Source organism: Alligator sinensis, unplaced genomic scaffold, assembly GCF_000455745.1.
Source record: "Alligator sinensis unplaced genomic scaffold, ASM45574v1 scaffold134_1, whole genome shotgun sequence".
Classification (NCBI taxonomy): domain Eukaryota; kingdom Metazoa; phylum Chordata; order Crocodylia; family Alligatoridae; genus Alligator; species Alligator sinensis.
Genome location: NW_005841920.1, coordinates 2,875,630 through 2,927,007, shown reverse-complemented (window position 1 = coordinate 2,927,007; position 51,378 = coordinate 2,875,630). Strand labels below are relative to the sequence as shown.

The following is a 51,378-nucleotide window of genomic DNA, read 5'->3' as shown; positions in this document are numbered from 1 at the left end:
GCAGGCGTTGTTTGAGAGCGAGCGGACGGGGCTGGGAGGTGTTGAAGGGAGGGGATCCTGTCGAGAGGGAGGGCAGGCTCTCCTGGTAGGGCAGCTTCTAGTTCAGAAGTCCTTACCGTTTGGTGGCGGTTGGGCCTGTATGAAATCAGTCACTGGTTCTAGCTCGTTTCTAGTGGGGAAGTGGCCGTTGTGGAAAACCATACCCACGATTACACTCCTCGCAGTGTTTTGTATTTGGAAGGCAAAGCACTAAATGAAGGTAAAGGCTTGAACTCCCTTGTCTAATCCCTTGAGGGTGGGTCCTACACAACCAGATCCAAACCTGTTAGTGGGAAGCATGAGGAAGTTTGCATCACCTGTGCTGTGGCTAATGAAAGAGCTGTGTGTTGGGGCTGACGGGCCTGCCAGCTGGGCAGGATGGTGTTCAAGTATGTGTTCATGAAAACACCTGGACTCAAACTTTTGGGCATGCCAATGAAATATCAGTCTGCCCTTCAAAAAAGTATTTGATTTACATCAATCTGTGTTGCATTCAATATTAGACATGTTCTGAGGTCCTTCAATTGAGTCCTTTCCTTTCTCCCTTTTGCTCCACCCCCTGCCATAAAATTATATTGACTGCAGCTCCATAAAATCAGAGAAGATTAAAAAAATCCTGTTGCAAGTTTTTTCCCTGTTTCTGACTAATTGCAACCCACTTGCAGTTCATTCTTCATATCATCATCATGTTTTCCTAAATGAAAACATTCACGGGGAGAAAAGTTTGAGAAATATAAAGAAGTTTTCTCTTAGCTGATATAACTTATGTACATACAGTTTTATTTAAGCTGGATCTTTTTCAAAGATACAAGTTGATTATTACATCCAGTGAACTTACAGATGGATCAAATACTGTTCATGGTATTTATTTTTTCTTAATTGGCAAATAGGTTGTATAATTTGGAGATCTGGGTAGCTTCATGATTTCTATGATTGCAGATTCATGTCAGAAAGGCAGAAGTGCTATCTGACTTCATCCAATGGGAAAAGGATATAGGATATATGTAAGAGTCCTTTTAAATATTGGGGACATAGTTTTAAATGACCAAGGAAAAACAGAAGAATACGGTACAAATAAAAAGTTTGAGGTATGAAGACCTTTACCCTACTGTACTGAGTTGAGAGAGAAAAAAGAAAACATAGGAGGTGAAATATTCTTGCTATTTAAAACTTCTGTTTTGAGGTCTATGACTTTTGGATCATAGTGCTTGCTGTGGTACTTTGTTTCATGCTACTACTAAGCTGTTCAGTACTGATGTCCCTCTTCTAAATACTGTTAATACTTAGAGGTTCTCAAAGGTACTTTAGATCTTAAGAAGTTAAAGAAAATCATTAAATACATGAATTTGAAAACAAGGTCCTTATTTTTACACCTGTATATTGAAGCACATTTCTAGATGTGGGCAACTGGTAGGTGGAATGTTGTCAGCAAAATGCATTTGCTGCAGTGTCTGACCAAGCAGGAACTGATCTTTTTTATTGCATTTGAAAACTATATGCCTGAGAGAAGGAAGAAAAGAACCTTTGTGTTCAGTGACAGGTTTCCTTGGTGTTCCTATTGATTGCTCAAAGCATTCGGCACATCATTATCTGTCTGATTCATTTTTCTTTTTCAGTTAATATATTTAATTTTGTCGTTCTACATTGCTTGATATACTGGGTGTATAGTCTTATCGATAGCCTGCAGCATTACATGTTAAAATATAGGCCTTCAGTATTGTATGCTAAAATAAAGACAGGTAAGTAGCAGATACATTTCCAGAATATGAAACTATTAAGCTGTGAAAGATGGAGATAGTGTGAGCAGTAAGGGGATGAGAGCAGGTGACAACAGGAGCTTGTGGGAATTAGAGGTGAGAGTGGTAGGGGGTGATGAAGGAAAGTGTGGTGTGAAAGGTATGGGTGGGTGTGCAGGATGAGAGACTTCAGTAGCAATACTGAGTAGTTCACAGTGGCCAGGTAAGTACATGGAAAGTGTGAGAAAGGTAAGAGGGTTATGTGTACAAAGATCCTGTGTGAAGACTCAGGAGTTAGCTTAGTCTCTCTGTACCTAAGGCACTTGTTTGAAAGGAAGCGCACGGTAATATTTTTTTCAGTTCCCCTGTGCTCTGAGATTGGAGCTCAGGAAACTGTTTAACACACACGCATACACAGATACTTGAGAACCATTTCTCTGAGGTTCCAGGAGAATGAAGTACAGAAGTACTTGTATGTAAGAAGCATGATAGTGATCAAGACCTTAGTCTTTAAAAGAGTAGAGTGGAAAAGAGCACAGGGGAAGTAGGATGTGTATGTACTTCTGCAGATTAAGTATTCTATGAAAGGTGACTATGAGAAGAGGAACTGCTTTGAGGGAGCCCAAATCCCACTGTTCCTATGCTATATGGACTCTCCTGTACTCTTTATTTTTGTTCTTGATGATGCCCTCTACATCAAGAGACTACATCATATGGACTGAAAAAGAGAATAATATCATGGGGAGCCTTTCAGCTATTGATGTCTGATCTGTAGCATGTTACCAGATGGAGTGACATTGGAGGTGAGTCGTCTACCAATCAAAACTCTTGATGTGCGGATCCATTCTTTTACATCACTGACTCATCACAGCCAGTAGAATAGTAACATAGAAATTACTTCAGAGAAAGTGGTTATTGGTTGGGTGAGTTGGTTATTAGAATGGCCACAGTTTAGAGATGACCCGAGATGATGACGTGGAGCTGATAACGTTGTCTGTTTTTAATGTTGTGGATACTTCCATGCTACTATCGGTTGCTTAAAGTTTACCTGTGTTGAAATTTTCCATGCTGTCTGTCTGCCTTAGCCTTATAATCTTTGGCAATTTTCAGCCAATAGGATGCAACTGTTTTGAAAAATACATAGTTTTTTCCATGTTCCATTCTGGTGACCTTTCATTCGAAAAGGCTTAGTAGTTATGTGTTTGGAGCAGGAACTTGAAATTTGATAATGGTTAGGCATCTGTCAGCTACATGCCCTTTTGATATCCTTATTGAAATTTGCTCAGTTCATTAAACTTTGAAAAATCATAGTTTAGGCACAGTGCAGGTAGATATTTTAGGTGCAGCAAACTTCCTTGTGCATTCCATCTGCCCTGGGCATGCTTCATTGCTATGCAGAACAAGACTTTTTTTGCAGGTTAGTTCACAGTATCTATGGGCATCTGAATAGAGAGCAGGGTAAAGGTCAGTCTTGCTCTCTCCGTGTCTTGCCTGCTGTGCCTGGGTAGTCCAAAGAAAGAAGCTGCTGATTCAAATACCAGTGGGAACAAGGTTGGCACCTTGGGGAATAGAAGTAGAGGCAGTAGCTAAGAGGAAGGAAAACAGGAACTGCAAGTTGGGGACAAAACTAAGACTACTTTTTTATCAACTTTTATCTCTGTAAACTGGACAGCAAAATGTGTCTCAACCCTCTATTATCATCCCACGGTAAGGATGTTAGTTTGCTAATGCTATCAGTTACTTTGTTAGCTCAAGTGGCAGAGGTCAGTGCCACTGGATCTAAACATTCCAGCCCCGATGATGATGCATGTGGCTTTTTCTGATAACGAGTGATGGAATATGGAGGAGTTTTTAACAAATTCATGAATTTGTGTCTTTGCACAAAAAAATGCACATATACACAAATGTTAAATATTGTTATGGTTTTATGGCAAGTACTCAAAAGATAAAAAAATGCCTCTAAAACTTTAATAGGGCCCCTTGTGCATATGTTTTGATTGTTTCTTAGTACTATTTTGATACCTCTTACTGTTTTGGTGGAATTTTTTTTGTTTCTTTCTTCACCCCCCCTTGGGACCATTGCATCATTTAGAGCCTAGAATGCACTGTGTTCATTTAACAAGCACCTGTTCAGTATTCTATTTTCCATAATCCTGTTTATAATCCCATGTCTCATTTAGAATATACCATTCAGACCCTGTTCTGAAGGCCAGTTATGAATTTCTTCTTGAACTTTTTCTATGCTGATTATTACTGATGTGTCTGACTTTCAAAAACAGTAGTAAATTCTTCTCAACAGTCATGTGAAGTAAGGGACTTGTATCATGCACAAGAGTTCATTCAGTTTTAACTATATGGAAGCTTTGCATAATTTAGGACATAAAAGGTCTACTACTACTAGGTGCTGCATTTCCCAGAGGGCCAAATACTAAACATTCATAAACTAATAAATAAATGTACTTAATGTAAACTCAGAGAATACACTCTATAGATCATAAGTGGCAAATGTTTTGAATACATGCTATTAAGTGTTACAGGTTGTAGCCATATTGGTCTATAAGCAAAAAGGAATCAGAACTCTGGTTAAAGGGGATATCTTTTATTAGACCAACTAGATATTTGCAAAAAAAAAAATCTTTATTTACAAGCTTTTTGGCGCACACACCCTTCCTCAGGCATAGGAGAATGCAAAGATTGTAACATTTCTTCTAGGTGGAAATGAAATTCATAATTCACAGATCTGAAGGTGTTGTAAGATCTCCTGGTTAGAAAAGTTCATTTTGTGCAAATTAGGCTTAGATAAAAGTTAGAGCAGTCTATTTACCTCAAAGTTGTCTGATGGTAAGCAGGATGTTGGATTATGTGTTTGGTTTTTTTTCTGGTTATGATGTTTCATATTTTGCAGGAGGGTGGGTAGATGCAAGGAATTTCTCTTGCATTGAGGCAGCTCCAAGCTCTGTGAACATGCAAATTTAGCTTGGAACAAAAGGCTGGAGCAAGGGTGTCAGCTTTCAGGTTTTAAGGTGTTGAATTTTGCCTTCTTGTAAAACTATCAAGTTTTCATATAACAGATGGCTAAATTTGATATCTTCCATGTTTCAGGGATACAGGTTGTAACCTTATTGGTTTACAGGCAAATGGAATCAGAACTCTGGGTAGAGGTGATATCTTTTATTAGACCAAGCTGACACCCTTGCTCCTCCTGCCTTTTGTTCTGAGCTAAATTTGCATGCTCACAGAGCTCAGAGCTGCCTGAACACAAGAGAAATTCCTTGCCCAGGAAAGCATTCCACCTATTCATCCTCCTGCAAAATATGAAACATCATAACCAGAAGGAAACTTAAACTTAATTACAGTTAACTGCGTAAATGGTATTTCAGGTCAGTTATATGGCTTTTGGATCTGACCCTTCCTTGATGGGTATGCAACGCTATTTACTTTACGAAATGGGAAGAGAAGGCTTCTCCCACCTCTCAGTCCAACAGCTTAATGGGTAGAAGAGAGCTGTCCAATTGGTGGCTAGTGGACTCCCTCCCAGCTGCCCCTCCAACCCCACCCCCCTCCCCAATTGCTCCTGCTGGCGCAGCTGGGTTCTTCAGGCTCTTCCACTGTCCTCCAGCTTTTACCTGCCCCTGCTTTTGCCCCTGTAGTGGGAGGGGGGCGGGGGATCTGAGCTGCACACATGGCAGGGGAGAGGACTGTATTGCTTGCACTGCACTTGGGAGGCAGAAGCTGGGCTGACCACACTGCTGGGAGGAGAAGAGGGGTATACTGCTGGATATGTGGCAGAGGGAGGCAGGCTACCTGTGCTGTGGGGGGTGGAGAAGAGGCCAGGTGAGTGGCACATGTAGCCAGGAGGGGAGAGGAGAGCCAGGCTGCCTGTGCTGCTTGGAGGTGCCTGGTAGTTGGACTGTGTGTGTGGTGTGGAGGTGGTATGTTAGGCTGCCCATGGGGCTGTAGCCTATATGGTGTGTGGCTCCCAGCTGCCTGGAATTTTTATGGCTTTGGATTAGGGGCACTTGTTCAGGCACTGGAAGACTCAGGTTCTAGGCCTCCCTCAGTCAGCTTGACGCCACATTTCCCATTTTGCTGGCAAGTGCCCTAGCAACCAGGTTACGGTCTAGGCTGGGGTAAGCAACATTTTTTGGCCGGAGTGCTGAAAAAACCACAATGTCTACCTTGGAAGGTGCCAGAGTACTGATACACCAGAGCAGCTGTTTTCAGCTTCCCAGCTGCAGCCGGCCCATGGAGCCTGGTTTGCTTGCATCAGGACTTGCAGCCTCCCAGCCTCCTGCTGGGAGCAGCCTGGGCTCTGTGGCTAGCAGCAGCTGCTTAGAGCCCGGGCTGGCGGTGGTGTGCCGAGCAAAATGGCCTTGCGTGCCATGCTCGGCATGCCTGGGGGTTGCTGACGCCCGGGCTACGCATTGCCAAGAACAGCTTCCACTTTTATTGAAGCTGACCTACTGACTGGCCAACACAGCAAGGTATGTGGGGCCAAGCAGAGAATAGGCCAGAAGCACTGTCTTAGTGCTACAGGCACAGTCTGGGAATTTAGTGTGCTCTGAATTCTGGCTTCTGCTCCTTCCCCAATAGAGTTTCTGCATTTTGCATTTAATAGTCATTGGATAAAATTGGGCTGACAGCAGTAGGATAGTTTGTCCCACTAGTAGCAGTAGGGGCTGGAACTTAAGGACCCTCACTTATCAGGCAGCCTGTCTCTCTCTGAGTCGTACCCCTTTTGGCTGGGTTGCTTCCTGGCCTAGTGCATCTTTCCCTCCTGGCTGCTACTGATAGCCAGAACAAGTCCTTGCTGTGTGTGTGCGCGCGCGCACGCATGTGCACAGGGGCACTATGATCTAAAAAGCTGTATTAATGACTCAAAATGACATTTATACAGCTGAAGATAAGTGCTAGTTCTTCACCAAAAGAAGAGTTGGGTTTGGCCCCATAGCTTTAAAAGCACGTCTTGTTTTGGTGCCACCTTGCTCTTCAGGATGTGCATTTGTCCTTCAATTTTTCAAGTGTAGAAATGGGTTACTTCAACTATAGACCATTGAAAAAGATGGCCCTTTCAAGTTTAAATCAGTGCTGAAGCTTAAGAATCTTCTGCCCAACCTTTTTCTAGGAACTATGCTGAGAATTGATTTTTACCCTAAAATTTAAATACAGTAAGCATTCATGATGCAATTGTTACTTGAAGTGCTTTAATACAAGTACAAAAATCAAAGCAATACCTAATGGGATACATTTTTTATTTATTTTGAAAAATAACTTGCATGGGGAAAGGAGAACAGTAATTTTCATTGCCCTTAATGGTGATTTGAAGCTACATTAGGTAAAGGACATATTTGAATAGGGAACATGAACTTGATTTGTCTAGCAAAGGTAACTCTCATTTTCATTCATTTCAAACAATCAAGGTATATTAGGTGAATGGGTTGTAACTTAACATAAGTTGTTTGAATCCTAACCAGTACCATATCAGAGCAAGGGTATAGTGTAGAGAGCAACAGACCCAACAGGGGTTTTGATATGCTTTCCCAGTTCAGTAATAAGTGATAAGACTTAGTCATGGTCATGGTACAAACTTTTTTTTGGTCACTGTATTTTTAGATATTGATTTTTTTTCCTGTAAAATGTATTTTTTTTATTTTACTCTGGCCAGGTCATCTCACCTTGGAGGGATACAAATGATGAAGTAGCATCCACAGAACAAATATATTATTATAGAAACCTTTAACTTTATTTCTTAGCTTCCTTTGCTGATGCTTCAGAGAAACTTTTCTGCGCCTACTTTTAACTGTTGGTCTGTGCCTTGGGACCAATATTTGTTGACAATTAAACCTCTACTTCAGGCTCTCTGTGGATTGAGTTCGTTAAGACTGCATTGGTTAATGTTTTGAAGATTCCTGTAGTATAAAAGTTAGATGTGTAATTCTGTAAAAGTACAAAATTAAATTCTGTACAAGTCAGTGGAAAACAAGCATTGTTGTGTCAGCCATTGGTGAGTGCTTTGGTACATTACATATTAGAATTTCTTCCACGATATTGCAGTGCATTCAGATTTGCCTTGAGTTTTGGGCATTAATAAGATCTGCACAGATGGCAAGTTTTAAAACCATATAGGAGTTAAAATTAGCAAGTTAAAATTTTCCTCACCTATTTTTTTAATGTTTGAAAAGTAGAACATCTTACAGGTCCATATTACCTTAGTCTCTTAGCTGTTATCATTTAACATCTTAAATGGAAAATTGTCTAAGAAGTTTTTTTTAGGGTTGCTTTATTTTATGCATCTCAATGAGAATTAATATTCAACCCAAGGAGGAAGACTTCTAGGTCTTGACTGAGTTGTCCTGGGTGGACCAGACAAAGACTCTTGTTGAAGGTTATGGTGTTCTCAGCAAGCATAGGCCTCTTATGTTAAAAACTGCACAACTTGAGCTTTATCTACCTTTATATTTTCCTACAATACAGGAAAGTAGCATGTGCCAAGTATAGCTGAATTTAATTGAATCAGTTTTGTAATTATTATGTTTACATTTTGTTTGTAGACTACGACTCTGTTATCATTGCAAAATTGTTGTAGCTAGCGCTGCTATAATAATAGTCCATAAGGCTCTTTACTTGGTATGATTCATGCATCTTGGGCTGTAATGTTTGAGAGCTTAGTTTGATTACATATTTTGTAGTTGTTTAAAACTTGTTTAAGCTATGATGATATTAATTAAAGAAATACTGTCAACTTGATCTTTTTGATCAGCTCAAAGCAGGAGCGTCATACTCATCAGATGGCATGGAACTGGCCTGAGGGCTAAATTAAGCTCACAGATTGATCCTGTGTGCTGAATCCAGCATGCAGGGCTGGTTCAATGTGAGCACCCCGGACAAGCACCATGTGATGAATGCCATGTAGAGCCCATGGAATCTGGCTACCCTTAGCTTCAAGAAATACTTTGTTACAATGCCTCTTAAATATTTCCGGAAATTAAAAAAAATAATTTATAACATTTTTTTTAATATAACTGGCTTTGGATCCCTCTCCCTTTTTGTGTCTTGAATAGTCATTTGACCAAGTCTTAATGCAACATCGAATGCATCCTTTTTCTTTCATGTTTAAGTGTATCTACACTTAAAAGGCCTTTTCACCAGCACCAAAGCCTTCAGGAAAACACCCCCTTAGAGGGCTTGAGGAAGAGTAGCTAGTGTTAACAAAATCATTCATGATGTGTGTGCTAAATTACCATTTTCCTGGTATGTTTTTGTGTTGTTTCTGCAGGTTTGGACTGAGCAATAGATTTGAATCTGAATTCCCTTCATCATTAACTGGAAAGGTTAGTATCCTTTGGGTAAGTTAGAAATGTAAGGCTAAGTTAGAAACTAGACAAGTTTGATATTTGGATTTCTATATATACTCAAGCTTTACAAGAAAACTTACGAAGTTATAATGCAGTGGTATTAGAGTTATTTTCCTTTTCTTTTTCTTTTTTAATTCTTCTTAGGTTGCACCAGAGGAATTTAAAGCCAGCATCAGCAGAGTTAACAGTTGTCTTAAGAAGAACCTTCCTGTTAATGTCCGATGGCTACTTTGTGGCTGCCTTTGTTGCTGCTGTACCTTAGGTTGTAGTATGTGGCCAGTTATTTGCCTCAGTAAAAGAGTAAGTTGGATTATATTTATTATTGTTTGCTTATGTGTTTGTGAATTTGGAAATAATTCCTATCTGTGCACCCAGTTTTCAAAATGAACAAAATGGTTTTAAACCAAAATGACTTAATCAGGATTAATCGTACCTTTTGTTATTTTTGGTGCAAGTTGTCATTAGACTAGCTCTTCAGGTTATAATGGAAACTAGACAGACCCATGGTGATTTTATTTCAGAGAACAACTTTCAACATCGCAGGTGAAGTAATCTTTTCCATCCACTTTCTTTTCCATAATACCCAGTATGGACCTTTTAGAGATTTAGATGGTGGTTACTTAGATGTCTGAAAAACTTGGGACTCCTTGTATCTCACTGTTTTGCACCCTGTTTCCATCACCCTCCCTTCATACTTTCCTCCTATCTCCTCTGTTTTCATGGCAAACATACCTTCTCTCTTCATCTCCTGGCAGGGGCGTTATGTACTCTCATGTTAGCAGTATTGTAACCCTTGCCTCAGCAATTTAAATATACCCCATATGTTTAAAATGCCAGGTTATGGTGAGCTGGGGGCTTGCTGTGACTCAGCACTTCAAAGTACCTGGTTGCAAGACAAGCAACAGTTTAAATAGTGCAGTTAAAACAGAAGGAGGGGAGAACCTTAGTCAAGATAAGCTGTGCAGCTTCAAGAAGTCAGTTCAGTTCTTAGAAGTCTCAGAAACAAAATAAGGGAGGCTAATTCCTTTGTCTAGAGACCAGATTTTTTTTTAAGAAAGGAAAAATAATCAAAGTGATACTCTGATAACCATGACAAGCAGTAAGTTTTTTTTTTTGGTGTGGGGGCAGGGTTGTCTTGCATAAACTTCTGAAATGAGCCCTTGGAGTACTTGAATTTCTAGGGTTGCCAGTCTGGCAGCATTCATGAGCTTTACAGAATGAACTGTTTTGCTGAAATATAGTAATTTTCAGTCAGAGCTGTAGTATGAATAGAAGTGATTTTTTTTTTAATACCGGTACCCTTGCTAATTCTGGTCTGTGGATAAAAAGATGAAGGGCATGCTGATCTTTAGTCTTATTGTGATTCAGTTCTTCTCCCTTCTGGATCTGTGCTGGTTCAGACACTATCAACATTTAAGAGGATGATAAACTCTGCAAAAGAATACAGAGCACCTTTGATTATTTTGATTTGCATCAATCTTGTGCAAAGGTGCCGATAATTAAAGAAGTCATGCTGTGAGGGCATCTTAACTCCAGTTAGAATATGAGAGGTCAGAATATTTGAGAGAGGTGGAGCCAAGGCTCTGGGGTAGGGGAAAAGGTTCTGCATAGAAACTAGGAACTGGGAAGTTACAGGAGGGTTTCAGCTGAAGTTTGTTACTCAGGTGACCCATAAAGCTGTGACAAGGAGGTTAAATTTTTGGGATGGATGTGTGTACATGCATATTCTGTTTTGAGGAGGATGGAAACTGTTCTAGTGGTGGTCTTGGTTGGGTTGTATACACCTTTTATATATGAAGGAAAAACAACATATATTCTGAAATTGATGAAAAGCAGAAAAAATGGCAGCAGGTCAGGGCTGCTGTCCATGAGCTATGGCAGCTGCAATTCATGAGATAACCCAGATGAGCAGCTCAAGGCTGACAGTAAATCCCAGATTTCTCCTAGCCAGGCTGGAACCAGAAAGCAGAAGGTCCTGACCTTTTATCTAACAGCTTGGATGCCTCTGATCTGAAGCTTGAGGCCCAGAAAGTAGGGAAACTGGTAGATTAAAGATCAGTTAAGTCTGTCTTAAGAGTACAAATGTTGGTGTAGTAGTATATGTAACCATGGTGGCAGGGGCTGCCCATCAAACAGGGTTGTTACAAGGGTGATGCAAAGGGAAACCATGGCCACCACCTGGAAAGGATCACTGTTGGAGGAAAATAAAAAATGACTTTGAAGAGAGAAACCAGAAGGGACAAAGATGAGTACCCAAATCGAAAGGCCCAAACCTGTAATCTGGCTGGGGAAGAATTCTAGCATATTAATTCTGTCTCTCCAGTGACTTCTTTGAAAACCCGTGGCCTAGCCATTGTCCAGAAAGGGGTGGTTTGGAGCATACTAGGAGTGAGAACATTTGTGGTTAACATATAGCACTGCAGAGATTGTGGACAGTGCTGCTATCCAAGGAAACTGATAGTAGGTTACCATAATTTAAACAGTCTCAGGTCAGGGAGGCCTAAAGGTAACTTAAAATGATGTTATCCCCTTTCCCCTTGGGTGCAGCACAGAACTTGGGACTTTTTAAAAGTTGCAGTACCATTTGATCCCCAAAATCTTATTATAAAAATATTGGTATATTTTATACAGCTTTTTTGCATCAGTATCAAGATACTTTTAACAAATGAGGTTGTTGTCATTATCTCTGCATGTGGGGAAAGGCACAGAGAAGTTAAATGACTTTTCCAGTAAACTAGTTGAGAATAGAACCTATTCCTTCTGGTTTTGTTCTGTTCCCTAGATTGCAGAGTCTTTTCTGTTTGATTTTACTTGTATTCAAAATTTATTTTTTCCACTGATAAAGTAAGACTATGAGATCGTGATATGGTCTGGAATCTTCTAGTGAATGTACTGTACCTACATATACCTTAAGATAAGGGAAATGTTATTCTAACAAACTTGGACTGTGTCCAAATAGTAGTGAGGGAGGGTTTCATCATTACTGAGCTTTTGCAGGTAGCAGAACTTGTTGAGGCCATCCATTTTATTGATTTGGACTCTATTATGTAATTCCGCTACAAGAAGGGGGGTAAAATGGGTCTACTTCAGAGTGAGGGATTCTGCTCACTCCCCTGGCTGGCTGCTTTGCATGGGATGGGGAATATAAGAAGTCACAGAACTTATTGGTGGCTGGAAAGAAAAATGCTGCAAGAAGTGAAGAGACTAGATTATCTGCATTGGTTAGGGGAGAAAAGTTTGGCTTGGGGGTTTTCTTAAAAGTAGTTCTCATATATTGGGAAGACTCAAAACAGCCATGTATCCGTTTAATGTCTCATACTAGATTCTAGTATAAACATGCAGAGTGATTGCAGTTAAATCACAGTAGCAGATGTAGCTTGCTAACCTTAATACAGAGTACATGAGTTGATTGGAGTATATCTTGAAGAGTTGCATTACATTAGTAATTTGGATGCAGTAATTTTATGCAAGAGTTTTATGCAATGAACCCCAAAATTATTTAAGCTTGGGAAAATTTTAAGCCAAAATTTATTGTCTTGTATGTTACCAGAATCTAGTTTTATTAGAAACTCAAACATATTTGGGTTATAGTTTCATAGTGCTTAGGGTCGGAAGGGACCTAAACAGATCATCAGGTCTGGCCCTATGCTCCGGGCAGGAATGGATGCCGTGGTCATATCTCCCCAGCCAAATCATATCATGTTATGTTTTGTTTGTGCCCTCCTAGGCAAAGGAGGAGTGCCAACTCAGATGAGAAGCACAGCAAACTTTCTAATCCCTATGTAAAGGAGAAACAAGATCTTCTAGGGCAGGAGACTTCTAATTCTCTTAATCCTCTCCTACCCTAAAGGAAGCAAATGTTCTTACTAGTGTGGGCTTGGAGACAACCCAGGAATACAGTAGATGTTAACATAGTACAGAACAATACAGTTAAAAGAGGAGAAAGACCTCAGTCAGTCAATACAAGGCAGTGCAGCCTCATGAAGTCTGTTCAGTTCTTTGGAAGTGGCAGGAACAAAAGATGAGGGTTAACTCACTTGTTTAGAAGCAGGGTTTGTTTGTTTGTTTGTTTTTTTAAAGGAAAAAAAATAAAGTCCTCCAAAACTTGTTTACTGCTTTTCAAAAAATTTTTTTTTGTTTCACACAGCCTTCTGAAATGAGCCCTTGGAGCCCTTAAATTTCAAGGGTTGTTGTCACTTTAGCACAGGGGTGGGTAAAATACAGCCCGTGGGCCAGCTGGACTGCCAGGCCATTTTATCCAGCCTGCAGGGCCCCTCCAGAAGGCAATTATTACCAGCCCACAGCTGCCCCTTTGAAAGTCAGAGTGAGGCGTGGGTTTTCAGAGGTTGCATGCCATCAGACTGAGCCAGCTCTGTGCCTTAGCCTCCATGGGGCTTCCAGTAATCCAGCTGGGAGCCCCACATAGAGGCACAGAGCCAGCCCAGCCCAACGGCACATGACTCCCCACAGCAACCGGAACTCTAGCTGGGAGTTGTGGAGAGCCATGTATGAATGGGCTGGGTGGGCTCCATGCTGCCACATGCAGCTCCTGGCACATCTGGGAGCTGCATGCCATCAGGCTGGGCTGGGCTGGCTCCATGCCAGCATGTGGGGCTCCCAGTACTGCAACTGGGAGTGCATGTCTTCAAGCTGGGCCAGTCTGGCTCCTTTCCTCCACGTGTGGATCCCCACTGCAGTGTTGGGAAGCCCCATGAGGAGGCATGGAGCCTGCCTGGCCTAGCCCGATGGTGTGCAGCTCCTGCCTGCAGTGCTGGGAACCCCACGTGCTGGCACAGATCTAACTTGGCTTGTCTTGAAGGTGCACACCAGTGGGCCAAGTTGGGCTGGCTCCGTGCTACTATGTGTAGATCCTGGGACTCAATTAGAGCCACACACCACCAGAGGGCTCTGCCTGTGCAGGCCATGAGCACATTAAGGGCTTGCTGCTGTTGCTGGCAGGCGCTGTGTGCTATGGGGGTAGGGCGTGTGCTGAGGGGGCCCACACCCACCCACTTGTATTCTGCCACATACCTCACACACACAGCCCCACTCCCCTACAAATCCCACACCCACTTGCTAACTCGCACACATACCCCTGCACCCCTTTACAACCCCGTCAACCCCCCCCAACAATATACAAGAGTAAGACTTTATTCTGAGCTATTATGCAATCACCTCTATACACACTATGCAAATGCACAGAAATCAGGGCAACACTTTTTAAAAATAAAATAAAAATATGTTAAAGTAGATATTTGATTTTTAGTATATGATTTAGGGGTTTTTTCTGGTTCAAAGGTGGCAGATCCCCCTTCCAAAAGGAGTACTTCAAGGGGCAAGGGGAAGGACTTCCGGTGACAAAGGTCAGGGGTTAGGGGTGAGAGTTCTGGTCCCAAGATCTCAATTAGAGGATGGGTTACCTGTCAATATGCGGGGCTACTTCTGCGGCCCTTGACAGCTCACCAAAGTTGTTAAGTGACTCTTCAGCCAAAATAATTGCCTACCCCTGCTTTAGCAGCATTCATGAGGTAAATATTTACCTGTTTTAAAACTTTGAACTGGATTCTACTTCTGTGTTTACAGCTTTCAGGGTTTAAAAAGCAACTGTTCCTTTGTTTGTACGGTCCATACATAGCACAGTGAACATAGGGCCTCCAAATGGTGCTTGAATACAAATAATTTCTTCATCGGTAGATCCTGGGAACAGACTAGCTTACTAACAGTTCAACATCCTTCTCCCTGCCCTGCTAAAACCTATAGAAAGTTTCTAAGAGCATGGCTTTCTCAATATTGCTGTAATTCTGTGGTGTACTTTACTGCGAAACAGCATTTAAATAATTTATTTGAATACGTATCTGTCACTTTATAGTTGTAGTTGGGTGCTGTTAGATTTACAGGTCAGTTGTGTTAGCTTGTTACAGTAATAAGGTAGTTTAAATATAAGGTACTAAAATACTTAGTATTATCTCTCTACAGATTGCAGTACAGAAACAGTACAGTAGATTCCACACGAACCTTCTCCCCCTTCCCCCCTCAATTTCATGTGTGTCTTAATTTTTCTTTTCTGGAAAATAATCACATTTGGAGATGCTATGCAATTGACCAAGATGGCTGCTGCTTGTGTCTGGCCCTATATAAACTTTCTCATAGCTGTAGCTATTGGCTGAGCATTGTAGCTTGTTCCTGAAGCACGGGATGAGCTGCTAGTAGCACCTTGAGATGTGTGATGTGGAAACAAACACTTTAGTTCCAGGAATTTATATAAAGAACTATTTACAGTAAAGAGCTAATAGTCTTGCCACTGTCCTTGCAGGGGTGTGTGTTTAACTTTGTATGACTTAGAGTAAACCCTTCTGGGAATATAGAGCGTACAAATGTGATATCCTATGAGACAATTTGCTTGAGTTGCTGTAGCTTCACCCAGACTATCTACTGGGATATCACACTCTGTTCCTAGGAGGATTTATTCTGAGTCACATAATCAGCCATGACTGGAAAAGTCTTATTTTCTGCATTCTGGCTTCCAAAAACCAAGGTGTGCATTTTATTTGAGGGCATGTAGTATGTGAGAAAATACAGCAATAAAAATACAGCAGTGTTCTCAGACTAAAATTGAGAAAAATGATCCCAGCAGCCAGAATGTAATCTAGATTATAGAATTTCAATTAATTATACCGTGTATTATGTTGCAGTTTTGGATGATGTAATAAATATTTTGCGAGACAAAATATTTTGGATAAATGACTCATTGCATTAACAAAATATATTGCTGTAGAACTGGTTCACTTTGTGATGGTTTACAGTTCAGGTGACTGCATATATTCTATTATTGGGAGTTTAGTACTTGAGAACATAAGAATATGAGGGAGGCCATATTGAATCAGACCATAGGTCCATCTAGCCCATTGTTTTGTGTGGATGATCTGTCCCATGCCTGTCTTGCCTTAGTGCTCCCAGAATTCAGAGGCCTAATTTGTAGGTTGTACCCATAAATATAATAAGTAGTATCCTCTGATAGACCTATTCTGTCCAGTCTTCTTCTGAACCTTGGGAATCATCAGCCTCTACAACATTTGTGGTAATGACGTCTACCAGTTAATTACATGCCAAGTGTAAAAGAATTTCCTGTTTGTTTTAAACCTGCTTTCTAATGATTGCAGTATATACCTCAGTTCTAGTATTGTGAGAGATGGTAAATAGGACATTGTTGTGTACTTCATGCTATTCATTTTTTCATATCTCTCCTCAGTTGTTACTCAAAGGTGAAATGTCCTGCAATTGGATTCCCTATTATGGGACAGACACTACCTTTGTAGCAAAAAAGGAGTAACAGAAAGAACCGAAATACAGCAGATCAGCATACTGGCAGCATGGTGCTCCAAATAGTACTTGATATAGCAGACAGTGGCTAGGACCATAGCTACATCTGTTACAGGAGACACGGTCATCCTTATTGCAGGTGTCTGGTATTCTTCCTGAGGTTCAAGTTGACCACAGACGATTTAACCTTTCAAGACAACAATATCAGTAGCAACACCATGCTCTGTTTGTAAAGATTCAAGAGCTTCCTCTGCTCATTGTACACTCTTCCACAACAATAAAACAGTGTTTTGCATAGGCCATGGCTACAACACTTTTTCTGAACCCCAAAGTAAAATACACTGACTCCATCTGTGGCATTCCCTTGGCTGTTTCTGATGTGCCACACCAAGAGTGGTTTCCCAGAAAAGAAATATAATGAGAATGTTGAGAGCTTTGCCAGGCCACTTACTAATCTATTTCCTTTTGCTTAGTTTGGCAGCTACTTTATTTCAGAGAAATTTGGACTGGGATTACCTCAGAACAGCTAGTCCCTGAGATAACAAACAAGGGATATTCCAATTAAATGAAAGTTTTTCTAACCCTTTCTTCTCATTCTTAAGAGAGGTCCCTCACAATTTCTAAGACATTTGACCCACTATAACAAATGGGAACAGTGGAAGAAGTTCCTTAAGAATTTGGAAGGAAATGTTTCTGCTCCCACAATTTACCTCCTGAAAATAAGGGGTGGGAAGGGAAAATTGGATCTTCTGATATGTCAGCATTGTGATTCATCATTTTAAATTCTGGATGGCCAACATAGCACCTCTTATCTGTTTCTTGATGTCATGGATTAGATCAGGGGTTTCTAGATACAGTCCATGGACCCTACCATTTGGCCTACAATACTGCCAATGGATCTTGGACTGGACTTTCATGTGATGCACACTGGACTGGTTCCACATACGGGTGTGTGGGGCCAGTCTGGAAACCTGATCCACCCTGTGGACTGGCCCCATGCCTCTCATCTGAGTTCTGGAGCCAAGTGTGTTTGACACCACAAGGTTAGATCATGATTCTTGATCTATAAAATGCTTGCCTCCATGTGGCAATACTTCTAGCATACAGAAAATATTTACAATTTGTGGTAAGAACATCATGTTACCAGAACAGATTATTTCAGTTTGCTATCAGTACCAGTGTTATTCACCAAAGTTCTAGCTACAGTGGTAGCATAACTGATGAGGTAAGGGGTCCAGGAATGGCCTTGTCTGGGCAACTGACTAATAATCAGTTCATCCTTTTAGGAAGCCACTGGCCCAATACTAAAGACTAGTTTTCTTTGCCTCACTGGTCACAAGGGTTAACAGATGCAAGTCCACACCAGCCCCATCTCAAACATTGAGTTGGCAACAGTTTACCGGCTTCATCAGAAATTCCAGGCAATGAGGAAGAACATGCCAGAAGCTTCATGTGCATCAGAATGACACAAGTAATAATCTATCTAAAATTTACAGTGAATGACACAGCATGCCAGATTTCATCCTAGCCCAAGGATGGTTGAGATTTACTGTGTCATGTTACCAGGCAGCATGGATAAAGGTTTCACTTTCCACGTAAGTCCTGTAACTTCTGGCAGGTGGATGCAACAAAACTAAGTATGTAGTGGAGTTCTGTCTTCTGTGTCCATCGTATCAGAGATTCTGGTTACAGATACTTTGCCCACAGATGTGGAATACACCTTGATCGTCTACAGATTCAGGGGGAATGGTCAGCTCACAAATCTGCCTTCTACGTGAGTATGTTGGAAATTATGCCAAACAACTGAGCTTGGACTTTTCCTTCATGATCTCTCAATTCAAGTGTTATATTGCTGTGGTGTTGTCAAGTAGTCACGTGAACAGGCAGAGACAAGCAAGGCCATCTACTCTGTCTCAGGAAGCCATGCATAGTTTTGGAGTATCTGAGATCTTCTCAGTCTAGTGGCTACTTCAGGGACTGAATAGCACCACAGCAAAGCTGTTTCCATACAAATTTTGAAACCAGCCTGCAATAGTCTTCACCTGTCAAAATAGATGCATGCTGCTCTACTTTTTGGGATTCTAATAACCTTTATTCCCTTATGTTTTATGTGTAGTATCTGTCAGGTTACAGTGAACAAAATTGTAAGAGGAAATGCAGTCTCTAGTTTGTAGGTCCGACTCCTCAGTATTCACAGCAGATTCTGTGACAGTGTTCTCTCTTGAGGCAATTTGCAGATTTCACAAATGTATGTCAGACCTTAATCCAAAGGGCAATCATTTTAAAAGGATGATATATTTGATATAATGCAAAAAGCCCTTCAGGCCAAGGTGTCCATCCAAAGACACTTTCTGAAAAGACTGTGTAATCAATTTTTATGTAAGCTGATACCTGCAGTCCTCAATGAATAAAATGGGACAAATGATATCAAAGTGGAACAGAAATGATAACAGCTATGATGTGATTAGAACCTCCAAATCCCCCCAAAACAGCTGATACATGTGTAAAATGCATATTTTTATTGAACATTTTTAAGTAGCTTCATGTGAAAGCTATCTAAGTTGAGTAAGAAATTATTTAAGAGCTGCCTCTACTGACATTTTTAAAAGCTGCTTGTTACTTGCAACTTCACATAAAGCTGAAGCAAATCCAAAATGCTGCTGAAACCACTAGAGAAACTTTGGCCTTGAGATCAACATTTAGATAGCGGTTTAGATCTTCAATTTGCTGTATACACATCAGCTTTTGGTTGAACTAAAATTATGAAGGGGAATGCATTTTTATGAGCAGTAACCTTGTTTGCCCATAATATCATTTTGACATTTAAAATCAATTTCTGAAGAGTATCCAGAATTTCAAATTGGGGATGGACTAGTATTTTGGTGAATCAGTTGATAAAATAATACACTAGATGCTAGTAGATGTATAAGCCTACAAACAAACATAATACAGGGTAAGTTCTAGTTGCTTGTAAATTTAATTTTAGTGTTTCATTTTGATTTTCGTGTTTTCTTGATTCCACAGTAATAAAACAAGTACAAGAGTGGAAAAAGACTGGAAAACTGCTTTAAATAACACTCTTGTATGCTCTTGTTTATTTTTGTCTGTTCAGTAAAACTCATTTACAGTAGAACTCATGTACCAGAATACAGGTTTACTATTATCTACTTAGAGCATCTCTCATTCTCCATTTCCAGTCCTATCCACCATATAAGGATAAGGATGCTTATCTTGCTGGAGTCCTTTGACCCTAGCTGACTTCCTGCTCCTGGGGCAGGGAGCTGACCTTGATGATCCTCAAGTTTGCTTCCAGCCCCTAACATCTGTGAAATCTATGAAATCTATGATTTGTTTCCCCGCTCCAACCCCCTTTCAATGTAGGCTTTCCTATAAAGCCCTTAATATCTGGAGTCTGAAATATTCTCTATTTTATGACAATTTAGTAACTGTGATTAAACAATCACAAAATTAAGAGTCTTTGTTTTGTTTTGTTTTGTTTTTAAGAGAGTAAAGCTGATGATTCTTGGTCTGGGATCACTGAATCTAGAACTTGCTACCCCATCCTCCTGCTATCAAAGCTCAGTTTTGATTACCTTCAGGATATTCAGTATAGGTCTCTTCCTAGGTTTTTGTGGGAAAGTAAGTGGGTGTTGAATAAGATGTTGGGAGAGAGCTGGTAATTGTTTTTAATTTGTTGATATTTTTGTTATTTTTGGAATGAAGGGCAGTATACAAGACTCTGAAGCATTTTACAGGACACTCAGTGGTATCTTACTTTTTTGTATGTAAAATCCTTATCCTGTTTTTAAAAAGTTATTTTGGTCTATTATAAGGAGTACTACTTTATGTGAATAGAAGATTGTAGTTTTATCTATTCTGAATAAATAATTATATTTTTGCATTTCAATTTAGGTGCCGGATATACCTTTTCAATAGCACAGAGTAATTCTTTCTTTGAAATTTCATAGTGAATATTTTAAATGCTAATTTAATTCAGCAAGATCTTTAAAAAGTAATTGTATCTGCATATTGAAATTATACCCTTGAATGCTTAATGTTACTCCAAAAAAGGTTATATGTGGAAAGGAGCTGAATTTTAAAAAAGGAGAGCAGTACTGATCATTTGCATGCCTAAAAGTAAGGCCACCCAGCGCTTGAGTGGAATTAATAAACTATAGTTAGGCATGTAATTCTCTCCTATTTAAAATAGAGTGAACTCTTAAGCTCTTAGGAAGCATGAGGGTGCCAAAACCAGCTGATAAGAAATGCCAGAGAGAGAGGTGTTCATGAAATCGTCTTCTTACCTACCTGTAGCTACATGTAAGGGACTTTATTGACACTGGGATTTGCAGCCTGAAACCTGTGCCCAGATATAGGTACACAAGTCATCCTTTTGTGGCTCTTACTCTTCATTTAAGGCTGGGGTGTCAAATTAAAGATGCCTACCAAGCCAGTGGAAGTTGAGAGGGGGGTTGGCTTGCTGCTGTATCTGTGGCTTTTGGGCCCTAGTGGACATTGTGATCTGCAGCAAGAGGGCAAATGGTTACCCTCCAGCTGCTTCCACCTGTCAGCACTGCTGCAGCCCTCCAGCTCCTTGGATGTTGGCTCTGCTGCTGCTGCCACCGCTGCTGCTGCCACATCCTCCATGCTGTGTGCTAGAGCTTAAGTCATCACCACTATGTATTCTGTGCAGTATTGCCAGCCCCACCCTGTCAAAAATCTTGAGACACGATCTTAAAAATCAAGAGATTTGGAATGTAAATCATGAGATGCTATTTTTGAAGTGTATGTGGGAGGGTTATTTGTGAAGGTGTGGGGGGCTGTGGGTGTGTGAGGGGTGGTGGAGGCTGTGGAGGGGGGTCCCTGCACAGTCTGGCAGGATGCAGAGTACTGTGGGTCAGGAGTGAGGGGCTGCAGCCTGGGAGTGAGGGGCAGGTGGGTGGGGTTGTGGGTCATGTACCAGCCACGGGTGGCTCGTCCAGAGGCGTGGGGGGGTGAGGAGGCAGGTCCCTGCCACCCCTGGGAGAGGTATGGGGGCACATGCCCCCCAGATTTGTGTACAGGGCAGAGGCAGGCTGCGGGATGGGGCTGTGTCCCCTGCTGCCTTTGCCTCGGGAGTTGTACGACACCACAGGGGGGGCAGGGGACGCATGGCCAGGACGTGGCTCCCAGGGCGAAGGCAGCAGGGTACGGAGCCCCAGCCTACAGCAGGCAGCCTTCCTCTGCCCCATGTACAGATCCGGGGGGCACATGCCCACCATGCTTCCCCCAGGGGTGAATGCAGCGGCAAGGAGCTGTGCTCCCTGCACCTCTGGACGAGCCTCCCATGGCTCTTTCACATGACCCACCCTGGCCCTGGGACCCCATTCACCCCAGCCCCTGCCCTAACTCCCTCGCTCACTGTGGGGGCCTCTATCTGCATCCCCCCTCTTTTTTCTCTCCCTGTCCCCTCCCCTCCACAAAAGGCACATGCAAAGAGCATCCAGACTTAGCAGCTGGGTGCTTTCTGCATGCACCAGTAGAAAAAAATCCCAAGATTTGAAGGTTCTGTTCTGAGATCTTGAGTCACAGTTAACTTGACTTGGAAATCGCGACTTTTTATGTAATAAATAAATATTTTAGATACTTTTCAGGCAATGGGAGACCTGAGTTTTATGCACCTCAGTTTGAAGGACACAAATCTACAAATCCCCTAGCTTTAATAAGTGTCCTCACCAGAAGCCAGAGACTAGGATTGGCTGAGGCGCACTCTCCCCTCCTTTGAAACCTACTCCATTGGGTAGAAATGAATGCAAGAGAGTGAGCAAACACAAGGGAGCCTGATGTTATTGCACTGAACTCCCCTGAGAGAGAGGAGCCCTGAATTCTGGTTGCTGTTCTTGAGGGACTTTGCGTTACTTTCTCATTGGATAACAAAACGCACAAACTACAGGACCCAGGAGCTGAGTTCCCCCAGCCTGCATTCATGGCTTAGCAACTGAGTCCCATTCCCCCTCCTCTGCTAAGGGAGTTGCACTTTGTGAATCCTAAATGGCTTCAGGTGTGGTGGCTAAATTCTTGGCTGAGCTAAAATGTCAGTGCTTCTGGGCACATACAGTTGCTGACCTTTAGGTACTTCAGATTTTTTTTTTCCCCTGGAAAAAACTTAAGAAAAATCTATATTGGGCAAGGGTGCATCATGCTTTAGATGTTAGACTAGTTCCCAAACCAGAAATAGCGTAGCGTGCCTATATTGCTATATTATGGCATGTTTCAAGCACTGCAGTGCTTTGCGCTGTATAGTTATAGGCACTTTGGGGGGTTTTGGTATCTAAGGTTAGGTGAAGTATCTGTTAATAACTCTTATTGGTAATCTGATATTGCCTTTGAGAAGCTAATTGGATAAGGAGAATAGACAGGTGGTATCAACATGAAATGGGTGCACAACTGGTTTAAATACTTCACTGTCATATGGGGGAAGACGTTTCACATGGGACCTGTTCCAGTCAATATGAACATGGATGACTTGTATCATGGAAGAGAAAGTACATTTATAAAATTAGTGCATGATAAGAAGCTGGAAGGAGGTGGCAGGCACATTTAAGGATTCGAGGTCAAAGTGGTCAAATAAAGAATGTGAGGGAGGGAGTTATAATTAATCATAAATTGCGTATGAGTCAGTAGTGATGTGTTTGGGGCAGGGAAGAGACAAGTCTTGCCCTGGGACATTAACACAAGTGTTATTTGTAAACACAGGAGAATATAGAGGGGGAGACATAAGTGTTCCAGTAAATAAAAAGTGATTGTAAAAGAGAGGTTGATCAGTTATCCTACCTGGAGCAATCTGGCTTACTAGCAGCAAAGGCGACTTACTTCAGATATTAGGGAAACTATATAATATTTATAGTATGAACTATAAACATAGTTTATAGTTCAAGTAGGGACATACTTCTTGTCCCAGGACAAGTTGTGCTTGCATTTGTCCTGGAATGCAAAAGGCACAAGGTTGGCATGTACACACACTGCCCTTCCAGTTGAGGTTTAGCGAGCAACTGAATGCACTACTGTTTTTCTGCCATTGATCCAGTGATAAAAGTGGGGGACAACAGTTCAGATGCACTTTATCATGTCTCGGAACAAACTTTTAGGACAAACTTTGCTGGTTGCCAGATGGGGCTGGGAAGGGAATTCCATCCTCTCTCCCTGCTGCTGTGTGTCATAATTTGGGTTGGTTTTTTTTTAAGCCTTCCTCAGAAGCATTGGATGTTGGCTGAAGCCAAGACTGTATTTTGACTGGGATGTGCCAGTTATCCTTCTGAGACTTAAACCTGGATGTTCCTGAATAAAGGGTATTTCCCCTCCAATCAGGGTCATACCAGGTTCCTTCCTAATCCCCAAATCACCATATTTGAGGCCAGGAAGGAATTTTACCCTATGATCAGATTGGTATGGTGTTGTGGAGGTTTTTGCCTTCTTCTGTAGCAGGGGGTATGGCCCTCTTCCTGGGATCCCTTGAGTGTATATGAACCTGTACAGCAGTAGGACTTTGGAAAGAGGTTAGATGATGGATTTGTGTAGGATGGGAATGATCCTGCCTCAGGCAGGGGCTTGGTCTAGATGATTTATGGAACTTCCTTCCAGCCTTACTTATCTATGATTCTATGATTTTTAGCAGCTCTTATCCCACTGACCTTTTCAGGGTTTGTCACAGGACAGTGGACATCTGAGTGACTGCACTTTGTGCAGGGAAAAATGTCTTCTCCTGGGACAAATACAGCATCTGTTCATAGCCAAAGACAGTGAAAGCCTGGAGGAAGCTACCTAGGGAGGTTGTATAATCTACTTAATTGGATGCTCTTTAAATTCAGGTTAGACAATGGGCTGTCAGGGATGGATGAATATATGTCCTGTCTCAGAGTTGGGGGTAGACTAGATGGTTGCTTGAGGTCTTTCTAGCTCTATGTTTCTAAGATATAAAAAAAAAATTGCAGAATACAGCAAGTATATATTGAACAAGCCCAATCTAACAGTAACAGGATGGACTTTTGTTTATTGTTATGATGGCATGTATCAACACATACCATTCCCGCATAGTACAATGAACTAATCTCAAAGAACAAAAACAGAAGAAATACAATAATACAGAAGAGTAGACACTATAAAACTGCAACCTTTATAAATCTTATTTCTTTAGATTGCTAACTGATGACCTACAGTCTCAAGAAATTATAAACATGATGAATGATTTTTTTTTAAATTATGAACTTTATCTTCTCCAGAACAAGTTAGGTAGCTAGCATAAACTGACTATTTCTTTTTGTTATATATTGTGCCTATCTTATCACAGAGAGCCTGGAAAGCAAGGCAAGTAATTTAAGCAGGTAGCAAAGAGAAGCGAAGTGTGAAGGGGGAAACATAAGTAGAGATCAATATATGGAGGTCAGGTCTTGGCATTAATGACCCAGCTTCCCTGAGGCCCCAGGAAGCAGAATGTGGTTGGAAAGAGTTTTTAATTTTTTGTTTTACTTGTTTTTCCTTTGTGGGAAGAGGAACAGAGAGTGAAGATGTACAGAAGCCAGTAATACCCCACCCCATCCAAATGCAAACACCAGCCCTCCCTAGCTTTAAACCTGCCTTATAGTACATGGAGGTTGCTGAGGGAGTGGAATATTATGAATGTATATCCCTGGTGCCCTCCCACTCCTGTCAGTACATTTTTAGGGGACAATAAACTAGGCAAGTCCAAACACCTGTGTCATTCTCCTTCTTCCCTTTAACTTCACACATCCTTGCTCACTTCCTTCAGGGAGCCAGGAGTAACACCTTGGCTGTGAAGTATGGAGACCTTGGTCTTATTGAGAGAATAAGAGGTAGTGCTTGAGCATGGGGGAAGGATGTAATTAAGGAGGTTATTTCAAATGGAGTAAGCAAAGCAAGAGGAAGGTATGCTTTGTTGAATGTGGGATCCTCTGCATTCTATTTCTCACCCTGGCCTTCTAGATCAAGCCTAGCATGCCCTGTTTCTTGAGTACATTGAGGTTTTAAGTGTTCCCAGGTTACCTTGATAATAGAGAAGAGATGAATGGCAGGAATTCTGGAAAGCACATGCTGAGGATTGGAGCTACTGGATAATGACCTATGTGGATGTTCATAAGAATATAAGAATTGCCATTTACTGGGTCAGTCCATAGGTCCATTTTGCCCAGTATCCTATATCAGACTGGCAGAGAGTGGATGCTGAAAGGGAAAGTAAACTGTATAAGACCAGAATTCCTTTCCCCCCCCCCCACGCCCTTCCTCTCTCACTTGCAGCCTCCAGCATTTAAGGTCTAGGAAGTGTCATAGGGAGGCAAGTAGGAGAACTGTAGCTGGGAGGATATAGAGAAGATTAGTACATATCTGTCACATTACTACATAGTACATATCTGGTAGCAATTCCTGTAAATTCTTGGCAACTGTGATACTAGAAAACATGCAAAACTTTTCCCAGTAAGTATGTGCGCGCTTTCTAATGTAAAGTGTTCAGGTAAGCAGCCTAGCAATACAAATAGCTAAAACCAAAGGAATCAGAAGTAACCACTTCAAGTGTGAAGCCTTGATTTATCTTTTGGGCCAGTTGTGCCCCCAAATTTCACAGACCTCCCTTACTCGGTACACTACACAAACCTGGAGATTGCCTCCTCCAGAGCTAAATGCTGACTGCTAATTCCCTGCAATGATGCATGTGCATGGTCACAAAATCAAGTCAAACTACAGCATTCTTGTGCATTTCCTTCTTGCATGATCGATTTCTGGCTACAGCATTTTCTATACTTGCATGATTAGCTTTTTTAGAATGAAAGTAAGTGGCATAGTTCAGTGATATCAATAACATATGGCGCCTTTCTCAGGATTTAGCACAAATCCATCAATTTGTCCATATGAGTAGCAGCAACTGCCACAGTTCTGTAAAGTCCTAATTACATTGTGTAACTTGCATATTTGAAGTGAAGCATATGCAGAAATTTCTGCAGGATGCAGACCAAAATCATTATCACTTAACTGGGGAAAAAGCTTTAAAATAAGCGGTGTGGGAACAGTCCTTGTTGGGCATGTGCTACATTACAACTTGCACCTGTATTAGAAATTTCAGAAGAAAGTGAGACTGAACTTCCCGATCACTGCTTGAAGTGTGTGAGCAAAACTAATGATTAGTGGTAAAATTGTATTATTGCTGCCATTGCCATTGTTCAAATTTTATACAGTGTATTGAGGCACTTGAATAGCCAGTGTTAGAATCTATATAATACTCAATTGTGCTAATACTTGGAGGCTCCAACTAGGATTTGAGACCAGTTTGGTTGAATGCTGTAAGCATATAACAATCTTAAAATGACAACATAATTTAAATTTTATATAAGTATATAGCACAATTGTACAATTAGATAATCTTTTGTTGAAGATTGCTGCTGCCTTGACATGCATGTACACGAGACTTACAAAGTATGAAACTTAAGAAAAAAGTATAATTTTACAAATTCTGGTTAAAGGGCTTTGCCTTTGTTCCCATTATTGAATGGTGAAACACCCATTGACCTAAATGGGAGCAGCGTCAAATTGTTACATGTATATTTGGATTGGGCATTTCCTGAGGGTTGAAGGTGGAACATTGCAAAGGATACTATCAAAGAGGAATGTTTTACCAGTCAGACCAGTCACAAAAATGTCTCATGTGCTCCAGTCTGATAATTAATTGAAGATGAACTTAAATTATGCCACAAAATATTCTCTGGTGGGGACAGTAAAGGGCATTTTGTTGCTCACAGTTGTGCATTATAAAACAAAAATGTTTTATCTTCAGCAGTTTACAAAAAAAGTCATTGTCTGCTTGAAATAGTATTTTATTTTTGTTCAAATATTGTTTAAAAAGTAACTTAAGAAACTGCCAGTATTAAATCTTCCTAATAACGAAAGCTTTCTTCCACTTAATTTGTGCTTTTGTTGTTGCTAACAAATAATTTGCTGTATAGGTTTTTCTGTACACCATTGATAGAGTCTATATGCTTGTCATCCCAGTGTGCTGAAAATGTTACACTCAAATCAAGGGCTCCTTTCTGGTTTTGTATGTCCTCACCTGCTCCTCACTGTAAATCATTGAGATGTCAAGTGCAATGATTAATTAAGCTGCACGTGCAAGTGCTTTTTTTCACCTGTCAAGTAGGAAAGAAAACTTACTATAGAGAATTGTGTGTTGCTGTTTAATTCACTTTTACTCCAAGTGGCAAAGTTTGCAGAAATGCTTTACATCTAAATTTCATTTACATTTATATACTTATAATTTGGTGTTGGCCTAGGAATTTAAAATATCACAAGGCATAATTACAAGAATGTGAAGTTTATAGGAGGAATATATTAAGGGCTGAGGAATGTAATGGCTTATGGGGCACTTTTGCATAGGTGTACAGGAGGGTCTCAGCAATATTGTAATTTATTGTATGCAAAATGTTAGCATTAGAATAATTTAAAATCAGGTGCAGAGTCGCTTACAGATTACTGTTTCAAATAAACTGATTAATTCTGCATCACTAGCCTGTCAGCTTGTTTGTATGAATGTGCGTATAAAATAAGTAATTTCATTCATTTGCAATGCTTGAATTGTTTTTCCCACTCTTTTTTTTTTCCAGGCAAGTGGTAACATCAAATTGTATACTGATCTTAATCTGTTATTAAAAGGTCCTAGAAAAGCAGATTACAAGGTAGATTCAGGTTTTGAATCAGTTTTGCCATTGGTTTAGCAGCGGGTGGGCAGGCAGATGCCTGCTCAGAGTAGAACCTATTGCCATTTTTCACCATTGATAGAGTAGCCTTTCAGAGTCAATGAGCTCTGTCAATGTGAGCTTGTCAAGGCTACAACTTCATAGACCTGAGAGGCGGTTTGAGAGGTCAGCCCTTTTCAGGTTTGCTGTGATGCAAATGAACTTTAATGCTTAAACAACTATTGGAATTTTTATGTCTGCTCCTTGTTCTTTTTTCTTCACAAAGTCATTGACGAGACATTCAGTGCTTTTTAAATTGGAAGTTGCATTGTGCTAAAGACCTAGTACAGATTTACGGAGGGCTGAAAGCAGTTAGATCATGTTCTTTTCATGGTGCGATTAGAATCAAATCGATTTACCTTCCCTACAGCCTTCAGCATTCAGATGGCAATTTTAACAAAGCTTGGGGGCTAGACAAGGGACAAAACGACTGAACTGAATGTTAATTACACTCTGCAGCCTTATTTTCTTTTGATTTGGAGCTGACTGGCAACTAAATTAACAAAAGTGTGACCATAACTGCTGCCCTATTTTCATTTAAAAGGGGAGCAGACTCTAAAAGGCTATCTTTACAAAGAAACAAGTGAGGTCTGCTGATCATTGTTAAAGGGCACTGCTTTTAAAAAAGGTAGTAATAACTCCCAAAACCTTAATTCCAAAAATTAATGCAATAAATTAGTCACTGACACAGCCTATTTTTAGAGCTCTTTTGACTCCCACTTTTAATATATAATGTAGTAAAAACACATGTTGATAATGATTATTCATAGATAACAATAATTTTTTTAATCATGTGACCATAGCTCAGGCTTAATCATTTTGTTTAATATTGAAAGACTGCATGATAACTAGAGAGTCAATAATAAATTTTTATATGAACATTTTTTTTTCTTTTGAAATGCTAAACCAGTGAAAGCTGCTGTTAGTTTTGATTTGGTTCACAGAATTCCTGCGTGACAGATTTTCAGTTTGATTGTTAGTGTTTGTTTACAATGTCTCTCTTTGGGAGCAGTAACAGCAAGATGCTCCCCTAAACCCCCCCTTTGCCTTGTAAGGAGGCTGCAGCTGCACTAAGTTGCATTTGATCCTTGTCATTGCTCCGTTCTTTTGCACCTGCAGTTCTGTCCATCTCATCTTTAACACCTGGCTTCATGAATTATCCTTCTTTATTCATACTGCTAGTAAATCCCATTTAGGGCTGAGTAGCATATATTGTGGCTGCCAAATGACCATAAATGTCAGAGAACATTTCTAAAATGTAAATATACACAAGATACTGTGAAGTTTTACTGCAAAAGTGTGACCTACTTTCCATTAATATTTTTGCATATGTGCAAATTTCAACTTTAAAAGATTTCAAGGTTTAGACTTTAAAATATTTTGGTATTCTTTGCCAAAAATGTCACGTGTGAAAGTTTAGGTGATCAAAGATTTAGAGCTTTGGGATCTTCACTGTTGGTTTTAAGTGTTTATAGGTTATCAGAACTTTCTGTATTTGCATTTCCAGGATTATCTGGTGTTCAGAGCTAGAGTTACAAGGATAATTTCTTTTATGTATTGCTCATAGAATATTAGGTATTTATACTTGACCTCTTATTGCAAAATACAGTTTAAAGCAGCTGTCACTTATCCAAATGATGACCTTTTTAGAAGCAACATAGTCAAATTAATGGGATTGGGTAACTTTATTTTTATGCTTAACAATTGTTTGAAAATTGCTGTGAAGTACACTTATAAGAGGTTAAGGCCAAATTGATCTTCATGTAATTAAAATGTATTTATGAGCAGTTCTACTCAAAAGTTGGAACACTTTTTTTTCCACAATCCCATAGTTAGTTGCTTTTGTTTCTTAAAAAGGTCATCTCTGTTCTAGTTACTGTTTAATACTGAGAAGCTTTGATAGTGCTGCAGACCACCCTGTACTTATTCAATGTCCTGTACCTCTCTCCTTTTCACACAAAAGCAGCTGCAAAACAAAGTTTTTCTAAAACCAGTCAAGAGTAAAATTCTTTCTCATTTGTCTTCCAGACACGAAGATCGATTGAGAAGTTATTAGAATGGGAAAACAATAGGTTATACCACAAGGTGAGTACCGCAGGGAGCAGCTTCGTACTGTTGGAGTCTGAATTGCACAGTATGGAAACAGATGCTTTTGTTGAACAAAAAATATGAAAGGTGGACAAATGGGCTAGTCTGTGTGCTGCAATAAAATACAGCTCATTTTTCTTCTTTTTCTTTCCTCCTTGTCTAGCTGTGCTTGCATTGGAGACTGAGCAAAAGGAAATGTGAAACGAATAACATGATGGAATATGTAAGTTAAAGGGCTGTTTTGTGAGTTTCTCTATTAAATGATCATTTATTTTGCTTCTGATCTTATTCTTTTCATGATTATTAATCAGTAAAGGTGTCAAGAGCTTAATCGCCTGAGTGCAAGGATTTTCTACGGTTCACAGATGCATGGTTTCATGTGCAGGGCTGATTTATAAAGTTATGAATGACTTGAAAACAAGGCTTCACTGTGTTCTGAAAAATAATAAATTAATTGCCAAGATAAAATAGCTTGAACATGTGCTGATGGAGTGTGAAATTTTAGATGCTGTATAAAGAATAACTGCAACTTTGGTTACGCAGCAAGTCAGATATGGCTGTTTTATATAATGCTAATCAAGTCTAAAAGTATGGAAGAAGAACTTTCAACTAAGCTGTTGGAGCTTAAAAAACCTTTACCCTTTTTAGGTTTTAACTACCCCATATCTCAAGTGTCTTGAAAGTATCTTTATCTTTTAATAGCATAACTAAAATATTTTTTGTAAGTCATCTTAATAGTCAGCTGTAACAGACTCCCCAGTTCCTTTATTCTCTAAAAAGTGTATATATTAAAAAGTTCTGTGCCACTTAATGGCATAGAACTTTTCATGACTGTTTTAACCATTTTATGGGTAGTTGGAGGAAAATGCTTGGGGCGGATTAATTTGCTAAAACTATATCATTTGAACAGCTAAGGTTTTGGGTTTTTTTAATTGTGAAAAGTGAGAGCAGGAAAGGGTTAACTCTTTAAAGTAAAGACTAACCTTGGCGAGATACCTAGTTTGCATTTCTAACTTATCTATGGTGTTTTATTATATGATATTTTGTCTATTCTTTGAAACAATGCAGCCATCATAAGCAGCCGCATATAAAAAGATTGATTAAAACAGTGATTAAATAGTTAGAAATTATCTTAAAATCATCTTCTCTGTTAGCCTTTCCCCTTTCTTCCATTTCAAACTAAGTCCTATTTCTAACCTGAAATATAGAAGATTTTTTAAATGCCTCTTTTCATAGAATAGCTCTATTCAGTGAACTGAATAAGTACATTTTTATATTATTATCTTTTATATAAAGCATGTTAATTTATGATGAGACATGAGATACTTCGCTATAACCAGAAAAAGGCAAATTTTAATATCCCGTTTTGATCTTGACCTATATGAACACGCTCCTGTTTTTCATCGCTGAAGACTACCTTCTTTCTACAGCAAGTACTTGTCATAGTCCCCTCCCCCCAAGTCTTTTGCCAGTTAAACTGGAAGCATAAGAGACTATTTTTAAAAATTCACTTTGGAATATGGCTTACCATATCTGAAACCTAATGTTTTTAAGATGAACTTATAAGAAAGTAATGTTATTCTTCATATAGTGAACATTGTGTTGATTTCGGTATAAAACCATTTGGTCTATATAAGTTGAGCATAAGTGTTCACAAGATCAGGGACTAAGGGTGAAGAAAAACAATTTCTAAAACTGCTAACAAGTTTTCTGCAGATGTATTTAGTGTGAATTAAATTTCTCAGACCTAATTTTTCACAGAATTCCTTTGCTCTACTCTTTAGTTAGCAGCTAGTAATATACTGATCTCAAAGTAATTGTATTAAAAAATAACGGGGGAAAATGAACCTACTATTTCATTACTCTCCTGACTTCATGTTTAGGCATCTCAGTTGACCTTGATCACATAAGGGGTTTTATCCAAATGTATAATACTAAACAATGAGCAAGGTGCTTTCCATATACCCATGTAAACAATGACTTGCACTTTTGTAGGTTGCTGGAGTTTGAAATGTAGGGGTGAATTTCAAAATGTGGAACACATATCCATCACTTAGTCAGTGGAGATGCTGGGAGTTTGGCATTTTTGATACAAAGCCACCTTTATATAATAATATAGATTCAGAAACCAAACTTCAAAGCACCTAATTTAAAAAAGTCTTAACTTCATTGATCAAATTAGAGCTTTCTTGGCATTTCATGAACTAAAAAAAAAGGAAATATCCTCTAAACTGCCAGTTGTACATTTCCCCCCATGCTCTCAAATCTCTCTGTTATGTTTTTCAGGTAATAGGCTTTTTATATGAATGTTTAACAGTAAAAATGTGTATCTTTAAAATTAAATGTCTTAAATATATTTCATATAAGAAATAAACTTAGATGAAAGGCAAGCAGTGTGTGTTAAATTCATAGTTAAGTTATTCTGGAAATGTCAGTCCAAGAAGAATGTTAAGAATCCCAGTTTACTGTGTCTGTATATTTATAGACATCTCTTTGCAAAAGGAACATTTTCATGAAAGGCTGTTTCCTTAAGATGCTCTTCCAAATACATAGATTTAAACTGTATTCACCTATATTTTATTTGAGGTCTCTCATCTCAAAGTGTCAACATGGCATACAAAATACTCCATGGAATTTCGATAGAATCCTGCCCTGTATTTTCATGCTGAAACATGAACCAAGTTTCTTATTACCTACAAGAGCTTGTCTGAGATAGAGGTGGACAGTCTTGACATGCATAAGGAGATAGGAGATTAGTGGAACAGTAATCAGACTTTTTATGGAAAATGATCAAAACTGTAAGCATAGCTTTATAATAATGAATACATTGCTAAATTAATTTGAACTGAGAGAATATTTATAATGTGGTTGCAGAGTTATTCTCATGTATTCATCTTCTCTCTTAACAAAATATAGACATTAGTTTTTTACAGAAAACTTATGAGCCAGATAACTGAGTTTGTTAAAGAATAATTAGCTGGTGGCATACTTTAATGTGTCTAGTGACCTGTGAGCCATGTTCCTCTCCCCCATTATTATAGTTTGGGTATTATAGTTTACTGCTCTTAGATAGGCACATGCTGTGTGCATCACTTACTAATGACCCCCTACCCAAGGAGGGTGGCATGGGCTTTGATTGTTCCTTTCCCCATAGTTTTTGATAAACTTGAACAAATTTTGATTGGATGCTGTATTACACTTCAGCTAGTTTATAGGATTAATTCCAAGTCTATTTAATTTTTTTTTTCTTTTTACACAGGTCATCCTTATAGAATTTTTACCAAAGACACCAATTTTTCGACCAGATTAGCATTTATTTACAGAGACTTACTCAAGTATGTTGTCTTTTCCAATGGTGCCTTGCTTGGTGCTCTCCTGGTGGTGACATAGCATTGGTTCTACAGAATCTTGTGGTGTTTTTGTTCTTCATTTTGGTTTTTAATAACAGCATGTTCTAAGTGCATTTTGTCAAACTTTGCAAAAGTCATTTCATGCAAATGTTAAATACTACTTAAGTTATTACTTGTACTTTTTCTGTTTGTTCATGTATCTTGATTTTTTTCAGTCGCGTGTGTGTAACTATATATAAAAATATAAAAATACAGCTGAAATAGTCTACAAGTCAGCAGGTATTTTCCCCCCTGAAAATAATTTAATCATTTGATTGTAAATTGTATAAGTTTTAATGATGTACCTCAGTAAAACTTCTATAAACCTCCCCAAATTTTGCCAGTGACATTCCAGTCATAATTTTTATTTCCTTTGGGATATCAGTCAGCCACCTCCAGTTTGTATAGTGAGATGCATTTGCTTTGAAACTATATTTTTTCGAACCCAGATGTCACTGCACCATTACAAGTCTCTTTACTGTTTAATGAAGAGATCCTGTCAGCTGGTTCTGAGGAAGATCTACTTTAATAGTTAATAAACCAGAAGTATAATTATTTTACTTAGACTAGAAGAAACACTGAAGGATTTGCATGCATCTTGTGATTTGTAGAGCTCAGGATCACAAAAATACACTAGTATTGCAACTTAATGTATATATTGTACGACAGGCTAATGCCATATAACAGCTTTACTCTTATTGTTTACCAGCTATTGTACACAGGGGTGCAAAATAATTGTTTCAGTAAATTTATTATCCAGTAAAGTCTCTTTCAGTAGCTCAGAAAAAGTTACCTGGTACGCAAGTGGGTTTGAGAGAAATCTTGAACATTACAGTTCAGGTCAAAATGCAGATACAAACAGATGCTATGTAGCTCAAAAAGTCAAGTCAGGTATGCTGGACAGTAATGAAGACTTTATTTACTGAACCTTGGTTTCTGCTCATTCTGGTTTACAGAGTTTTTTCTGCACAGGTATGTTTTTTTAACTGAATACATGATGTAATGCTTGGGTCAGGTCAGTCGTATTTAATTCCTTTAACTTATCTCTCTTGGTTGTACATATCTTCACACACATTTTTCTTTTAATCGCTACTCAATCTTTAAGTATATATTTGAAAGTACTGTACATGAAAGTACTGTACAGTGTATGCTAATAATTTGCTCCTCTAATGGCTGTGGTAGCAAGCAATAATGTGAATAACTATGAAAAACAAATTATACCCTGCTTAATATTTGTATGAATGGAAAGTTGACACCACTAGAAGAATAACATCCTCTTTTTAATCTTTTAAATATAAGTTTCATTTTTTGCAGTAATATACTATACATACCTTCATGTTGCAAACTATTTTTATATGCTTCTTCAAAATAATTATTCTATGTATATCTTCCAGTCAGTGTTATAGTCTCCATTATTTGATATCAGAAGCTGTCTAGAAGGTGTTAAGAGCTCTCTTAATCTGTGTTCTCCATACATGCCTCAAACTTGAGATCTTCCATTACTCAACTTGTGTCTTGTTTCAGACTTTGAAAATAGCTCTGCCTCTACTTCTTGTGTTATGTTTTATTGTACCAAAGTTCTCAGTTGACTATGTAAAATAAATTATGACCTAATTATAATGAAACCCCATGGGATTGTAAGACAAGTTCATTGGAAGAGGGTGTTTGCTATAATAGGGTTAGTCAGTTCACTATATTGTAACAATTGCAACAGCAGGAACTGCATTTTTTCATTATGACAAGTGGAGGTTGTTATAATGAGGCTGTAGATGTTTCTCAGAGGTAGTGTTGTATATTTATAATCTTTTCCAGTTCTGGGTGATATGTCATCTGTATGGAGAAATACCTGTGGGTATGCCTACACTGTAGTCACTGCTGCACCTGTAGCTCATGGAGATCTACTCAAGTTAGCTTTAAATTAGTTAGGTCAGGTACTGCTAATAATGCAGCTGCATAGCATGCAGTTCACACAGACTAGCCACTTGATTATTTTCCCAGGTTCTCTAGGTTTTGCAGCTGTGTTGAGTTCTGTACTAGCTCAAGTGTATTGTCAATACTACTAGGGTTACCATATTTCTAGGTCCAAAAAAGAGGACACCTGTCACTGGGGGTGGGGGGGGCAGGAGGGGGGGAGAATATGATGATGGGGGGAGGGGTGCCCTGTCCATTCTTTTGCCCCTCACTGACAAGCCACCTACCCCCGCTCCCAGCCCTGCTGTTGCCCCTCACTCTGGACCCACTGACCCCAGCACTACCAGTGCCCCTCCCTCCCAAACAGCAGTACCCTGGCCCCTACCTCTTGGCGCCCTTCACTCTGAACCCGCAGTCCCTGGTGCTTCCAGTGCCTGGCACACCCAACCCACAATCACCCATCCCATCCCCTGTGCCCCTCACTCCCTACCTGCAGCCCCTGCCCCCCCCCAAACCCTGCTGGTGCCCCTCACTCCCCACCCACAGGCCCCCCTACCTAGTGATGCCCCTCACTCCCAACCCTGCTGCCCAAGCAGCTCCTGCATTGCTATCTCACTCTCCCTCCCTCCCTCCCTCCCCCTGGCTATTTTTTGCTGTTCCTCTGCTCTGTTCCTCTGTAAGCAGCTGGCATAGGAGGGCAGAAGAACAGCAAAAAACCTGGACATTTTGCTCTTATTTTAAAAACCCACCTGGACACAGCACGGGGCCAAAAAAAAGGACATGTCTGGGGAAACCCGGACGTGTGGTAACCCTAAGTACTACCCAAGGTCACTAGATTGAAGCTAGCAGTGACTGCAATATAAATGTATCCTGACTGGTTTAAAAGCTTACAAGGGACGTATACCAAGTGAAAACTTCATATGTGGTACTGTCCTGTCTCAAGAATGTGACTGGTCAGGTGTGGAATTTGAATTAAAATTACTGTAATCCAGTTGGTTAACAGACTTTGTGGCTAATTTTTTTCTTAAATCTCTGGGTTGCCCCTTGAAATTTCCATTGTAAAGTAAAGGTCCAAAAGAAGCTCTTATCCTTTTGTAGGTCACTGACTCTGGAATTTCATCATATAAAGGATGTGTTAAAATATCTGAAATCATGCTTTAAGAATCAATTCTCCTCAAACTCAAGGTCTCTGACTGGGGGTGGCATATAGGGAAATAGGCATTTGGGATCATATAGGCCGTTATGCTTGACCAGGATTCTCAAATGCTTGTAGTTTTCTTGACAGGCAAGCCCATTCGTCTAGTTATAAAATTTCTTTACACAAGTCCTTAAGCCTCTGAGCAAGAATCATAGAAATTGGAGATGATCAAGATAGCAAGTCATTGAGTTAATCTCTGTAGTGCACTGTAGGGAATTTTTAAAATAAATTTTAATCTCCAAAGTTCTGTTTGAGCTATAGTTACTTTACATGTTTCTAACAATGGGGTTTATGCTACCTTCCATGGCCTAATTTGGGCAGACCAGAAAACAATGGTAAAGGGAAACAAAGTATTAAAGAGACTATTTGCTTTTAATGGGGGTGTGGGGTGTGTAAGCCTTTTGCTTTTCTGAAGGATATATTTGTGCTATTGTTTATAGAAGAAGTGTTCAACCCCCAGCCTGTTGTCCAGGTCCAGCCCATGAAGACATGTCATCCAGCCTGCGATGATCCCCACAGTTCCAACAGGTTGGGGGTGGGGGAACAGTGCAGTGTTAATTGCCACTCCCCAACTGTCAGATTTCTGGACCTATGGAAATCCCAGTGGGCTGGATAGTGTGGCTCTGTACTAGATTGGACAAACAGAATGGCCCCGTGCCTGTCATCCAGCCCACAAGGCCGAAAGGTCTGAGCACCACTGCTTTATATAAATGTAAAGCATTTAACACACTAGGATCGCATTTGTTAGACTTCTAGCAATGCTAATAATTAGTTAACAGTGCTGCTCGTCTATACCATTCACCAATATTTGCTTGATCAGTGAAGACTGGCTACCCTCTTGGTATATTTCATCTTTAATTTACATATGTATCTACTTATGCCTATTTCATCCTTAGGAGAAAACACCTGGTGATAAAAGCATCAATGGCTATCTGTGATAGTTGATTATAAGCATAGTTGCCTTTGACTGTTTGGTCAAGACTTCCTTTTTTTGTAAACACTGACATTTGGTAAGCCCCTTAGTGAGGGTATTTTAACTATATTTATGCATATAAATAAATTAAAACCTTTCAGAATATCCATTAGAATAACAGTTTTTCATAACTATTGGATTCTGAGAACTTGTAGTTGGCTACTAAATGACATGTGAAAGGGTTCAAAATTATTTTGATTTTTTTCCCCCCTCAAAATTTACCAATTAAACATTGTCAGCTCATAATTTTATAGCAAGTCGCATAATATTTAGGGCTTTTTCATAATGCTTCAACTCCTGAAAACACATGAATAGGTAGGTGTAAAGGTCAGCTTCTATTTTTTTAGGTTAATGTGACAGCTCTCATTGCTGCAGACAAGGTTTTAAGCACTAAAGGCTCAGAAACCAGAAGGCAAAGAAAAAGCACTCCGAATTTATTCTTTTTAACACTCATAATTTTCACACTAGTCACATGACTTTTGTAGCCTGATTTATGATTTTTTGAACATTTGGGGTTGGCAATCCTGAAAATTACCACATTTTTCAAATACAGGTTTCCTTTGCTTTATGCTGTACATGCATTCCTGGAAAATGGTGCATAACTCAAATTCGCATAAAGGGAATCCACTTTACAATGTAACAAATATCGGAGACGTTTCAAGACGTTGACTGTACTGACCCCCAGACCCATTTCTACCCCTTTTACAGGACGGTTTTGGTACTTGCCAACAGCAGACAGTACACACAAGCACAAGGCACTATCATAATGGGGATGGCAACTACAGAAACACGTGTTGCAGACAACAAGCGAGGAGCACAGATGCACACAGAAGACTATATTTGGGTGTGCATCACTCCCACAATGCACAGCACAAAGCAGCTTTCACCACATGGATTGCATAAGAGTGAATTTACCTCGCATATAATGATTTTTTGGTATAAAAAGGGTCATCACATAAGAGCAAATTCACACATACAGAACCTGCATGAAGCAAGGGAAACCTGTACTGAGCAATTTAAACAAGTTCCTTAACTAAAGAGTTTATATCTGAGGCAAACAGTCTAAGATTACTAAAATCCCTGCCCTTTTTCTGCAAAGACCTGTCAGTATACTCACAGAAGTAGATATAGTATATTCAAAGTACTTCATTTGGATAAATAAAAGAAATATGATGTGATGTTAAGGGCCTTTTAATTCCTATATGAGATCAAAACCCAGAAGTTTCTAAAGTAAAATTGTTTATAATTAATAATGGATGCACCTTAGTCCCAAAAGTTGTTTTGGATTCCTTGTAGGAATTCAGTCAGTATGAGAGGTGCTTTCAGTCTGGCTGGCTTTGGATACACGACTAAAACCACTTATGCTTCTGCTTGAATAATTTGCTAATGAAAAGACAGTATTTCAGAAGTGAAATCTGTATTCATTGCCACTAATTTGCTGTAATTTCTGTGATTTTCTTCTCCAGACCCACATGGCATTGCCATCCCACGCAGCTTTCTAAGTATAGTGTTTAATTTCTGTTAGCCATACCTCTGAAGAAAAAACGAATTCCCCAAAACTCTTAGGAAAAATTAAAACAAAAGTAGTAGGCTGTTCATATGAAGTTTTATGAAATTGCATCTGAAAAGATGATGTGGACTTAAGTGTGTATGACTGTTTCAGAATGTTGTTGAACTATGGCCACAAGAGCCTACATCACACAGGATGTTAGACAGACACAAGCATTTTAGAACTTCAGAATAAGAGAAATAAATCTATTTGCTTTATTTGAGCCCTTAAACATGGAACTAAGAAATTCCAATGACTTTCTCCCTGGAAAGCATTTCCTATCAATTCTCTTTCTATGGAAGGTGTAATCCTAACATAGTGAGGAGATTCTGAAGGTGGTGAAAATGGTTGTTTTTTGTCACAGATACAACAGGGAGAAGTATGGAAGCAAACATTCTCCTTAATGCATGAAGTAGCTCATGTGCTGTTCCCATTAGTGCGGTGCTGTAGATCTCAAGCCAAATTAATGTGTTCAGATTTATGGATAACAGTTCTTGGTAGCATGTCTAGCTTCACACTTTACTGTATTGTATACTGACAGTCAACATTCAGCATGGTTTGGTGCATCTTAAAACTACTTAAAAGGCCCTTTAAAACTGGAATGGAGCTTTAAAGCTACCTTTGCTATTAGCGCATCACATCTGGATGCAACCAGTTTTCATAATAAGAGGCTTTTTTTTGTTTGGTAGAAGAAGCCCTTTTAAACATTTAATCCAGGCATGTGTCCTTTGATACTGCTTCATTAAAATCAGTTTGTCTCAGAGTATTTGTGAAAGCTACACAAATAAGGCAGGGGTGCAATCAAGATAATTATAGTAAGTTTTAGTGGGAAGGCAAGGTGCAAGATACCAAAACTGTCTTGAGTTTGTCTATATAAAATGGTATTGAGGGATGATAGTTATACTGAAGTTAGTAGAATCCTTTGTAGAAATTTGCGTAGACTTTTAATTCCTGCTACTACATTCTAGGTTTTGGGCGAGTGCAACATTGACCTCTTGGCTGTACTCTAATGAATGGTAATTTCTTACATTGTACTTCTTATGAAGAAAGTTTCCCTCTTAAAGACAGAATCTTCCAGTGTTCTGAAAACTGGTCCCCCTTAGTTTAAATTTTTTAAGTGTCCATATAAAAGAGTTATTCAGGAAAGCTGCCAGCTTTAAATATATACCACTCTCTTCCAAGGCTGAAGACTATAATGCATGGCTAATTGTTTCCAAAAAAAATTTCCTAACTTGTCACATGACAGGAGCTGTCTGGACTATGTAACGACCCAAGAACAGGGTCTGGTGGGAATTAACTTAAGTTCAGATAAGTTAAGAAGATTTAGTAGTCAGCTATCTTGAACTGCTGTCAGATGTTCACCTTCGAAGGACAGATACTACGTTTTAAAGTATTCCTTGCGATTTACTTTCATTTCCATATGTTATTTTGAATGTTATTTTGCCTTGTGTTAAATTCTAAAACCAGTGATTGTAACCCAAAATTTTCTTTCAGTTTCTATGAAATGTATTTTAAATTTCTTAAACCATTTTATAGACCATATTATAGATCAGATATACAGGTACAATGACAGAATAAAGTATTTTCAGGTGGGTCTTTGTTTCTATTAATTTTATTATACCAACAGAAAGACTTTCTTAAGTTTTTAAAAGTTTATTTTTCATCTCTAATTTCAGCATGCTTCATAATTCATGAAGATATATTATGCATTTCAAAATTTACTCCAACACACCAATAGGGAAGACGGAGTATTTCCTTAGTGAAAAGTGTAACAGTTTCTTTTTGCCTAATACTGAAGTATTCGGAGAAAATGCTAACCTCAGGACTGTTTCCAGCTGAAACTAAATTAAGAATAATTTTCTGCAAAGCAGTGTCCTTAGAACTTGTTGCCTAAATTAACTACTGTGTATTTCAGTTCATAAAATTGAAGTTAAGCAGAGTTGCTTTGGGCTCCCTCTGTACATTAAAATCAAATGTTAAAATCACATGGACCATCACTGCTATGACATCATTCTTAACACTACATGTTAAATGCATTATAAAGCAGTAATCCTAAAAATGATTTATGAGATTGAGACTGACATTTGTCAAACCAGCCAAATCAACTTGTTAATATAACTACATTACACCAGTCTAGTAATATACAAAATATAATTTGGGAAGGGGTGTAATAGCAAAACAATGAATTCATTTTAAATCTAGATGCTTAGGAGGCTGCTATTCCATGTAAACTCAGCAGTAGTTATGTCAATTAAGGATCTGATGATAAATGTTTGAGAAAGATTTGATTGCTGCTAGTTGACCATTGGAAGATTCCACTTCAAATATTTTAAATCCAGGATGAGTGCCTAAAAGCTTAGGGGCCAGTTCCATATTCATAGGGCATTGGGTGGTTGAAAGCCACATAATTGTAAATACACAAATTTAAGAGTATTTAACTGCATCTGTACAATTACAGAAGTTAATCTGTTGCTGAATTATGTGACTTTATTTAACACATGAACATTCTGTTAGTTTTTCCTGACCTGACCCAGGATTGGAATGGATTCCAATACAAAACCTTTTTAAAGCATTTCTTAAGTTGTATGTATTACAAATTAATAAAAGGCTTATGAAACTATTTCTAAGGCCTGCCCTTTTCATTTTTGCAACGTGTGAAAGGTGTTTTATAACATAACAATGTCTCAAATAATTTTAAATTTAATATTTTTTAATTTAATTTGAGAGAGAATGAAAAATGTATGTTGGATGATTATAGATGTTCCTGAAAACTCCAGCACTACAGTTTTCAGCGTTGGTGGCATTACCTTTACCAAGTTTTTTAAACTGGGCTTAAGTATATTCTTGTTATGGCTGTTCTTCTGCCCTTTTTAAACATGTAACACTTCCATATAGTTAACATATCATTTCCACAGACTTGACAGAAAATCACCACTTTATTCACAAAATAATCATTGTAATTTATTTGCTTCAATTTCAATCTTTGCTTATAAAATCTAGTAATGTTGGTCAACCTAAATTTTAATAAACAATACAAATCTAACCCTATTGGTGCTATAAGGACAGTATTGAATTTAATCAACCGGCTTCTTATTTCTTTATGTGTGAAACATTTTACACTTTGGTTGCTTTACTAAAGAAATTCTAACAGCTTCTTTTTATATATATGAAAAAACCCTGGAGCTACTCTGAAGCATGCAGGGTGTTGTAATTTCAGCTTGCAAAGCGGTATGATACAATGTTGCTGAGCAGAAAAGCGCACGATAGATTTAATGTAGCCAATTGTGTACTTTTCAAAAAAAGAGTAACTGTTCAGTGTGAGTTAATTTTGGATTTTTTCAGCATCTCTCTTTTAGGCTTTGTGCTGCATTCTTCTAGACAAATGCGTATTCCATGTGGGCCACTGTTCTGCTAAATGCTCTCAGTTCTCCTTTTGCAATCAAGATTATGTTGCTAAGGAGATTTTGCTTTTATTGGTGCCATTGATTTGTGTTAATACGTTTTGAATACCTCTCGGTATTCTTCCGTAGACAAGGCCAAAAGAAAAACTTCCCTGAGTTTCCCGATTTACATTACAAATGGAGCGGTGGTGTAATGAAGCCGATATAAAGTGGGCAGTTGAAAGGGAACTAAAGAAGGGCACTCAAGTGAGAAATGAAGAAATGTGCCGAGAGCAGCCTGCAGGCCGCCTTCAGTCCAGCTGCAGGAACTGGCTCAGGCCAGAAGGAGAGGCAGAGGGAGAAGAGAGAGCACCTCCATCCGCAAAGACCACCCACTTTCTGTAGCCCAGCTCTCCATGGATTACCTCATTGATTAACATGGGGCAATCACAAAGCACTGCTCTGGCTGCAAGAGGAGACTCTCTCCCTTGGGAGCGATGGGGGAGGTTATTCCACCTCTTAGCACAGTAGCTTCCTCTATGACTCCCACAGAGGGTCCTAGTAAGGCTTCTCTGTTCTTCCTAAATGCTTCTCATGCTTTAATTTTAAATACTTGATAGTGTTTCTTTAGAATGCTTTCTTTTCTGGGTACAGTGTGCATGGAGTGAATTTGACCTTTGCATCTTTTGCCTTCATACTAAGGAATAGAGGGGATCTTCCTGAACCCCAGAAAACTATACTTCTTGCTTATTCAATTTTATCTACTATATAAAATTCATACCTGAGTGAGGAATTAAGTGAGCAGCTATGTGGTGTTACTGTTGTGAGGGCAGGTTCACTTGTAAAAAATAATAGGGTAAAATGCAAATAGAGTAGTTACCACACTTGTCACAATGCTTAGAAAATCTTTCCTATGGAGAATGTTTTCCCATTCCCTTTTAAACCAGTCTGTGTCCCCTGAAAATGATGAATTGACTCAATTTTCAGTTAATTGTATTTGGTATCTGGCCAGACAGAACTTTTAGTAGGAGTCACATGAAATTATAATGCAAAATATGTTTTCTGACTCCCGCAAGATCTGCTTTAACTGGAAACACATAGGGGTCTCTGCCTGCTCCCAGTCAAACTCATAGGAGATTTACTTGCAACTTTATTTATGCTTCCTTCTCCCATTGTTCTTGAGTAATATTAAAGTCAAGCATACTTCCAACAATGTCAAATTGCCGCAAGGTTACTGATAGTAACACAGTCACAGATTACCAAAACATGAAATGCAGTTTTCAACTCAGTTGTTTTGGGAATGAGAGCATTGCACAGTGCTAGTACTACATTTGTTCAGTAGTTTGTCAAATGAAATGCAAAGGAGTTTTTTGCTCTTCCTTGCAATGTTACATTTAAAATAGAAGCTGAAGGAACAGGGAGTTGGTTTAGTTAATGTGGGCTTGGGGACTTACTGAAAAGGGTGGCTAAAAGAGGGTCTTGTAATTATGAAAGAGTTTTACCAGACTAAGTATGGTGTATTGGTTTGGGGAACAGGTGTTATGAGATTTGCTTTTGGAACTCTTCCTGTGACACCTGGCTTCAGTCTGTAAGATATTATCAGAGCTTCTACCAATTTGCAATTATGGGATTTTGAGGCTGGATATTTAGGTTTGATGAGACTTATGTTGGTCCAGCCAAGACTATAGCCAGTGCTTAAGATCACTTTCCTTGGGTCACACCAAAGTAGGTATGCTATTGGAAAAAATTTGACCCTTTGAATATTAGGCCATTGTGCTTTTGTCACATTTGGCTTGGCTATCAGCAGTAAGTGTCCTATGGCCTTTGGGCCTGTCATGGAATAGGCTAGTTCTTCCTTACAATTTTTGCCATCAGTTCATTTTGCAAATATGTAGTACATGAAATCTTTTTGCTAAATTATCTGAATCCTGGTTTGGAGCTCGCTTGTTTTGTGGGATGAGGGAACAGGAAGAATTTGTATTCAGAGGAAGCATACGAAACTTAACCCATTAATGATCCATGCTAGCTTCTAACCTTCATGACATGAGATTAATGCAGACTCATGGGAAAACCAAAGACAATACAATGTGAGGAGTTGCAATCAAACTAGGCTAGAGAAAATTATCTATATATTCTTAGTTCTATCCCAACGTGTCAGGCAACTTAGTAGCCAGAAAAGGGAAATCTGGGAATCTCTTTTTTTAGAACTCAAAACTATTTAAAATAATATGAATTAATAGATGGTATTAACCTGTGTTAAGTTTACAGCTAGGCAAGTATATTACACTATAAACCAAAAACAATTGTTCTCATTGGCCAGTGAAAGTAATAGTTATCACAAGTGTAGACTTAAATTCCACTAAATATTTTTGTTTCTACACAAGAATTTGTGTGAGGAGCTGTATACCCTTGTAAACATTTAGTAAGTCTTGCCTCCCTCTTTTGGGTGGATACGTATTATTCCTATTTTACAAATGAATAGACTGTGGAACGGTGTGTCCAATGTCTGTATTCTGTATAGGAACTTTCCAAAGGAGCTTCTATAATTCATTCCTATTGTGTCTTGATCTCAGGCAAAATATTAACATATATTGTGCATATGCTAATTAAAAAACAACAAACAATGCCCCCCTACCCCTCCAAAGTCTAGTAGAATGTATTAAAGTAGGTAATCGTTTGGTATCCAGCTTGTAGTCCTATTGGTCTAGAGGAAAACGCAATCAGGACTCATAGTAGAGATGATACCTTTTATTAGATCAACAAGAGTTTTGCAAAAAAAAAAAATTCTTTAATTGCAATTTACATGCCCGAAAGCTTGCAATTAAATTTTTTTTTTTTCAAAAATGTTGTTGATCTAATAAAAGATATCTCTCCTATGAGTCCTGATTGTGATAATCTTTTGGTACATGCATTGTTGAACAAGCCCAAAGCAAGTTCAGAAAAACCGAGGATGTAATTACTGGGACACTCCAACCTATGAAATTGCTTTATTTATTTATTTTTTTTTCCTATCAAAGAGATTTAAATCTCATTTTCTCTCTCACCCCAGTGTAATCTTCAAGATTAAGAATTCTCTCCAAAATGAGGCATATATATAGCAGGCTTTGGCATCTACATTATACTGTGTGGAACTGACAGGCCATGTACAGGGATGGCATGTATTGCTGAGTAGTGGAAAAATTGTTTATTAAGGAACTTGCAATAAAATTCTGTGTTTTTAAAGAGTTATCCACATAAATAAGAATGACTTCATCACAACATATTAATGTGTATAGTAGTCTTAGGACTTTCAGAGAATATCAGTACTTTACACACACCATTATACAACATCATTTTGAGACAGATGAACGTTATCATAACCAAGTTACCCATGAATGAGTAAACTAAAGTTTTCTCACTCTCAGCCCAAGATCACAGAGTGAGTCACAGTTAGAACTGGTAGGAAAGCCAAAATACATCCTGGATCCCCACTCCAGAGGACCATGTATTGTCTTACAAGTATGCTGCTTACCTTTTGCAGCCTGGATAACAGTAGTGTATATTTTTCTTACACTTCTCATGGATATAACTTCACTAGCACTTTTATCTAAAATTGAAATCTGTGGTCCAAACCTCCCTTTAACTACCACCTGTGGCAGTTGGCAGAGAGTCTGCAGCTCTAGGCTCGGCCTTCTTAGCCATCAGCAGACACTCATCTACAACCCTTTACTTGACCTGTGGGAGTGATCATCCTTGACCATGAGGGATCGCCACCGCCAATCTAAAATTAAACTTATTTTCATTTTCAGTAATGCTTCATATTTCCAGGCAGTTACATTTCCACTCTACTGAGACATGGATATACTACTACCTTTCCCTTCTCTTACTGCTTGCTACAGCATACATTCTCATGAATGCTAGCAGTAACAAGTGCCGTTCCTTGGAGGGTTGGTTCTTATGTATGTAATATTTTTATGTTCAGTGATAAATGTAATGGCTTAGACCCAAGTCCTCAAAGATATTGAGAAGCTTAGCTTTTATTGACGTAGAGGCTTTCAATCGGCGTGATTGTGGCTGTTCCTTTAAAAAAAAAGAAAGACTGCAGAGGATATTTTTAAATCTTTAAAAATGTTTATTAAAAGTTGTGTCTACACTATTTTAAGAGGAGACCTGACTGTATTTTGTATTATTACACATCTGTGTTATTCTCTTAAATTTAGTCCCCCCAGAACCCTTCCCAAGTGCACGTATCTGTTTATCAAATGCTTGGTGTGTACAATTCCTCATGCCTATTAAACATCTCCCTTTTCTAGCATGCTGTAGGTAAGTGACTATTTCCTACAGAAGACAGTGAGTTTGCCTGCAACATCAGCAGTAGTGGGACGAGGCTCAAAGTTCTTAAGTATTGTGTTCTTTTGAGTCTATAGTAGAAACAAATTAAGCGGGAGGACAGGCAGCACTTTTAAATTCTCTTTTATGTATACATTGTTTAGCATTCCAAGTGCAACTGTAATACATGACTAGCTGCTGTTAATGAGTGTCCTCTAATCAGTTAAATGAAAATGTGTGGAAAACCTAAAATGGTTACTGTGGAGAAAGTCTGTTTTACATTGTTATACCTCAGCTAAGAGGATACGTGGCATGTATGATGCATCTAAGGGAAAAATGTGGAAGGCTAAAGAAACCCTGAAGACAATTGGATCTAACCCCTTCTCCCTCACTCCATAGAGCAAGCTCTGATGACTTACTATTTTAATTAATGTCAATCCTCACTATCAAGGCTCATGGGAGCAATCATTAAACCAAGACAAAAACATTTTAAATGGTTGGCAGTCTACCAGACACTGAGCTAAGCATTCCCATGGTAGACAGGCCTGCTTCGTCGCCAACTCTGCCTCAGATTAAATACGTTCTCTAATAGCACAGGCTTTAAAGCCTATTATTTTCATACTAAGCAATGCAATATGGTTTTAAAGTTTTCTATTTTAAAATATTTTTATATTTACCTCCCAACACTAGCATCAGTGTTATTTGTGTGGATGTGGTTTACTTTGGTTTTTGTTGTTCCTCAAAGGTTTCTTTCTCTCTTCTGTGGTTTCTGCTAAACCAGAAGCATGTTTTCTCTGAAGAAATTCACATTATTAAACCAAGGACTGAATATCTATGTTGTTTTGAAAATTACTGGCAGTGTGAATAAAGTGGATTTTCAAATTTAAAAAACTTGTGTGTGAAAACTGAGTTCTCATCACTTCATAATAGTGCATGGTAAGAACATTGGTATCTCTCACTGTCTATTCAGTTGTATGTATGGTCCTCATCACTGTAATATCTGGGCAATACTACACTTTATTGTATGTTCTTTCTTATGTCTCCCAAGCTTTTACTTCCTCTCAACTTCTGCATTTGCTACTTAATTAGACTATTTAAACATAGTGTGCGGTGATAAGTTATTAATTCTGACCAGAACAGTATACAGCACAGCCACATACTGTATAAGCATCAACTTATCTGTTCAGTTGCCTGTGTCCTGACTGGAAATACCCCTATTATTCCAACTGTTTGCCCCTCTTGAGCCAAAGCATTCATCTATGCTAAAATATATGAAAGATTAGCACAGTATTTGATTTTGGAACAAGTCCTGGGGGGTGGGGGGAGGAGTTGCTTTATAATGTGGTAGTCCTGTGACGTTAAATCTGCTTGGTTGGGAGGTCAAGGTTTAGCTCATAGTAAAAAATAACGTAGGGTAGAGGTTGAGACTTTCCACTGATAACATTCCCCTAATCCATTGTGCTGCCCTGTGATCCTTCTGTTCCTCCTGCTTGCACATACCTGGCTTAAAGGCCTTAGGCTTAGGAGGTACTCTTTAAACTAAGCTTTTGATTTGGCATCCACATAACTAGACAGAAGACCAAAGTGGTAAGCTTAGTGTGGATGAACTAAACATACTGCAAGCAGGATAATGTGCTGTTACTCCTCGTTAGGAGTAAAAAATCTATGATCAGGATGCAGTGTGTGGCACATATATTACAGACTATAGGGAATGCCCTGCTTTTCTCATTCTCTGTCTCTAGGAATACTAATAATGTCAATAAGCAGCTTCTTAAAGTGATTTACATGTTCTAGGTGAGGATGCTACACAGGGGATCCTGATGATTCCATATTTTCAAAGAAGTGGAAAGAAGCAGGATCACAAGTTACATTTGTGGTGCTGATGTATAGAGAGGGAAGGAAGTTTTGATTTGTACAGTTTAATCTCCTGTTTATGGGAGTAGACAATGGATAGACCTGATTAGCTTTAAGTAATGGGAAGAGGTAAATGATCATCTGATTACTGTCAGCTATGGGGAACTGTGGTCCAGGGGATTTATGGTTTAGGAAAAAGGCACTAGGTACTACAGGGCAGAGGACAAAATGGATTGGTAGAAGACAGGAGGTCTGAGAATCAGTGCAGCAGGAAGGACTGGAGACTAAAAAAGCAACTGGCTGGAGGAAGACCCTGTAGGACAGAAAATAGATTGTCTGGGAGCTGGTGACACAAATGTAGACTGTAGGAGTTGCAACTTGAATGAACTGATGGGGCTGACCACAAAATGGTAATAAATGGAAGAAGAAGCCAAAAAAAAAAAAGCCATGGGAGCCCCAAAAATATTGGACAGACAAAGAAGAAATAATTCTGTAAAAATGAGCAAAGAATAGTAATGGGAACACCAAGCAGAAGCCTATGGAAGGTGAGACTTAAAAGACCTTTAAATTTAAGTGAGTCAGAAGATTCTGAACAAGGGAACACAAATAACATGGAGGGTTGAATACAAAGGATAATGGAAGGATAAAGAAAACTAAGATTCAGAAGAAGGGAAGGCAAAAAAACACATCTGTATGAGAGAGAAACAGACAAGGGGAAAAGAGACTGGCTTTTTTTCCATGAGTGCCTAATAAAGAAAGAGGAGGAGATGGCCTTCATTTCCCTCTAGAAAGATTTCCTCTTTAGGAATGTTTTGATGTCTACCCTAATGCATGAGGGTTTTGGAATAAGACAGCCCCTGGTCCCTAATTTTTGTTTTTATATCTCTATCTGGGTCAAGTGTAAGTCATTCACTTAGAAATTGGGAATACAGGGATACATCCTTTACCATTTCCATCTAGTATATGTCCATGTACACACATGCTTTCTCTTGACTGGTTGGGGCCCTGCTCGGGGAATGAATTTGTGCTTTGTTTTCTTCCTCTGTCAGTATCCCCTCATGCCAAAATAGTTTGTTTAGTGCCCATCAGATATCAAGAACTATGATACAGTCTGCTTATGTTGCTGCCTCTTCAAATTCCCATCAAGCATTTCCTTACCGGGTCAGCCAAGGACAAAAAATAAATGATTTCTCTTAGTGCAGGGACCTGAAATTTCCCATTCTAGGTTTAACAGAGCAATGGAGGAGCTGTGCTCACACTTACCAAGTCTATAAATGTCTTTCCCAATACACTTTGAAGATGAAGGGTAACAGTTTCTAAAAATGCTTAAGCACCTTAGACATTTTTACCCTAGTTTTTTGACATATGTCATAAATGACTGCTGTAGTTAACTTAGTAAGGCCTATAGTTGCCTCAGTGTCCAGAAAGTCTGGCAAAAGCATCTGCATGGTAGCTGAACTCTGCTGGAAACACAGAGTTTATTTAGCTGAGGCATACAGTTGGACTAACAGAATTTTTACTATTCTCTGGAGAGGATAATAAATTTGATCTGAGCCTTCAAGAGGCCGAGAAGCGATATAGAGTTTAACATTTTCCATCAAACCACTGACTAGGACAAGTGGTTCAAAGAATCTAGAAATCCTAGGCTGGACATCTGATGCAGCTCAAATTTGATGCAGCTTGCCATGTCTCACAGCCTCTGTTCCCTTCTGCAACCTGTGTCCTAGTGTTCCTACTTGTATTACAGTAAGGCCTATAGGCTCCCACTGGGGCCTTGGCCCCATTGTGTAAGAACTGTACAAAGCGATGCATCTTAACCAGAGAGCTTGCAATGCAAATAAGTAGAGACACAAACTGACTAGAAGCAAAGGTCAAAGGTGCACATCCTGAAAGTCGCATTTAAATACAAAAAAAAATGCCTCAACTCTCTCTCCTTCCATATTTTAGATGGTAAGTCAGCTTTTCAAGCTTTCTGACTAAATGTGGCATCCTGCCAACTGTGGGGGTGCATGTGTGATGGGAGAAGGGAAGGAAGCCTGATTTTTATTTATTTTTTAATTACCAGAAGTCTTCATATTTCCTGACTCTCCTTCCCTCCTGAGGAGCAGCTATCTTTTTAAGTTCATGAAAAGAGTGTAAAGTAACTTTAGCAGACACAAAGAGTGATATCTTCATGATACTTTGTTTTCTCTGTGTTATCAAGGTAAAGAGCATCTTCCTCTTCTAAGCATTTTGCCTCTGTCCAGCAGCATATGGATTTTTTACTTTTACTCTCATGGTTAGTTTAATGAAATAGGTAAACTTGATTTTCAAAGATTCCTGTCATTTTATCGTAGTCAGCACAGAACTGATTCGGCATCTTCAATAACAATGCATTTAGAACAGGCGTTTACTTCTGAAAAAGTTGATTCAGATCTGAGAGAGACAATGGCTATAGAGACAGGATGGAAACCTTTGAAGAAAACTTTCTGAATACTATTTAAAGGAAGAAGAATGGATGGGGG

The 51,378-nt window shown here is 39.1% G+C and overlaps 1 protein-coding gene across 1 annotated transcript; it reads left to right on the top strand.

Annotated features, from left to right (window-relative positions):
* Nucleotides 1-3,591: 3,591 nt before the first annotated feature.
* CHIC2 (cysteine rich hydrophobic domain 2) lies at nucleotides 3,592-35,326 on the top strand. The gene is made up of 5 exons (XM_025198368.1): nucleotides 3,592-9,106; nucleotides 9,275-9,430; nucleotides 30,253-30,309; nucleotides 30,476-30,535; nucleotides 33,572-35,326. Exons 1-5 carry the CDS (start codon nucleotides 8,996-8,998, stop codon nucleotides 33,620-33,622), a joined length of 435 nt encoding a protein of 144 aa, XP_025054153.1. The 5' UTR covers nucleotides 3,592-8,995; the 3' UTR covers nucleotides 33,623-35,326.
* Nucleotides 35,327-51,378: the final 16,052 nt, after the last annotated feature.

What these genes read in the sequence shown, in the direction of transcription:
- CHIC2 (XM_025198368.1), top strand. Translation starts at nt 8,996, where the DNA reads ATGATGTGTGTGCTAAATTACCATTTTCCTGGTATGTTTTTGTGTTGT. An exon ending in CTTCATCATTAACTGGAAAG is followed by an intron (nt 9,107 to 9,274) that starts GTTAGTATCCTT and finishes AATTCTTCTTAG; the next exon opens with GTTGCACCAGAGGAATTTAA. An exon ending in TTATTTGCCTCAGTAAAAGA is followed by an intron (nt 9,431 to 30,252) that starts GTAAGTTGGATT and finishes TTTGTCTTCCAG; the next exon opens with ACACGAAGATCGATTGAGAA.